Here is a 72,089-nt window from a genome sequence, read left to right on the forward strand (position 1 = left end):
AGCTACCAGGGGGGCAGAGGGTGCGGTCGCCCCGGGCCCGGAGCTCAGAGGGGGCCCACCTGGAGCCTCGCTACCCTTAACTACATTAGCCTGCTGTGCACGCCAATATAGTTGAGCTCTGCGGTAGACCAGGGACAGAATCTCCCTGCACTGCCGCGGTCTGTCCTGTAGAGGAGCATGTACCTTGGGACGCAGGGTGCCGGCACTGTACCTGCTGCTTCCAGCATACTGCAGACATGCACACATTGCCGGCTGTGTGGTGTCTGCTGAAGAGACTTTAGGACGCTGCTTCTTCCCTGAGCCCTGCATACAGGAGCAGGGCAGGAGATAGAACGACGTAGGAGCTCAGGCTGCAGGGGGCTGGAGGTGACTGCACTGTGCAGTGAGGAGGAGGCAGGACACTGCTCCCCTCCTGACATGTCCCTGAGGTTTCTTGCATCCGTTTTGCTCTGTCTCTGTCAGTCTCTCTGTCTCCCTCGCTCTCTGTCTCTCAGTCTCGCTCTCAATCTCGCTCACTCTCTGTCTCTCAGTCTCACTCTCTATCTTGCTCTCTCAGTCTCGCTCTATCTAGCTCTGTCTCGCTCTCTCTCAGTCTCTGAGTCTGTCTCTCAGGGTCAGTCTCTCTCTGTCTGTCAGTCTCTGTCTCAGTTTTTGTCTCGCTCTCTCTGTTTGTCTCTCTCAGTCTCTGTCTCTTGTCAGTCTCTCTGTCTCAGTCTTTGTCTCGCTCTCTCTCTGTTTGTCTCTCAGTCTCTGTCTCTCTCAGTCCCTGTCTCTGTCAGTCTCTCTGTCACTCTCTGGCAGTCTCTCTCTGGCCCAGTCTTTGTCTCCCTCTCAGTTTGTCTCTCTCTCTGTCCCACTCTCTGTCTCGCTCTCTCTCTGTCTCGCTCTCAGTCTCTGTCAGTCTCTCCGTCTCTCTCAGTCTGTCTCTCAATCTCTGTCTGTCTCTCTGTCATTCTCTCTCTCTGTCAGTCTCTCTTCAGTCTCTGTCTCTTTGTCTCTCTGTCTCTCTCAGTCAAGGTTTCGCCCCCTCTGTCTCGCTCTCTGTGTCTCTGTCTTAGTCTCTCTCTGAGTCTCTGTCTCTGTGTCAGTCTCTCTCAGTCTCTGTCTCTCTCAGTCTCTGTCACTCTCAGTCTCTGTCACTCTGGCAGTCTCTCTGTCTCACTCTCTGTTTGTCTCAGTCTCACTCTCTCTCTGTCTTGCTCTCTCTCAGTCTCGATCTCAGTCTCTGTGTCAGTCTCTCTGTCTCTGTTAGTCTCTCTGTCTCAGTCTCTCTCTGTCTCAGTCTCTCTCTGTCTCTCTCTGACTGTCTCTCTGTCTCTTAGTCTGTTTCTGTCTCTCTCAGTCTCCCTGTCTCGCTCTCTGTCTTTCTCTCTGTCTATCTCTCTGTCTGTCTCTCAGAGAGAGAGAGAGACAGAGAGAGACAATCTCTTGTAATGTGGTCCTGTAGCTGGGGTCAGGGTCCTAGCAGTCCAGTGTGTGTGATCTCATATCAGTAAATGCAAGGTAACAAACATGAAAATGCCATTTATATAAACAATAAGAATCCCCATAAAGTTGGGGACAAATATACTGTATATGATGAAGAGCCAAATAGAATAAAAATGGGAACAGCCAGTAGTTGAGTATAGATAATCACAATCACATATAGATGCATATGTATACTCAGTCTGAATAACATGGCCCGCAAATGGGGAGAAGGGAAAAAAAGAAGAGATGACATACAGGGGGGTGCACTTTCTTCTTTCATTGTGTGATATTTTATCTCCCCCCTTTCTTCTGCTTTCCTCTTTCTTTCCATTCACCTCTTTAGGGCCTTGTCCAGACAAGAGTATTCCTTTTAGGGTTACCTGGATTCATTCAGGGACCTATTCCCATATGATGGACTCTATGCGCATTTAGTCTACGTTCACATTAGCGTTCGGCGCCGCAGCGTCGCCGCATGCGTCATGCGCCCCTATATTTAACATGGGGGCGCATGGACATGCGTTGTGCTGCGTTTTGCGACGCATGCGTTTTTTTGGCCGCAAGCGTTGGGCGCAGCAAGTTACATTTTTTTTGCGTCCAACTTTCGGCAAAAAAAGACGCATGCGTCCCAAAACGCAGCGTTTTAGCGTGCGTTTTGTTGCCCTTTTGTTTGCGTTGTGCGTTGCGTCGCTGACGCTGCAGCGCACAACGCAAATGTGAACGTAGCCTTAGTTGTTTTTATTTTCTGCAATTTGCAGCCCACAGAAAGGGACAGAGACCAGAATCCAAGGGAGATACAACGTGGGGGCTAATGCGGGGGCCATTATACATTTTCGAATACAGCAGGATCATCTGCTGAGGTTCCCCTTATACCCCTGATTAAAGTGTGCCACCATAGTTGTAATCAAGGATTAGGGGCCCACTCAGATGGTTCGCCCCCCCTGAGCGGAACCCTTAGCTACGCCTCTGCGGCAGCCTTATACTTTTGACCTGATTTTTCCTCTCCTGATTTTGGCTTACAAATACTGATGTAAAATACTGATCAAATACTGAACATGGCCTAATTAGTTCTGTAAGTAAATTGTATAGCACCATTTACTTCCCTGTCCAAGTAGAGATAAGATGAAATCGCTCCTACTTACAAATTGCCATAGGCAATTATCTCTTAGCTAAGGACTGTAAATAATACTTTATTTAGCCATATTAATAGTCTATTGTGACTTCTATAATATATACTTCACAATTGATTACAACCACAATGTGGGACTGATCAGCTATTTGAATACTGCCAGCACTTAATGTAACTCGCAATTCATTGTATTCTGCACTAGTGGCCATTTGTATTTGCTGGCCTTGTGAATAATTGTATGTCAATAATCCTGTCTATTGAAACTGCTGCAGTCAAAGACAGTCTGAAAGGATTATTCCCAGAATCACATTATTTTTCACAAAGTACTGTAGATGCATATGTATTGTTAATATACATACTAATGTAGGAAACTAGCAGGTGCGTAGAATGCAGTGACACACAGGAGGCAGAACAAGGGTTAACAGGTTTCTTTATAATAAACAATGGGGAAAAGCGTGGGGGGCTAAAATATGGATTCACGGATGCAGGGAAGAACAGTAAAGAGGAAACAACGGTTTAACTTATCAGTCGCGGGTCCTGGAAGAAGGTGGCTGGAAGATCCCTCGGTGGCGCCGCAGGTGGCGTAAGATGTCTCCAATCCGGTCTCGTAGAAAAGAGATGCCCTGTCTCTGCAGGGTGACAAGTCCTCTGGGTCCTTTGCCGCGTGGTCTCCTGGTCCGGGTACGAGATGCTGTACGGGGGAAAACACGCGGCACAGCGGATGAAGCAAACAGTTCAGCAGTCAAGGTCGAAGGTGAAGTACACAGTTCAGCGGTCAAGGCCACAGCAGCAGGGCCAGTCCAGCACTCAGTGTGCACCGCAGGAATATTACTAAGCGGGGCCTCCGCGAGGGTCAGCGGAATGGTGTTGTGAGCTCCGTCTCGGTCACAGTGCGGTGCGGGGGTCTCTCTGAGTTGTGCTAGGTTCATCTGGGTAGGATTACTAATTGGGTAAAGTGGCCCAGATAGCTGGCGTGGGTCAGTCGAGACAGTCAACTGTCTCTGTGCTCACACGCTGGTTCCCATCTTTTCGCGCTCAGCTCTATTTAAGTCAGACTCGCCCCCCTCTGCCAGGTGTCCTGGCCTGCTCCGGTCAGAAATCTCTTCCACCAGGAATAATGGTGATAGCCCCGACAGTTCCAGCCCAGACATGCAAAAGGGACCATTAGCCTGGTCCACGTCCCTACACTAAGCCCAACATAAAATTTCTTTCTTGTACCCTTGTGTCCTTTTTCATCTCTATCTGTCCCACGGTACATCCAGCGCCACATAGAAGAATGGGTGGTCCTATTCCTATTTTCTAAGACTACTTTAGCCAGCAGCACTTGCTTGCTTTCAATCCTGCAGACCCCACCTGCCACTACTGTGGGCTGCTGACATGCCATACCTCTCTGAGTTATCATCAAGGTAATCTATGTAATGCTAGTGGATAGTGGACCTGCTGCTCTACAGACAGGGCTTACCCTGGAGGGGTGTAACTAAGCAGCTACCGGGTGTTCACTGGAGCCTCTGATGGTGAGGTCAGGCTTGTGCGGCAGGTAGCTGCCAAGTACCTCTCCAGGGCTGTGCCTGGCAGTAGCAGCTGATCACAAAGGTGCAGACATTAGTTTGGATACTGAGTCCTAGACAGGGCAGGACAGCTACTTGGAACAGGTACAGACTGTGCTGATCTGGATAGCAGACAGGATGGCCACTTGATACTTGTTCAGACTGTGCGGCTCTGAATAGAGGACAGGATGCAGGTTAGCAAACACTGGAACAATATGAGACAATGCAGACAAAAAGTACTTAACAGGCAGGCTAGAAACACAATAACTAGAATGTTGATCAGGCACCTCCCAACAGGTGGAGGTGCCTTAAGCAGTAAGTGTCTACTAGCTATTAGCTGGGGACACAACACGAGGGTGCATGCTGTACCTTTAAGAGACTGGGGAAGCAAGCGCCTTAGGCGTGCTTCTTGGAGACATAATGTTAAAACACAGAGACACCACAGATCACTTAAAATATTTCCGTATAATCAAAATAATGATATCAACTAATCACGGTGCTCTATGTAAGTTGGTGACCACCACCAAGTAGGGAGAAGAACCCAATCAACCAAGCTATGGACTGCCAGAGAAAACCCAATCCAGGTAATATAATACTTGGATTGGGTTTTCTCTGGCAGTCCATAGCTTGGTTGATTGCGTTCTTCTACCTTCTTGGAGACATGTCAGGATTGTGCAGGCCCTGGCGTGTGGGAGTGGAGACATGAGACGGGTGACTGGTGGTGAATAAGTCAGCATCTCTGCCGGGTGAGGGGAGCGTAGGCACGCAGGCACACTGGCGCTATGATCTAAGTGTACATTTCACCTGGTTCTGTGCACTTATCTGCTCCTCTATAGTACCCTGGCTGACTGATTTTATCTTTTGCCATCTACATCAGTATAGCTGCATGTGTGGTTTTATATCTTTAGCTGGCTTGAGCACACTCCTCTAAAACATCAGTGCAGAGTTGTGTTTCTCATCTGCTGCAGATAGATCAGTGATGTGAAACTGCAAATGCTGATCTATTCATGCATATAGCAGATAATCCTTTGTCACATGCATCCATAATAATAATAATAATCTTTATTTTTACATAGCGCTAACATATTCCGCAGCACTTTACAGTTTTGCACATTATCATCGCTGTCCCTGTTGGGGCTCACAATCTAAATTGCCTATTAGTATGTCTTTGGAATGTGGGAGGAAACCGGAGAACCTGGAGGAAACCAATGCAAACACAGGGAGAACATACAAACTCTTTGCAGATGTTGTCCTTGGTGGGATTTGAACCCAGGACTCCAGCGCTGCAAGGCTGCGGTGCTAACCACTGCGCCACCGTGCTGCCCACTGCACTCTCAGCAGCAAGTAACAATCATAACTCAACTAATCTCAGCCCCTGTTCATAGGACCCCATACTGCAGTATATCTCTCCTCTCAGTGCGCAGCCCATCCTGCACCTTTCTGTCCCCTGTATATACAGCCCCATCCTGCAGTAGATCTCTTCCTGCAGCCACATCTCTTCTTCCTTATATTAGCTCTCCACTGTAATATAGGAGGCTCCGCACCTTTCTGTGACTTCATCCCTTACAGATGAAGCTCTGTTATAAACACGGCACAGCTTGGTAGACAGGGTGGCAGCTGAGAGAGAGACTACACTGTGCAGAATCGACCAGGACCCCAAGGAACTACAAGACGTTTCCAATGACAACTGAAAATTAGAGACTGGAGGGTCATCCATAGGGATGGTCTTGTGAAAAATGGGGCAAATTTAATCATGGGTTATATTTAAATAAATACATAAATAAATAAATATATATATATATATATACACATTATTATAAGACCACGTTGTGATTATGGGATTACCTCTTTAAAGGGAACCTCTGTCACCCCAAAAATCGATGGTGAGGTAAGCTCACCATCATCAGGGGCTTATCTACAGCATTTTGTAATGCTGTAGATAAGCCGCCGATGTTACCTGAAAGAGGAAAAAAAGACATTAGATTATACTCACCTGGGGGGGCGGTCCCGCTCCGATGGGCGTCTCAGGTCCGCTCCGGCACCTCCCATCTTCATTCCATGACGTTCTCTTCTGGTCTTCACGCCGCGGCTCCGGCGCAGGCGTACTTTGTCTGCCCTGTTGAGGGCAGAGCAAAGTACTGCAGTGTGCAGGCGCCGGAAAGGTCAGAGAGGCCCAGCACCTGCGCACTGCAGTACTTTGCTCTGCCCTTAACAGGGCAGACCAGAAGAGGACGCCATGGAATGAAGATGGGAGGCGTCGGAGCGGACCTGAGACACCCATCGGACCGGACCGCAGCGGGACCGCCCCTGGGTGAGTATAATCTAATGTCTTTTTCTCCTCTTTCAGATAACATCGGGGGCTTATCTGCAGCATTACAGAATGCTGTAGATAAGCCCCTGATGCCGGTGAGCTTACCTCATCATCGATTTTGGGGGTGACAGGTTCCCTTTAATTCACATTGACTGCTGAAAGTCACTAACACGTGCATCTTAAAAATGTCCCTCACTGACATGTTTCGCTTACCGGTGTCCTCAAGGGGATTAGTCTGAAGGATAACTATTTCAGAATGTATGTAAATTTGACTGCTGGGTTTTACCATAGATTACAGCTAGCAGCTCTAAAACCTGGTCTAGGTTATAGAGAACCCCTTTACCGTGTTAATACAGACAATACAGAGATACAAAGTTTTTCTGGCTTTATACAAGAGATGCAGGCACTTTACTGTTTTCATATGGCACGATATTAGGAAATTATTGCTTAATCTTTCCAAATGCTGATGCCGTGTTTAGCTTATCTAAGAAGATTTTTTGTAGTGATCTACTGTCAAATTTACCCAGAACAAAATGTTTATTACTCATCTAGATGATTGTAACAAAAAAAGTCATTGTCAGTTGTTGTCCAGGCTCTGTAGTGTGTGCAGAACATGTGAACTATCTACAGAGGTAGCGTTGTAGGAAATGGCGAAAGGGCAATATGGTAATAACATTTGAACAGCCATTGAAGAAACCTTTTTAAATATTAATATAAGTGCAGTAATTGAAAGTCTATTGATTGAAAGGCTGATAATGTTGCCTACCTCAATGGTTTTAGGACTGTTCACACATAACATTGGCACTGGTTGGACCTCATGCATTAAATCTTTCTCTAAAGAAAAGTTGACTTCTTGCCATTTTCTAGTTAATGATTGATTTTTTTTCCAGCACTGTTCAGAAAATGCTTAGCAATATGTAAGTTATAAGACAGTCTAGTAGAGTTACAGCTTTATAATCCAGAAAACCAACACAAAAAAGACAAAATCGGTCTTTTAGGTTAAAGCATATCAAATGAACAAAAATTGTGACGCTAATGTTTCACATCAGAGAAAAAAATGAATCATATTATTATATGTAACACCTTTCTGACATATGACATACTGGTACGTTGTATCTTATGGTTGCTTCCTGCAAATGGACATACTGGTATGTCATGGCAATCATGCGGGCACGGACAATAACTATATCAGAAAGTGTCCCCCTGCTGAGATCCACATTCAGATGTGGGCAACAGTACATTATCTTAAAAAGTAGAGCTGTTACAAAAAATGAATGACATATCCTGATTCACGGTACTGAATATACATAAAATCAAGCTTAATGCCTGAGGCACCAAAACCATTTTTTATTTGTATCCATGATGATATATGATGATTTTATACATTATGCAGCACTTTTAAACTGAACGGGCTCACTCAAGTTACTATTGGAGACGAGAGGAATAAGTGTATTAGGGCATATAATAAGAGAGGGGGTCACCTACTTGAGACCTTTGGGTTGACATGTGCTTCAAGGAGATGGGCCTACTGCCATTTGTAGGGAAGGGTTGTTTTCTATAGAAAACCCTTAAAGGGGTTATGCACGACTAAATTAGTGTTTCGGCTTATAGTAAAAAAAAACTAACAGGCAGGTAGTTGCTAGCTAGTTAACAACTACCTGCCTTTTCTCCCTGGTGCTGACTCAGAGCGGTCATTGACTGCTCCTGCCTGTGATTCAGTTGCACCACATCAACAGAGCAGCTCTTCTTCTTCCAGGCTGATCTCTCGATGAGGCGTGACTGCCTACGACATACTGATTTACAGCTGGCTCCCCACAGTTATGCAGCAGGGAGCCGGCTGTCAATCAGCATAGCATCGGCAGTCACGCTGCTTTAAAAGAGTAGACCGGAAGAGAAGCCGCTGCTCTGTTGATCTGACGTCAGTGGAAGCCACAAAATCGCCGGCAGGAGCGGTCAGTGACCGATCTGTGATGGCCAGAATAGGCAGGTACATGGTGCCATAGTACAGTTTCAAACTGTAATATAGATGCATAAATACTCGACACTCAATGCTATGCACTAGAAATGGTGACTTTTTATTCATGCAATCCAATAACATTAACAATTCGACCCTGGTTTCAGACCTTCATCAGAATAATGTGGATTGCTGTGGGAACCACATCACAGCACCATCCAGCTAGTGATGGAAGTCAGCTTTACCATAGCGCTATATCTTCTGTACATGGTTCTTACAGCAATCTGCACCATTCTGATGAAGGTCCGGAATCAGGGTCGAAATGTTAATGTACTTTATGTTTTTGGATTGCATGAATATTTCACCATTTGTACTTCATATCATTGAGTGCTGAGTCTTCATACATCCAGAACAGGCAGGTAGTTAGCAACTCCCTGCCTGTTAATTCTTATGCCCACAGTAACAAAATAGTATAGTCCTGGATAACCGTTCTAGAACCTTGTGAAGTTCCAGTAAGAAGTATCTGTAGTGGAGCACACTTGCTACTTCCTTCTCCTACACAATTAGATATGGGAACTTAGTTACATGGTTACTTAATTAATAACCTTAAAAAACTTATCCATCCATCAAGTTCATGCAAGGGTTGGATGAGGATATTGAATAAGGGAAGGGGAATAGCTACAACTATAATGCATAAATTAATCTGCTCTAAAAGAGGGCCTAATTTATTAAGACTGGCGTAGTGCATGACAGTCTTAATCATGGGCATGCTGGAGTAAGATGCACCTAATTCATGCCACTTAGTAAATTAGGCGAATCTTTCAACTGGCGTGTGCCTGTGCCAGAAATGTTACTCCAGTAAGGAACAGAAGAAACATTTCTGGCATAAGTTATGACACAACTTTTGATGAATTTGTGGCATCCCAGGGTCCTGGTCCTCACAGTAACAGTGCTTTCCTCACGGGGAGAGTGATGTTATGCTTGGACGCGATGAAGGATATCTCTTTATCAGGTAATCACAATCCACACAACATGTTCACACTCCAGGCCACAAGGGGGAGCTTTTGATCCTATTCCTAGGTGACTCCCCTATATATATTGTGGTTTGGAGGGGAAGTAGTTGAGTTTCAGACAGATAGTGCCAGAGAGCAGACTGGAGCAGTCTGAGGCAGGAAGAACGTATGAAGATCCGTGCAGACATGAGAAAGTACTGTAGCTCCTGGAGAGAGATAATACCGAAAGCAGAACATCGTTTAGTGAGTATGAAGGAGAGCGAAGCACAGGAGAGTGATATCAGGGGAGACCAGCTGCGAACGAACTGCCTCCCTCTGAAGCGCAGATAACCGGGAGCCGGAATACCGAGGTTGTAAGGGACTCTACGACTTACAGCAGACCGGCAGGACAGCTGAACTGCAAGTTACCTGTCCGCCACACACACCTGAAGACATAGTAACACATGAAGCCCGGGGCGTGATAGAGTCCCTGTAAAAAGGCTCGAGTTACCTGTCATACAGGTATTGTCCTATCCTATATGGGGGCAGAGAGAAGAACTGTGAGGACCTTATCTGAAGTCATAGGCAGTAAGGGACTACAATACCACTGCTCTAGAGGGAAGGCTTTTAACTCCACCTGGTAAAGGGGAACTCTGGATTTGCTTGCAAGCCGGCCGGACCCTGCCTGTACCTGTGATCTGGTACCCTGGACTGTGGCTGCCTGAAGTCTTCAGTAAACCAGGTAAAGAGACTGCAAACCTGTGTCCTCGTTCTTTACTGCACCATTCACCATCTTCCATCTACACACCGGGAGCCCTGGGGATATACTTCACCTGTGGGAAGTTATACCATCTAGCTGCCATAACATCACCCCAGAGAACCCCTTAAAGCAGCGTCAGTCCCCACCGACCAAGTACCACAGGTTCAATTTCCCTTTTACATGGGCACCCAGGGCTATGGACCGGGTCGCCACCGTGACATCCCCTGCGAACACCGGACCTGGTACCGGGTACCCCATGGCCCTGGCGGGCAACGCAAATTTGTCGGACAGGCTTTGCCACGACCTTTTCCTCCCCAGCTCCACTCAGAAAATTTTTGTGCTAAAATATTACAACATATGAATGTGTGTAATGCCAGAATTCTGGCAAAAACACCTTTATGAATTGGGCTCTAAATATTTCAGCTGCTCTTTTTCATGCAGACTGATGAGAGCTTCCCCTGCACTAATGAGAAGCGTTCAATGGCTGTAGAGCTGCTAGTCACACAGGAGGAGTCTATTGTCATGGTTGTGGACAGGATTCCCTTTCCTGTCCTCTTAGGGTTAATTTTGCATGGCCTCCTTTTGGTTTGGGGAGGGCTATATTTACCCGCCTCTGTCTGGGGATCCTTGTCAGTAATACATTAGTTCTTGTCTGTGTGTCTGACCCCTGGTGTGCTTGCATACTGTTTCGTCCATTGGCCTTTTAGTGTATGACGCGGTCCGTTTACTCGTCTGTGCATTTGCCTTGTGACTCTGTCCCTGTTATCCATTTCTGGCTCTGACTCCTGGCTTGGTACTCTTTCTTCCCGTCTGCCTGCCATGTTCGTACTGCGTCGCTATCTCCAGCTATCTGACCTCTTGCTACTGCAGCGCCCCAGAGTCCTGGTCATTGCAGTACTGATGCTCCGCCGCTAAGGGGAGTGATGGTACGTCTGATGGCACTGAAGGAGTTCATCTGACCATGTATCACAGACACCAATACACTTCATAGTCTGGCCTCCAGGGGGAGCAAAGGGCGCTATGTATTAGGCCACTCCTCACAATCTGGTAAAACTGGGGGTTAGATAGAAAGTTAGGACAGAAGCTGACTGGGTTGGAACCAGGCAACATCCTGTGGCAGAGGGTGTTGCAGGGGAAGATTCAGGGGGGTCCCTGTCAGGGGTGGGATCCTGACAGAGGCCTAGCGAACAGGAAAGAATGTTAAGGAACCGCGCCTGCACTACATCGCGGCGGTATCTCAAGAAAGGACAAGAAGCGAGGTTTATTGTGGAGAGTGAGAAACGAGATCAAAGCAAAAAAGGAGATAACACCAGTAGGAGTCGTGCTGTAAGATCGAGCAACATCCTATTGAGGCGTGTAGCCGGTGGCCGGAACGCCGAAGAAGTATTGAGCTCCAAGCATTACTTCAAACCAACGGCAGGACAATTAATTATAGGTTGGCTGTCTCACCTAAATCACCTAAGCAGACATAGGGGGCAACTGTGGGAGAGGGGCGTCACTAGGGTCCCGGAAGAACTCCAGGCCTACCCGTCATACGGGTGCGTCCTATCCATATCACCTGGGGGACGGAGAAGAACATCAGAATAGACATAAGTTGTGGGAAAGAACATCAGAAACAGACACAACAGTTGTGAGGACTATCCCGTGGTGCTCAGCAGGGAAGTACTACAACACACAGGCGCTAGAAGGTAGGCACAGATTTCCACCTGCAAAGGGAACTCTGGAGGTGCCATCGGATCATCCGGTCTCTTGCAGCCCTGTTAACCGTACTCTGGATTGAGGACCTTGAAGCCTTCAGTAAAGAGGTAAAGAGACTGCAACCCTGTGTCCTGGTTATTCATCGCGACCTGCACCACGCACCACCACATACAACTTTCATTGGACGCCCCTTAGCAGGGTCACGGACCGGGTCTAGCCACCGTGACAACCCCAGAACTGAGACAGAGAAGCCCGGTACCGAGTGCCCAGCGGCCCTGCATTTGGGGGCGCTCCACTACGTCCTGACCACCCTTTATGTCTCACCCTCTTGTACTACACTGACCTCCCAGTTTGACTTTGGCACTTTCTAACTACTCTCCGGCATCTTCTGCCACGACCGCCACTTGGCATCTGGCTCTGCCTCCGGTCACTCCCCTGGTGGTCACGTGTTTCAGGTACTTGACGCCAGCAGGTAAGCTTGCCGCAGCTCTCTGCACACACCCTCGGTCCTCTTGGAACACATGCACAGACTCCTGCTGTAAGTCTGCAGCAGGGTTCTTGATATTTATAATCTGTGACTGGCACCTGCTTCAGCCAATCAGAAGCTTATCTGACGAGTAGATGCCCAATCACTCATTGTGTTGAAGTCGGCATGTAACTCACAAAAATCCTCCAAAGACTGTACTATACTATAGTGATATCTACAGTGTTAGAAATCCCGTCTCTTAAATTTGTCCTATTTAGTATTATATAATTAAATTTTTTTTGCGAGAAAAGTAAAATACATATAACATTAACACCTACTTCTAGGCTATTTTAGTTTCCTGGCTACTGACAATAGAGGAAGGCACAGCATGGGAGAGTATTAGAGGTAAATCTGTTTTATTATAGGGCGAGCTCTGTGGACGCTGCAATGAATGTGATGCTCATTATGGCAAGGACATTACTATGTGGCTGTTGTTAAGAGTATTACTTAAAGTATTGTCAGTATCGTCTACAAGGAATAACCATGAGTAGTTTGGAAGTGTGACCAGAGCAATCAAGGGTAAAATCTGGCTAGATTTAACATTTTCACGCTACTTGTCCTAATCCTTTACTCTAATTTTCATTTTTACGGACATCATTCTAGGCTGCAGCAAGGCTAGTGTTCAGGCTACGAGTATGTGCACACGGCCTCTTTTCCAGGCGAATTTCTGTCAAAGTGCTCAATAATCAACATATGCATAAGAATGTCAAAATGATTTGTGCATATGTTCCATCTTTTTAACTTTTAATTGTTCAAAATTTCCTAAAGCTGTGAAGTGCCTAAAAGGAATGACCTGACCATTCTTCTGGTGGCTTCCAAGTGGACTGTTTTAGATGCAAATAAAAAAAAAAAAAAAAGACACCACAAAAACGACAGAGAACATGCTTCATAAAAAACACAGTCATTTTCCTGAAGCATTTTCTGCTTCAAAAACTATGCGGGTACGCTGGTGTCTAAGTGACATTGTGTGAAACATACCCTAAGGCAGGGGTCGGGAACCTATGGCTCGCGAGCCAGATATGGCTCTTTTGATGGCCGTATCTGGCTCGCAGACAGTGCTCCTACCTGTCTATGGGAAGGATGCATGCACCGCGCTCCATCAGGCCGCGGTGCACGCTGATATTGGTGGTTCTTTGATGGCCTGATAAGCATTGGCAGCAGTGGTGAGCGGCAGGGAGCATGGACTACATTTCCCATAACCAGGGCCGGACTGGGACTAAAATTCAGCCCTGGCATTTGAAGTTACACAGGCCCACTTGTCACATGGTGACTGTATAATATCTTTGTACACTTGTAGGCAGGGCCGGTTTTAGGCAAAGTGGGGCCCTAGGCAAAGTTTAAAATGGGTCCCCAAATGCTAACATATTGCACATCACACAGAAGCCTTTCTGTTGTATTTACGTGCGCTGAGTTCAGGCCGCTAAACGAGTTTGATCGACAATACTGAAGTTGTTCAACGCTTGTTTCCCGGCCTCTTTCCACCAGCTGAGGAATAATGATGAGACAGAACGATCACTAATAGATCACCATACAGTATCATGTTTTCAGCAGCACATCTACAGTTTACACTGGCAATGTGCTGCTGACAACAAGGCTTTTTGTTCCAGCAAAAACAATCCGAATATGCAGCATTTTACTTGTTTAGTAAAATACACCCCATAGTCCTCCATATATTATAATGTGCTCCATAGTCCTCCATATAGTATAATACACTCCCTATAGTCCTCCATATATTAAAATACACTGCTCAGTCCTCCACATAGTATAATACACTCCTCATAGTCCTCCATATAGCATAATACAATCCTCATAGTCCTCCATATAGCATAATACAATCCTCATAGTGCTCCATATAGTATAATGCACCGCCACAGTCATCCATGTAGTACAATTCACTTCCCATAGTATAATGCACCCCATAGTTCTTCATATAGTATAACGTATTCCCCATAGTCCTCGATACAGTATAATGCAGCCCACATATAGTATAATGCAGCCACCCCAGAGTATAATGCAGCCACCCCAGAGTATAATGCAGCCACCCCAGAGTATAATGCAGCCACCCCACAGAGTATAATGCAGCCACCCCAGAGTATGTAACCCCCATAGAATATAATACAGCCCACCTCCCCATAATATATAATGTAGCCCCCCATAGAATATAATGCAGCCCCCCATAGTATATAACGCAGCCTCCCCCATAGAATATAATATACCCCCACAATAGTATATAACACAGCCACATAGTACATAACATGGCCTCCCCCATAGAATATAATATACTCCCCATAGTATATAGCAAAGCCCGCATATTATATAGCACAAACCGCATAGTATACAGCACAGCCTGCATACTATAGCACAGCTCGCGTAGTAGATAACACAGCCCACACAGCAGTATTCAGCACAGACCACACAGTAGTATACAGCACAGACCACACAGTAGTATACAGCACAGCCCAAGTAGAAGTATACAGCACAGTCCACACAGTAGTATACAGCACAGCCCACAGAGTAATATATACAGCACAGCCCACAAAGTAATATATACAGCACAGCCCACAGAGAACTATATACAGCACAGCCCACAGAGAACTATATACAGCACAGCCCACAGAGAACTATATAAAGCACAGCCCAGAGTACAATATACAGCACAGCCCAGAGTACTATATAAAGCACAGCCCAGAGAGTACTATATACAGCACAGCCCAGAGAGTACTATATACAGCACAGCCCAGAGAGTACTATATACAGCACAGCCCACAGAGAACTATATACAGCACAGCCCACAGAGAACTATATAAAGCACAGCCCAGAGTACTATATACAGCACAGCCCAGAGTACTATATAAAGCACAGCCCAGAGAGTACTATATACAGCACAGCCCACAGAGTACTATATACAGCACAGCCCACAGAGTACTATATACAGCACAGCCCACAGAGAACTATATACAGCACAGCCCACAGAGTACTATATACAGCACAGCCCACAGAGTACTATATAAAGCACAGCCCAGAGTACTATATACAGCACAGCCCAGAGTACTATATAAAGCACAGCCCAGAGAGTACTATATACAGCACAGCCCACAGAGAACTATATACAGCACAGCCCACAGAGAACTATATACAGCACAGCCCACAGAGAACTATATAAAGCACAGCCCAGAGTACTATATACAGCACAGCCCAGAGTACTATATAAAGCACAGCCCAGAGAGTACTATATACAGCACAGCCCACAGAGTACTATATACAGCACAGCCCACAGAGTACTATATACAGCACAGCCCACAGAGTACTATACACAGCACAGCCCACAGAGTACTATATACAGCACAGCCCACAGAGAACTATATACAGCACACAGTAGTATACAGCACAGAGCACAGCCCACAGAGAACTATATATAGCACAGAGCACACAGTAGTATACAGCACAGAGCACAGCCCACAGAGAGCTATATACAGCCCACAGCAGTATACAGCACAGAGCACAGCCCACAGAGAACTATATACAGCCCACAGTAGTATACAGCACAGAGCACAGCCCACAGAGAACTATATACAGCCCACAGTAGTATACAGCACAGAGCACAGCCCACAGAGAGCTATATACAGCCCACAGCAGTATACAGCACAGAGCACAGCCCACAGAGAACTATATACAGCCCACAGCAGTATACAGCACAGAGCACAGCCCACAGAGAACTATATACAGCCCACAGCAGTATACAGCACAGAGCACAGCCCACAGAGAACTATATACAGCCCACAGCAGTATACAGCACAGAGCACAGCCCACAGAGAACTATATACAGCCCACAGCAGTATACAGCACAGAGCACAGCCCACAGAGAACTATATACAGCCCACAGCAGTATACAGCACAGAGCACAGCCCACAGAGAACTATATACAGCCCACAGCAGTATACAGCACAGAGCACAGCCCACAGAGAACTATATACAGCCCACAGCAGTATACAGCACAGAGCACAGCCCACAGAGAACTATATACAGCCCACAGTAGTATACAGCACAGAGCACAGCCCACAGAGAACTATATACAGCCCACATCTCTTCTCTTCCTCCCCTCACCTCCTCCGAGAATGGCCCCACAGTCCAGAAAAAAAAAAAACTCTCCTCACCTCTCCTCGTGCCCAGCGTTGCTTCCTGGTTCCTGCTCCTGTCTCAGCAGCTGCAGTCTGCCCGGGACACAGCAGGTGCACGATGATATGACATCATCGCGCACCCGCAGTGTCAGAGGCAGAGCGGGGAATGATGGGAGAGGAGCGTCTGTAGACGCTCTCTCCTCCATCATTGCATTCAACTGTACCGGCGTCTATACGCCGGTATAGTTGAATGCGACGGCGGGGGCGGCGGATTGAGCGGCCCACCACTGGCACCGGCCCTTCTGGCATTTGCCAGAAGTGCCCTATGGCCAGTCCGGCCCTGCCCATAACTCCCTGCATAGCCGCGCCGTCTGCAAGCACGCACCTGCGTCCCCTAGTGACGTGGCATCTGCCTCCTCCCTTGTGTCTCCCTTGGACGTTCCAGAAACCCCTGGCTGTGCTGCTGCTTTGAAGGTGAACATTATAACATGGAAATTGTTACACAGCCTCATGGTCAGCAGCAGTGAGCTGCATCAATAAAGGGGCTGTGTAATACAGTGTGTCCCACCAACCCCCCCTTCCCACTTCACCCCTGAAAATAATCCCACATAATCTATTATATAGCCCCCCCCCAAAAAAAAATATGGCCTTAAAAAACATCTGCCACCCATATTACACTCTTGGGGGCTTTAAATTAATCTCTTGTGGGCATAAGAAACTGATTTAAAGGACCACTATCAGGGCAAAAATCTGTTCTGAGCGCTTCTTTACAGTTCTGGAGGTCTCCCAGAGCTGTAATAAAGCGCTCAGGAACGGCGCCCGTGCTATATGTTATTGGGGCGCTAGCCCCTGTTTTTACCTTCTCCCATAATGCAGCGATTCCACCCGATGACGTATCTGTGTGGGATCGCTGCATATACTTTCACTCTAGCACGCATGCGCCGCCGGCTCTGCCTCCTCGGTGCTTGCTGAACCGAGGAGACATGAGCTTCATAACCCCCTCCATTTATATTCGTTGTGCTCCGCAGCTCTTACTTCCGCGTTGAACCGTGCATCTTACGTCGTGCTGCCACTGGTGCGCATACGCTGCCAGCAGATTCCATTTACCTCTGAGAGAGGGAGCAGCGTGACGTAAGATGCAGGGATCAACCCGGTAGTCGGAGCTGCAGAGCACAACGAATATAACTACATATTCGGCAGGTACCGATCGCTGCTAGTTCACTCTTGGGGGGCTTTAAATCAGTTTCTTATACCCCCAAGTCAGAGATGATTTAAAAGCCCCCAAGCATGAAATATAGGTGGCAGAAGTCCTTTAATTCCAGGGGAGTCCTGAGGGAGAGGTTTTATTTGGGGAAATGGCTATGTTCACACTGTAGAACAGATTTTATCTGTCGCTGAATCAGCGGCAGATAACATCTGCCGTAATCAAAATTTTCTCTATGCAGATTTGCAGGGCCACTGACAGATACAATTGCTCCAGCAGTCACTTAGTACACAAAGGAGTGTTCCTCTCTGCTGCACTAAGCCACCGCTGGACCTAAACAATAATTCGCTGTAAAATAATAAAATAGATAATTGACATAACTGACAATGCGTTGTGTGACATGTCCAACATTCCAGCTTCTTTCTTCTGCGAATGCCTCAAAGCTGGCATTCTCTCAACATCAGGTGGGAAGAATGCCAGCTTCCAGTCATGCGCAGGAAAAAGAAGAAGCCAGACTGCTGGACTGATGTCATGCATCGCAAGCTCACAATGTAAGTTATTTATTTAATTTTTTTACTGCTAATTACCATTGTTTCAGTCCAGTTGTGGCTTTATACAGCAGGGAGGAGCATTCCTTGCTGTACTAAGTGAACATTGGAGCGATTGATCTGTCAATGGCCCTTTAAACATATTGTACGGCTCTCGCGGAATTATATTTCAAAATATGTGGCGTTTACGGCTCTCTTAGCCAAAAAGGTTCCTGACCCCTGCCCTAAGGGTTCGTTTACACTAGCGTATAAACCGGACGAATAAAATGCGAGAAAGAAAAGGTATTGCTCTCGGACCAATGTTATGCTATGAGGCAGTGCTCATCTGCATATTTTTTCTCAGCTGTATTAGGTGTGAGAAAAAAATTGCAGCATGCTGAGATTTCACTCTGAAATCTGATGGTTGTGAAAGGAAAAAAAAAATCGGATACCGTATGGACGACCATCAGTATAACATCCGATTTTTACAGATACATTACAATTCTGTAGCATAGGAAACTGTAAATGGTCTTGTAAAAGATTAATAGCTGCTGAGTGAAAAAACGGATTATATACGGATGACAAGTGAGAAAAAAGTCATCCCTTTTTTTCCGGATCAAAATGGGACAGATTTTTAAATGCTAGTGTGAGCGTAACCTAAGGATAAAGTGACATGAGCTTATCAGTCTGATTTTCATCCAGAAAAGTGTGACACTTTTTTTTCTCACTTGTCATCCATATACAATCTGTTTTTTTTCTAAGCAGATATTAATCATTTATAGGACCTTAAACAGTTTGCTGTGTTAGTGTCAGTAAAAATCGAACATTACCGAGGCTCCATATGGCATCCAAATTCTTTCTTGCACCCATCCGACTTCGGACTGAAATCGCAGCAAGCTGCGATTTTTCACAGACTGATTCTGTCAGTGAACAAAATCGGTAATCAGCACTGTCCCGTTGAATGACATTGGTCAGTCTGATGTCTTATAAAAAAAAAAATCAGATAGCACTCGTCCTATTTATATATGGTGTGAGTGAGTCCTGAGGTCACACGAGCATATAAAAAAAAAACATTAATATCAAAAGAAATCTCCAATCAAACATTTTAATATTTTATGCATAAATATGCACATTAAACCTACTATGTAAGTATAGTAGCAACTTTATAGAATATGCACATAAGGAGAACACTGGGGCAATGCTACAAAATAAAACCAGAAATTGTATTTGAAAATAACACAAACTGTTAAAGTACATAGAAAATGGGCAAAAGGTAATAATAATAATAATAATAATAGTAATAAAAGGTAAGAATGAGGGCAGAGCAGTGACAGTTAACCCAGAAATGAAGCGGCCGGCGGCACTAATTGAAAAAAGCGATGGATAAACAAAATGTATGAAAGAATAATATTCACAATATTTCAAATATACCGATCTTAAGTCAGGATTGCATCATGTGCCCAATTAGAACATATGCAACATAGGTAGTGTGTGCGTCAAAAATAGTATAGGTCTGTGGGAGTGGATCTCCAAGCGTCTCATGCACTGTAATAGTATAATCTATGTTCAAGGGAAATGGATCTCCAAATAGATCGCTGCAATGTGGCCATAGTGTAGCAGGGCTCCATACTTATCTGGCAAGATGACTGACTAAATACACTGTAAATTGAAAATTGTATTGTAAATATAAGAATCAGGCAGCTGAAGTGAGGGATGGTAGTATAAGTAACAAAAAGTATATTAGTGGCTATGAAAGTACGCGGGACCCAGTTTTTGGTGTATTAGTGACAATGTTGTTATTTTTACCCAGTATTTGTTGACTGTTTTTCCTTCCAGTGACATTAAGGTACCGTCACACTGAACAACTTAACAACGATAACGATAGCGATCCGTGACGTTGCAGTGTCCTGGATAGCGATATCGTTGTTTTTGACACGCAGCAGCGATCAGGATCCTGCTGTGACATCGTTGGTCGGAGCTAGAAGGCCAGCACCTTATTTCGTCGCTGGATCACCCACTGACATCGCTGGATCGGTGTGTGTGACACCGATCCAGCGATGTGTTCACTTGTAACCAGGGTAAATATCGGGTTACTGAGCGCAGGGCCGCGCTTAGTAACCCGATATTTACCCTGGTTACCATTGTAAAAGTAAAAAAAAAACACTACATACTCACCTTCTGATGTCTTTCACGTCCCCCGCCGGCGGCTTCCCTGCACTGAATGTGTCAGTGCCGGCCGGCCGTAAAGCAGAGCACAGCGGTGACGTCACCGCTCTGCTTTAGGGCCGGCGCTTACACAGTGCAGGGAAGCGGACGCCGGGGGACGCGACAGACACCGGAATGTAAGTATGTAGTGTTTGGTTTTTTTACATTTACACTGGTAACCAGGGTAAACATCGGGTTACTAAGCGCGGCCCTGCGCTTAGTAACCCGATGTTTACCCTGGTTACCCGGGGACTTCGGCATCGTTGGTCGCTGGAGAGCTGTCTGAGTGACAGCTCTCCAGCGACCACACAACGACGAAACAGCGACGCTGCAGAGATCGGCATCGTTGTCTATATCGATGCAGCGTCGCTTAATGTGACGGTACCTTTAGTAGCTCTGTCCAAAATCCAGTTACGAAATCTCCTTTTGTTAAGTCTAGATCATGACTCTCCAGTTTCCTTCTTTAGGCTCTGTTGGTTACTACAGTTCTTTGTAGTTCTTGTGAACTTCCCTACAGGGATGGATGGATAGATAGATAGATAGATAGATAGATAGATAGATAGATAGATAGATAGATAGATAGATAGATAGATAGATGTTGGGGATGAGTGCTAAGGTCATGCAAAATTCTATTGCCTGTGATTGGTTTAATGTGGGTGGCAGTTGTTATAATGCTGCCTGGTGTACCCGTCAATTGTAAATCCAGGAGTGAAATATGTGTAGTATGGAAAGTAGAAGTAAATTTAAGTTTATAGATATTATTGTTAATGTAGTCCATAAAGGCAGATATGGGAGATCCACAGCCCCAAAAATGAGGAGATCGTCAATGTATCTACCATACCAGACGAAATGGGACAAAAAAGGATTATATATAGAATAAAGAAATTCCATTTCTGAAAAAGATATAACCAAATTTGCTAGGGAGGGGGAGTATTTCACCCCCATTGACACACCTGTAAGTTGTAAATAGTAAAAAAGTTATGCATCATGAGAAAATGGGTGAATGGCAGAATACCGTAATTGCCATGAAAAGATAAATTATATTCCAATGCTCTAATTGTGATGTCATGCGGTCTGCAAGTGTACAACGAAACAATTAGTGCAATCTGCCACTCATTTCAGCACCAAACTCAAATCTGCTTGTAAGGGTTCATTCACATGACAGTTTTCACCTCCAAGTTCTATCAGCGTATTTCACAGACATAACTCTTACCCGTTAGTCTATGGGGCTGTTCATTTGTCCGTGTATTTTTGAAGACAGTGTAGTCTACACGAAAATACAGAGACATGTCTGATTTGATCTGTGTCATGGGTCAAACTCATCGATGCAAGTTTGTAAGTCCCTAAAAAAAAATTGACTGCACACCATGTGCTGTCTGATTTTCATGTTTTTTTTTTCAGTAAATATATTTATTGAAATTTTAAACAGGAAAAACAGTAAAAAGAATCATTACAATGTCCAGAGCTATACATTACATCTCTGAGAACACAGCACAAGTGTAGTTGAACAAGAACTCTGGCACATAAAGGGTACATGGTTCTCATCTTGAGAATCACCGCGGGACATAGACCTTATATACAAAATACAGAACCTGTAAGAAAAGCAATTGTAGAAATAGGAGAAAGGAAAGAAAGAGAAAAAGAGAAGAAAGAGAAGAAAAAAAAAGGGGGGGAATGGGGGAAAAGGGGAGTAAGGAGGGAGAGGGGAGGGGGGGTTAAGGGAGACCCAGCCAAGTACACGCCCACGTATTGAGAATAATGAGTATGTACACAGCCAAGTCAGGAACCCTGTGCTCTCCTTGAAGGATTGCCAGAGGAACCAGGTGCGCCCCTGGTCATATGCAGCATCACCATCACCCGCCACCAGCGACTCCAGATGATGTAATCTATCCATTTCAACTATCCATTCCTCCGTGGAGGGGACCTCAGTAGACCTCCAATGCCGGGGAATAACTGCCCTGGCAGCTATTAGGCAAAATCTCAGGATCCCCTTTTTAACGGAAGCTATCGAACTGGGTATCAGGGACAGTAGGGCCATTTGGGGGGAGGGCTCGTGGCGGACCCCAGTCATCAAGTGAACGGCATCGAAAACTGAGTTCCAGAAGGGTTGCAGGGGACCACAGGACCACCAAACATGAAGCATAGAGCCCGTGGCGGAGCCACATCTCCAGCAGGCATCCGAGATCTCCGGGTTAATCCTGTGGAGAAAGGTGGGACACCTATACCAGCATGTCAGTAATTTATAATTCCTCTCCTGTGCCTGACTGGACATCGTCATCTTATGTGCAAGAGTGAAAATTTTCAGACTATCTGCCTCAGAAAAGGTGATCCCCAGGTCCCTCTCCCAAGCCTCCATAAATCCCAGCGTAGTAGGGGGAAGTGAATTCAAGACCAGGCCATAGAGCACCAAAACCACGTGGGAGGGACCTTCGGTAGGGAGCATCAGGGACTCAAATGGCATCAGCGCCCCCATCGGCACACTCGAAAGAAAGCTCCGCAATTGCAGAAACTCTAGCCAGGACAGCGGTGTCGTAAGATCAGAACCTCATAACCCCCGCATGCCGGAGAGCCCCGCAAGCTTATCCTTCACCTGACCCAGTCCCACCCCGTCAAGTCGTGACCAACACAGATACGTAGATCTATTCATTGCTGGGGGAAAAGCCGGATTGTCAAAAAGGGGACTCAGTCTGCTCAATCGGGAGGTCAGGTGTAATTTCACATAGGATCTATCCCAATGATTTTCATGTTTGATAGGAGAAGCTTGAGATAACTCAGTTTATAAAAAAAACTGATAATGTGATGATAAAAAATGGCACACTGACCAAACACTGATGCGAATGTAAAGTGGAGAAATCAACAATGGTGTGACTGGATGTGGCGTTGCTAGATCAATACGAAGGCTTTAACCACTTGTTAGTAAAGATTGGATTAATGCTTTGCGTTATATGATAAAACAATATGTACGTGAGGACTACAGCCTATTCACTTTTTACTATCCAGGAGTTATAGTCCTCGTATTGATCCAGCAGCATCACCATCGGTCAAACCATTGAGAATCTCTCCACATTATATTCACGTTTTTTGAAGATACAGGAGTCCATGCAGAAGATTGCTCTTTCCAGATCAAAAGGTTTGCAGCCGTGTCATGTCTGTCCATTGACCTCTGATGCTTTCATCTGAGTTGCGCCCAACTCATGGTGAAACTACAATCCCCACTTGTTGGCATATTTAACATTAAGCGCCATTTACTACTCTTAACATTAGATGGCTGTCGGGTAAATGAGACTTCGGATGATCGTTCAGCCATCTTAGACCACCATCTCATATACATGAGCGCATCGTTGTTATCTATGCCATGTCATAAGGAGGCTTATCTCTGGGAGAAGAATGCGATCAGCACTCCGAAATTGGACCCCGATCTACATCTGCCCCAACAGTCAGTTTTCCAACGATCAATAGCTTGTTGGCTTAACCCATTGATATCTGCCGACATTAATGTGTAGGGGGCTTTTAGATAGAGAAGATCTGATCTAAAACATTGAAGAAAATAGTTCAGGTTTTTGCATACGAGAAATTTTCACTAACGTGAACACTTGTTTTAGGTACACGGTTTTAGGCAAGTTTCACGGCACAATTTTCACGCTATGTGTGAACATAACCTTATAGGTTGAGCTGAGTAGCAAACACAGCTAATAGACAGTGAAGCTGTTTCTTTAAAAAAAAAAAACTTTATTTTTTCAATTTCAGAAATCCCTGGAAGAGTGTCTGCGTCTTTCTGAAGCCAGTCTGACTATTCTGCTCCCTAATGACAAACAACATAACAGTCTTTCTGGAAATAGCCAGGAAGTTCTGCATGGTTTATAGTAGAGAGGTGTGACAGGATCCTGCGGTGCTTCTAACTAGAATTTTGGGGGATTCTGAGCAGAAGATGACAGAAGATAGAGTTTAAACAATGCCTCTATTGACACAAGCAACAAGATGAATCTTGCTTCAAAAGCTTTGCAGATGAACAGCCTGGGGCAGAGGGCAGCCTGCAGAGAGCGAGAGAAGCAAACAGGGAAAGAGGGTGTGGAAATTGCAAAAAATATTTAATTATGTCTAAGAAGTGATGGGGCTGCAGAGGATTTTTGGTAATGTTTGTGCAAAATTACTATATAAGTGACATCGTAAAATTATTATTATGAGACTAGATGACAAATGTCTCATTCAAAACTAGTTAGACAGCGATGTATTCCCCAGATTGTCAGATCATTTACTACAACTCTCATTTGGAGCACAAAACACTTTGGAATGATCTCCAACTTGTTCACACTGGGACTGCTACCTCTACTGGTGGGAAAGGATGCAGCATATACAGCCAGGGAGTTGCGATTGAAACCACAGGTGCATACAGTTAAAAAATCTAGATACAATTGTTTAAACTCCAGCAGGTCTAAAAAAAAAATCCTTGACATTTTTAAGGATTTCTATATTTTATTTTAAGTATTAAACAGGTTGTCTGTGACTTTTACATTAATGGCCTATCCTCATGATAGATTATCAATATCTGGAGATGCAACACCCGACAGTCAATTATTCCCGGTGCCGCTGGGGGCCAGGAGTGCTCAGTTGCTGCGCTACACAGCACAGCTTTGCCATCAGTACAGTGGTGGCGGCTGGGTACTGCACTTCTATCTGTTATGTGAATCAATAGTTGGGGATGTGCAGTACCTGGATGTGGCCACTATACCGCTAAAACAGCTGTGTACTGCAGCTCTGCAACCGGGCACTTCCAGCAGCCACCGCTGGGGTCAGCTGTTTGCCGGGGTGCTGGATGTCGCACCCTCTCCGATCAGATATTGATGGCCTATCCTTGGAATGAGATCAGAACGCAGAGCACAGACTGTCCGGCGGATCTCCCGACCCAAGCATGACAGCTGCACAGAAATACACCGTGCATTGCATTCCGATCTTGGTCCTGTGGGCAGAAAATGTGCATTTTCTTTAAAAAAAAAAAAAAAGAAGCATAATGACGTTTATAAAATGTGGCTGATTGTTTTTCAATGAGTAAATCATATCGCCATTCCAACAGCCATGTTTTTTTTTCTGATGTGGTTTAGTAAATTACAGATCACTTAGGCCGGCGTCACACTGGCGACTTAAACGGACGAGTGCAATGCGGACACTCGGCCGACTCTTGGCTCACTCGCACCCAGATAAGCCTATGGTTGTGAGTGAGGCAACGCACATCACTCGGATATCATCCGAGTGCTGTGCGCTAAACGCTGACCCCAGCAATGGAGGAGATGGAGAAATTAGTTTCTCCGCCTCCTCTGCAGCTGTGCTCCGATCTGCTCTGTGTGAGAGGCTCGGTGCACAGACGCATGACACTCGGCTCCTGCTCGTAGCAGAGCAGGAGCCGAGGGTCATTAGCATATCGCATCCGATGCTCTCACATCGGATGCAATATGCTAGTGTGACGCCGGCCTCACTGAATAGTTTCTGGGTAGATTCAACCTGAAAACCAGGAAGGGTATAGGTAGTGGATTATCCTCATTAAATGAGGCTACCATAATTTGTACACATTCCTGGAGCAATGCAAGCTGCAAACCAGTAGCTAATACTCAAAGTTCTGCCTTGTATTTTTCCAACTGGTATATACTCTGTGTGAATATACCCTGATAGAATGTTACTGAGTGATATTTTGGTTATTACTTCTATATTAGGCTTTGCTTACAGTAGTGTCATGGCTTCCATTTATAACATTTTCTGATGGATTCAAATAATCATAAATAGACCCGAGCGGCATATAATGAATTCTTTAGGATTAGAGATGAACGGATTGATCAGCAGAGGATGATCCAAAACAAAAAAAATGCCCCTATAGGAGGTGGAGACGCATATTCATGACTGTAATGGGCGGCACCACGTGACCGCTCATACAGGAGAAGCTGCGGCGCGGAGAGGACGCTTCGAGGGAGCCGGGTGAGTATTTTCTTTCCAGCGGTCGGGCACACAGGGGGTGGGAGGGGGGAGGGAAACAAAGATCTTTATTTCTACCGCAAAAAAAACAAAATACAATGATTTTTCATTTCTTCTCTCCAGCGAACGCTGCTGGAGAGAAGAAATTAATGGGGGCTTCAGCACCACGCTGGGGGGACAGCGCTTACTGTAGCGCTGTCTCCTGCACGGCACACGGACTGCACACGGACAGCATCCGTGTGCGGTACGTGTTTTACACGGACCCATTGACTTTAATGGGTCCGTGTGATCCGTGCGCTCCCACGAACACTGACATGTCTCCGTGTTTTGCACGCGGACACACGGTCCGCGAAAATACGCTGACATGTGCAGAGACACATTGATTTTAATGTGTCTACGTGTGTCAGTGTCTCCGGTACGTGAGAAAACTGACACCTCACGTACCAGAATCACTGACATGTGAAACCGGCCTAAAAGGTGAGGGCTAGCCAAGCAGTGGCATTTTATGCTTGTACAGTGTAGGGAGACGCGGTCAGAGCGCACAGCTCGTCCCACGTAGGAACAGAAAAAGCTGCCTGCACTCAGACCAATCTGATTCAGTGGAGCAGTGCAGAAAAGTGTTTTTTTTTCACTGACCAACCTGTACATGTGAAAGACAGCAGACGGGATGATGTTATTACATAATGTCTGCTGTGCAGAGAGTCAGTGCATCAGAGACCGGAGCAGAGTGCTGGGGTAATGGGAGCGAGGTGAGTATGTGGTGTTTTTTTATGTGTTTGTATATATATATATATATATATATATATATATATAAAAAAGAACACAGCAGCACATGTACATGAATCTAGGCCATGTGAAAACACAGACAAATATCCAATATGAATCATACTTCTCAAAAATATTTTTTCACAAATTTTTTTTAACATTTTTTTTTCATAAAACTTACAGTAATAGATGAAGATTCTTAGCGCATAAATTGGCCAATTCATGTGTGCCCATCAACCACGGCAAGGTGATCTCCTTCTGATGGGTCCTACTCTACCGTACATGCCACTCTTGGGCCACCAGCCTACAACTATGGACAAACATGTCACTCTAGGGCTAAACCTACAATTTATGGGCAGGTAGAGTTGATTACCGCCACCTGCAGGGTCAATGGGAGGAGTGCAAGATCAGCAATGTGAACATTAGGAGTGCTGGTTGTTTTTTTTTCCCGCTATTTAGTTACTGGATGCTGGCTGCTTCCAGGCTGATCTTGCACTCCTCCCATTGACCATGCAGGTGGCGGTAATCAACTCTACCTGCCCATAAATTGTAGGTTTAGCCCTAGAGTGACATGTTTGTCCATAGTTGTAGGCTGGTGGCCCATGAGTGGCATGTACGGTAGAGTAGGACCCATCAGAAGGAGATCACCTTGCCGTGGTTGATGGGCACACATGAATTGGCCAATTTATGCGCTAAGAATCTTCAATTCATCTATTACTGTAAGTTTTATGAAAAAACATTTTTTGAAAAAATTTGTGAAAAAATATTTTTGAGAAGTATGATTCATATTGGATATTTGTCTGTGTTTTCACATGGCCTAGATTCATGTACATGTGCTGCTGTGTTCTTTTTTTATCTATATTATGCAGTTTGCAGCGTGCACATTATGAGTGCTGGTTGTTTTTTTTCATATATATATATATATATATATATATATATATATATATATATATATATATGTATATATATATATATATATATGTATATATATATATATATATATATATATATATATATATATATATATACACACAGTTCTATGAAAAAGTTTGGGCACCCCTATTACTCTTAAGCTTACTGTTTTATAAAAATTGTTTTTTTTTGCAACAGCTATTTCAGTTTCATATATCTAATAACTGTTGGACACAGTAATGTTTCTGCCTTGAAATGAGGTTTATTGTACTAACAGAAAATGTGCAATCTGCATTCAAACAAAATTTGACAGGTGCATAAGTATGGGTACCCTTATCATTTTCTTGTTTTAAATACTCCTACCTACTTTTTACTGACTTACTAAAGCACTTTTTTTGTTTTGTAACCTCATTGAGCTTTGAACTTCATAGCCAGGTGTATGCAATCATGAGAAAAGCTACTTAAAGTGGCCACTTGCAAGTTGTTCTCCTGTTTGAATCTCCTCTGAAGAGTGGCATCATGGGCTCCTCAAAACAACTGTCAAATGATCTGAAAACAAAGATTATTCAACATAGTTGTTCAGGGGAAGGATACAAAAAGCTGTCTCAGAGATTTAACCTGTCAATTTCCACTGTGAGGAACATAGTAAGGAAATGGAAGAACACAGGTACAGTTCTTGTTAAGGCCAGAAGTGGCAGGCCAAGAAAAACATCAGAAAGGCAGAGAAGAAGAATGGAGAGATCAGTCAAGGACAATCCTCAGACCACCTCCAGAGAGCTGCAGCATCAACTTGCTGCAGATGGTGTCACTGTGCATCGGTCAACTATACAACGCACTTTGCACAAGGAGAAGCTGTATGGGAGAGTGATGCGAAAGAAGCCGTTTCTGCAAGCACGCCACAAACAGAGTCGGCTGAGGTATGCAAAAGCACATTTGGAGAAGCCAATTTCTTTTTGTAAGAAGGTCCTGTGGACTGATGAAACCAAGATTGAGTTGTTTGGTCATACAAAAAGGCGTTATGCATGGCGGCCAAAAAAAAACACAGCATTCCAAGAAAAATACTTGCTACCCACAGTAAAATTTGGTGGAGGTTCCAACATGCTTTGGGTCTGTGTGGCCAATGCCGGCACCGGGAATCTTGTTAAAGTTGAGGGACGCATGGATTCCTCTCAGTATCAGCAGATTCTTGACAATAATGTTCATGAATCAGTGACAAAGTTGTCACAGGGGATGGATCTTTCAGCAAGACAATGATCCAAAACACCGCTCCAAATCTACTCAGGCATTCATGCAGAGGAACAATTACACTGTTCTGGAATGGCCATCCCAGTCCCCAGACCTGAATATCATTGAACACCTGTGGGATCATTTGAAGAGGGCTGTCCATGCTCGGCGACCATCAAACTTAACTGAACTGGAATTGTTTTGTAAAGAGGAATGGTCAAAAATACCTTCAGCCAGGATCCAGGAACTCATTAAAAGCTACAGGAAGTGACTAGAGGCTGTTATTTTTGCAAAAGGAGGATCTACTAAATATTAATGTCACTTTTCTGGTGAGGTGCCCATACTTATGCACCTGTCAAATTTTGTTTGAATGCAGATTGTACATTTTCTGTTAGTACAATAAACCTCATTTCAAGGCAGAAACATTACTGTGTCCAACAGTTATTAGATATATGAAACTGAAATAGCTGTTGCAAAAAAAAAACAATTTTTATAAAACATTAAGCTTAAGACTAATAAGGGTACCCAAACTTTTTCATATAACTGTATATATAGCAGGCTATATGGGGGCTCATACTGTATTTGGGAGCTATTTGGGGGTGTATACTGCATATAGGAGGCTATGTGGGGGCTCATACTGTATATAGGAGTTTATGTGCGGGCCACATCCTGTTTAAAGAGGGGTGCTTTACTGTACACAGGGGTCTAAGTGGGGTCCCATACTGTATATAGGGGGGCTATGTGGATGCCCACACTGTACACAGTGGTCTATGTAGGTGCTTATAATGTATATATAGGGGCTATGTGGGGGTTCATACTCTATTTAGGGGGCTGTTTGGGGGAATTTACTGTATATAGGAGGCTATGTGGGGGGCTCATACTGTATACAGTATATGGGTTATGTGAGTGCACACACTGTATACAGGAGTCCATGTGGGGGCTCATAATGTGTATATATAGGGGCTATGTGGGGGTTCATACTGTATATAGGGGGCTATGGGTAGTCTCTTGCTGTATATAGGGGGCTGAGCATGAGTTCATACATATAGGAGGATGTCAGCATACTTAATTCTGCTCAATATTAAGTGATACAATTAATTATTCTATATTAATATTACTTGTATTTTAATTATTTAATATGTTAATATTAATACTGATCAGAATTAATTTCAGGCTATTGGTTCGGCAACAGTCGCAGTCTCTTATGGGGCCCATTGGGAAAACTAATTGACCACCCCTGCTAAATGTATACAATTGGCCCAAAACCTGTAATGTGATCGGTGATGCATTTTTTTGTACATTTTTTGTTCATCAGCCCACCTTTGTCTTATGTGAATTGGGACCTAGCCTAATATTGCCCAATTTTCTCACTGCTGTGACAATATTTTTTTAAAAATAGTGATACAAATAAAATGTATCTTTTATCGGTAAAATACCATATATACTTGTGCATAAGCCGAGATTTTCAGCACATTTTTTGTGCAACATCAATACTCACCCTCCGACGCTGCACCTCAGTCCCTGCATCTCTGTCCCGGCGCAGGCAGCTCTTTCTGTTCCTGCGCTCAGCGGTCAGGTGGTACCGCTCATTAAGGTAATGAATATGGACACATCTCCACTCCCGGTACCACGTGACCTCTGAGCACAGGGACAAGGAAGAGCTGCCGGCGCCTGGACAGAGATGCAGGGACGCACAAGGAGGGTGAGTAGGACCGGGGGTGTGGGAACCATGCGTGAGAGTGGAGCCATGCGGGACGTGGAACTATGCATACAACAGGGGGAGCCACACATACCAGGACAAAATGGTGGAGCCACATACCAGGACAAAACGGGGTTGCTACACATACCAGAACAAGACGGGGGAGCCACATATAGCAGGACAGGGATGAGGGGACAATGCATACCCGGCTTACACTCGAGTCAATAAGCTTACCCAGTTTTATGTGGCAAAATTAGGTGCCTCGGCTTATACTCGGGTCGGCTTATACTCGAGTATATACGGTAAATGAATAGAATTTCACTTTGATATTTTGGTTATCACATTCTATATTAGTCTTTGTTCACACTAGTGTTTATGGCTTCCATTAGTAAACTGTGTAAATGAATGGTTGGTTTTCAAAGATGAATATACGTTACTGCCTGCTGTGGCTTTTAGGTTCTTTTTTTAGTCTGCATACACCGACTTTATCTCTTTCTGTTTTGTGTAGCATCTCTACATTCTTCATTATTCAAAACATAATTTTCTTTCCATTTTATTTCTCAGTCCTTTTTTTAAGTATCAAGAGCTCTATTTTTATCTCCTTTGTCGTTTTTTCATAGTTATTATGAAACATTTCAGTTGTTAGCACTGTGTTATTTGCAAACGGAAGTCAATGCTAAAAGTCCATTGAAGAGAATGAAAACTAACCAAATCAATATAGAAACCCAGTCCTGTCATCTAGATAATTATTCTGCACAAAACACTATGCCTTCTGTTTACAAGCATATATTTATGTAACATTATGTACAAGACATATTAGGATTGTAGTTTGGTTTACAAAGGTAATGATTACAAGTGACAGATAAAAATAGTGGTGGTTGAAGTTTTCTAACAGGTGAGTCCATACAATGATTAGGCTTCTTTCACACTAGAGTCGGCACGGGTCCGTCGCTATGCGTCGGCCCGACGTGCGTTGTGAAAGTAATGCCCGACGTGGGCAGCGGAAGCAGTCTTACGACGCTTCCGCTGCCGCATTGTAATGTCCGGGGAGGAGGGGGCGGAATTTCGGCCACGCATGCGCGGTCGAAAATGGCGGACACGACGCGCAAAAAAACCTTTGCGACGTATTACAAACGACGCTAGTGTGAAAGTAGCCTTAGCTCCCTTGAATCACATTGACCTTCTATACTTCTAAACCAGGGGTCTCAAACTGGGCTGGGTATATGGGTCGCATATAGAAAAAAAACTGAATTTGACGTGCCGCATGTGATTTTCCTGAAGAAGAAGTAGACTTGTACTATGAAACGCATCAAAATAAACCAATAATTTTACTACACTGAGATTTGTTTTAAATCCTGTCGGCAACGTGGAGACTAGGGTTGAGCGAAACGGGTCGACCATTTTCAGAAGTCACCGACTTTTGGCAAAGTCGGGTTTCATGAAACCCGACCCGACCCCTGTGTGGGGTCGGCCATGAGGTCAGCGATCTTCTGAATCTGGTATCGGGATTCCGATACCGAGTTCCGATATGTTTGCGATATCGGAAATCGGTATCAGAATCCACATTTAAGTGTAAATTAAAGAATTAAAATAAAAAATATTGATATGCTCACCTCTCCGACGCAGCCTGGACATCGCCGCTGGAAACCGGCATCTTCCGTTCCTAAAAATGGCGCTTGAAAGACCTTTCGAATGCTTCACGGCTTGTGATTGGTCGCGGCAGACTACGTGACCGCTGAGCGACCAATCACAAGCTGGTGACGTAATTCTCAGGTCCTGTTCTGGTTCTCAGGTACATGAGAATTACGTCACGGCTTGTGATTGGTCGCTGAGCGGTCACGTGGGCCGCCACGACCAATCACAAAGCCGTGACGTCATCGGAAGGTCCTTCACGCGTTCATTCTTAAGAAGGAAGGCTGCCGGAAAGAAGCAGAGGGTGAGTATATTCCTATTAGGTATATACTCACCCTCGTACGCGCCCTGCTTCTTTCCGGCAGCCTTCCTTCTTAAGAATGAACGCGTGAAGGACCTTCCGATGACGTCACGGCTTTGTGATTGGTCGCGGCGGCCCACGTGACCGCTCAGCGACCAATCACAAGCCGTGACGTAATTCTCATGTACCTGAGAACCATGTACTCCGACACTACCTGAAGCGGGGTCACTTACAGCCCAGTCACCTGGGAATTGGGCTTCTTGAGGCAGGTGGAGGCAGTCTCTACTGCCTCCCGAGGAAGGAGAAGAAGAAGTGGACACCTGAAGAAGATTACTGTAATACCCTACTTATCATTTTCTCCTGTCTTTACACTTTGTGAAAAGCCTTTTTGAGTGTACTACTACGTCAAGTACATTTTCAAAATATTTGAATGAGGCCCACCAGTTGTTGCCTTCAAAGATTTGTGGATGACTGGATGATCCTCCTTATGTTTTGTTCATGGCCTTGCAATAAAGCCTTTGTGAAGACAGTGGCATACATATAGTCCGCTGGCTTGAGACCGCATGAACCAGGGATCATCCCACTGAACGCCCCCTCTCCTTTTACTGTGGGCATAATACTACTCAGACAACATAGGGTGATGGTAAAACAGTGTGGCAATAATTTATTGAATCACCAGCAAACAATAACATATATAGCAGTCCCAGCAAATATCCATGATGGTGCAACTTACAGTCTCAACCTTCCACTGACTCACCAGGATTTGAGCCACTTTCAGGGCCGACTACCCACACCAGTAGCACCCCACTTTTGGCAGGCACCCACAGAGAGGAGGTAACGACAAGCATATGAAACAAACCAAGAGCATTGAGGTATGTGGCCAGGTGACGTGATTGTCCCAACTTGGATTCTTCAAGACGTCCCTGAGGGTTCAGCCATGGTCAATGAAGCAGACCTGTGTTCTTCCACCTGGGGAGGTGGTCCCCTAAGCTGACATCTTGTACAGTGGTCCTGGCTGTGGTTTTGGTAAAGAGTCTCTGGTTCTTTGGATCTCTGGATCTATTGGATGTCTGTAAATATTTGGTTACAGAGTCATATCCCTTTTTATAGTTCACAACTGTTCTTCAAGCCATTATTCATAGGTCAAGGAGAAGGGGTGATGAGATTAACTCACATTAATTGATTATTTAGTTTGACCTTCAATGATTGCAAGTCAACAAACTGCATGGCTTGGTATAATGTGCAATCAGCATATCAGCAAATATCATTGTTCAGTGACCCTGCATCCCTGTTTTGCAAAGATAACAGTACAATAAACTATATTAGATTATATAAGAGGTAAATAACAACCATTCATCAATTTACAAATATCAATTTAACCTACAAGAAGAGTCAACATTTCAGACTCTTGACTAACCGAAGAAAAAAACACAAATTTAAAAGTCAACATATGGATAAGTCCATTCCTCCTGGCTTAGTGAAAATAGATGTCTGGTTAATTAAGATAAAATGCTGTGTCATCACAGCTTTTATGAAGATTGGATTTACTGAATTTACAGTACCATGTAATAATTAATAATAAAATTGTATACTGAGCACAAGGCAAGTGATTAAGATTTTGATGGGTATATTCTATGATGGTGTAAAGTTTTAAAGAATGGGTGTTTCACCATGCTATAAGAATTGCAGCGCTGGGCAGGAGCGTCTGGCAGTATACGGATATTGTGTGTGGTTTGTTGTTTTTCTTTCTTTGGTAATTTTTCGAGGCTTTAGGTCTTTTTTAAGATTTATATTAAAAGTTATTTTTTAACTAATAACAGTACTACCTTGCTATATATTATTTTTTATTGGATTGGTGGCTTCATCTTGACATACAGTACCATGTAAACCTATGGAAAACAAAATCCACAGTGCACATGCTGCGGAAAAAAACGTGCGGAAATGTAGTGTTGTTTATTCCGCAGCATGTCAATTCTTTGTGCAGATTCCGCAGCGATTTAAACCTGCTCCATAATAGGAATCCGCAGGTGTAAAACCGCAGGTGGAATCCGAACAAAATCCCGCCCAAAACAAGGTAAATCCGCAGTAATTCCGCAGGTAATCCGCAGTGCGGTTTACCTGCAGATTTACCAAAATCAGTGAGAAAAAAATGCACCACTTTCCACAACATGTGCACGTTGCTTTATACTTTGCAATGTTAAACACGTACAGTACATGGATGGCACACGTACCCCATAGATTATAATGGGTACGTGTGGTATCTGTGAAAAAAAATGGATAACCGTTTTTTTTGGGGGAAAAAAAAAAGTTATGCACAGCATATTTAGGCCACGTGCACACGTTGCGGAAAGTGGTGCGGATTTTTCCGGACTGATTTTGGTAAATCCGCAGGTAAACCGCACTGCGGATTACCTGCGGAATTACCGTGGATTGACCGCGTTTTTTTTGTGTTTTTTGTGCGGATTCCATATGCGGTTTTACACCTGTGGATTCCTATTATGGAGCAGGTGTAAACCGCTGCGGAATCCACACAAAGAATTGACATGCTGCGGAATAAACAACCCTACGTTTCCGCTCGCATGTGCACTGCGGATTTTGTTTTCCATAGGTTTACCGGGTACTGTAAACTCAGGGAAAACTGCTGCGAATCTGCAGCGGCCAATCCGCTGCGGATCCGCAGCAAAATCTGCAACGTGTGCACATAGCCTTACTCCATAATATACATTCTTCCACAGTTTTCTTATAAATTACTGGAGTTTAACAGGAGGAGGCAGAGTCACTTGCCGCCTGACAACCTGACTGGTTTTGTTTTGCATGCACAGCTAACAATGTGCTTAATTTATTAAGAAGCCTGCGGGCTATGCCTGGGAATATGTATAACGCATACGTAGTCGCCGGTCCCGGCTCAGAAATCCTCAAATCCTCACAAAGCAGAGTGCTTGCTCTGGGGGATTCATAAGTCTGCAGTCACACAGAGTGACTGCAGACTTATCATTTTGGACCCCTTTAATCTCATCCACAGATGCTTTTTGGTGCAGATTTTTCATGGAAATTGGCATTTATTGTCAGTTTTGAATGCACATTTAGCATCATTTTTCAATCCACATCATCTCAATTTCTTTTTGTAGAAACTCGCCATTCTGGTGTAGTTTACCCATTTGTTTCAATGGGGCCCTAAATCATTAGATTTACCAATGGTTTGACATTGTTTTGTTGTGTTTTTGGCGTGTTTCCACAACAAATAAAAACCATCAATGAATAAGTGTGAGAAATATGCACGGATTTTACATGCAGAAATGCTGTGAATTTTAGTTTAGAAATCTGCATATAAAACCCACATGAAATACAACTGATCACTGCCACTACTTGTGAGCATAGCTTGGTGATATCAGATCAGAAGGATATATTCAAAATATAAACACACCCCAAAATTCTAAAATGTATACTACTGAGGAAAAAAAGGTAACAAGTGGAAACATTTAGGGTTACTTTACACAGAATGGTTTGCAGTGAGATGTGAGCCTCCTGTATTGCATGTAACACGGTATTTTTAAATGTCTCTTTGTGGAAAGATCAGCTAAGGCATGCACTGTGGATCTGCACTTAGGGTCTGAAAAGAGAGAGCTTGTCAATAATTAACAGTGTGTCACAAGTGCTACATTTTCTGGCTCCTGCCCGGCAAGTTACGGATTGCTTTACATAACAAGGCATCCTACGGAAATGTCAATCAAAGAGGTGGAAAACCTAAAGGACAAGATCTGCGCTGCAGACAAAGGAATTATGTATTATAAAAAAAAATAAGGCAGATTGTAAGGACAGAGTGCCACATCGGGGTGAAAAAAGGCGCAGCCTTCTCATTACAGAATCACTGAGGAAAAGAAGAGATTAACCCAGTTTGACGTCTGGCGGTGATAATCGGTCATGGCTTGTAATCTTTACAGACAAAACTGTGTCTACATTCAAAGGCGAGCGCTCTACGTCTGGGCGTCCGTGTTCCTCAAGTCACTTTTAACCATTAGTGCTACTGCTTCCGCTGACGTGTGAAAAAAACAAACAACCTGCTATTTAGCAGCGGATATCAGATCTGGGAATCTGCCACATGCTGCGGGAGTTTTCTGAGCATTTCAAACATTTGAAATCACTTTTTAAAACTTTTTTTGCTACTTTTAAATTAAACGTGATTTTTTTTGTGGAATTTTTCTGCTATAGGTTTAGGATGATCCAGTATTTGCAGTGGTGCTGAAGCCTGCATGCCTAGGTGGTCTGAAAAAATGGTAAATGTTGGCTAATGAGCTCTCGCTGCCATACAGCTGTAAAGGCGACATGACAGCTACCCGAGCCTCTCTAAACCTCCATCATGTATATCTAGCAACCTTTCCCTGCATTCTAACAAGTCCCTTTATGTAGCTTAGCCGATTGATGAATTCATATAAAATTCATCTTTAGGCCACATTCACACGTTCAGTTTTTGGTCATATTATGCCTCAGTATTTGTAAACCAAAATCAGGAGTGGGACAATTAGAGCTGAGGAAGCCCACGCGAAACGCGCGTTGGGGCTGAGAGGTCTGACGGCTCACAGGGACTTACATGGGTATGGATCTCTCCTATTGCACTATGTCACTTTTTTATTAGATTTAAAATGTCCCCTCTTAAAATGAGGTGTTAAACTAGAGGCACTTTGCCCTCATGCTGAACTATGTTCACTAGGTAGTAGGTTATATACTGCGTTACATTCACATATTTGGGACTATGATGATATGTACTATTGTGACACTGGATCTCCAAGAATGAGACCTCCCGGTCCATATACAGTCTGTGTTTGCCTCACATCTTTTCATTGTTTGTGCCCTTCATTTTGAATTCCTTTTGTCCTTATATTTACTTTGAACATGATGTTATATTATTTAATAAAATATTTTTGTGATTTTTAAATCACATCCAGATTTGAAACATGGACCACAGGTCAGTTTACACGGAGTAAAAAAAAGCACAGTGGCAGGAGATTTCTATAAATCCCATCCACTTTGCTGGAACTGTAAGATGCTGTGTTTTTGATGCAGCGAAAATGCACAGCAAAAAATCACTAAAAACTCATCATGGGCAGACAGCCTAATTATATAAGCACACCTCTGAGAGTGAGAGCAGCAAGCTTTAGAGGAGTGACATGACCGGCGATCCTTTGCAAACCACCTTTGCTTGTGCGCGATGTTCTCCCTCTCATTGAAGCTGGGTTTATGCTCCTCGACTTCATCGCCACACTCCACATGCCCAGGGAAGCAGCAGTGAGCCAGATGGCTTGTGGTAGTTGTGCAGGAGCTTCACAGCTACAGCCCAAAAATGTCAGGTTGGTCTTCCTGCCCCATATGCATTCAATGAAACACACAAACCATCTATGCCAACTATCTCTACATTACTGTTTTCAGCTTGTAAATGTGCAGCTCCTTCGCGGCTCTTCGACTCTGGCATCACTGCTGCCTTACTGAGCATGTGCAGTGCCTTAATGAATCTGAAGACATACATCCGCCCTGCTTCATTGCACGTTCCCAAAAAGGGAGAACATTGTGCGCATGCGCGATATTTGCAAAGTGCCGACAGTGATGTCGTTTTTGCAAGCCATGTTGCTCACGCCTACAGGGGTGTGGTTACATGACTGGAGGGAGGATTCATGCTGGGTAATCAACACCCCTTCCCTGTTGACTAGTCAACCAGTATTTTGCATACCTTCAAAATTGATTTTATATTATTTCAGCATTCGCTAAGCCACATAAAGGGGACTTGATAGAATGCAGGAAAGGTTATTATTCACAGATAGTGGCAATTTAGGGGGCTAGTAAAGCTGTCAGTTTATCTTTAAGTGTCAGAGATCCACTATGTTCACTTACATTCCACCTATCTCCTTTTATTTAACCAACAGCTAGATTTGATTTGGATTTGGAGATGGCTAATTGGCAAAACTGTCTTTAGTTGCCTCGACTATAACAAGAAACCAATCTACTGCCGATATGCAAAATTCTGTATCATTACTATTTTAAAGAACTGACTTCAAGAGCAGTCCCTGTGCATATGGATTATTAAAACATATAGATGTCACATAGACTTTATCTACGCTACACTATGGATATATTAATCTCAATGGGCTTGTTTTAGATGAATAGTTGCAGAATTTTCCATAATAAAATTTGCAGCAAATATGCAATATGTGAACCTACTCCAAGGGCTCAAACAGTACATACGTCAGTACAAATCAGTCCAAGGACGGAACGCTAATGCACAGACTGGCAGTGGCTCTCCCGACCTGAGCATGACAGCCTCTCAGGTTGGGCGACCCACAGGTACGAACTGGGACTGAAATTCAGTCCTGGCATTTGAAATCACACAGGCCCATGTTGTCCCCGTCCCCAAGCACCAGATGGGATATATTACTAATATTACCCTGGATGGAGGGAAGCAAGATTTACTACAATACCAATATTTCCAATGATACCAGTGGCCTGCTGGAGTAAGTGATGGAGTCAGCGACTTTGTGCTCTGTCACAACTCTTAAAAGTATGGGTATCTTGAGAACACCGATTCTGTTAACAACATAGCAGACAAGGCAGCCCATGACCAGACAGGCCCTTCTGGCATTTGCCAGAATTGCCAGATGGCCAGTCTGGCCCTGGAGACCAAAGAACAGTCCGTTCACTACGGTCCAAGATTGGACCAATTTGCACAGATGTGGGCATGAGCCCTCACACAGATTGTTCCCAGCCATTACTTTTACTGGCTATAAACTGGCATATTTTATGTAGCGTAAGTATTCAACCCAATCAGAATTTTTTTTTCATGTTTGTTATGCCCAATGATGCAACTTCTAGGCTGCTCGATAGGATTATTCATTGTCCATCTGAAATAGAATGCATATTACGGAAATGAGAAATAATTTAAGTAAGTGGAATGATCCATGAACGGCCAACTCTTTGCCCGCTATAAACATGCCAATATGTATTTTATTGCCCATTTAAGAGCAAATAAACACTATTCATTAGTAAAGAAGATCTTCTCTTTAAGACATTAGCAGTTTCCTGCTGTGAAATAAATAGTAATATATAATGACGAGTCAGCAGCTATTCCTCAAGGCTAAAATTATGCTCTTCAATAGAAAATAAGCCAAAGAATGTTAAGCTGCACTGGACCTATTATTAATCTGCAACAAGGGCGCTTAAGTGGATGTTTGCCAGCTCCGATCTTTGCCGAATTCACAAAGGTACAATTTACACAGCATTTCTATGTATCAGAGCAGTAAGCTTGTGTCCTTGTATTATAATTAACGTAAAAGGCAGACGTGATCCGGACGTTTTCCATTATGTGCAAAAATGTACAAGATTTTTTCAGGAGTTAAGCTCATTTCATTCTTCATTGCTGTGCCAGCCTCATGTTAGCAGGTTGGAATGTGAAGTGCCCCTATTAAAAGTATACACAGATGTATCAGCCATGCTGAGGGCTCAATTACTGATCTTACAGGGACTTACTGGTTTCAAAGCATAATGACTCAAAGGCTTGATAGGGTTGAAAATAACAAAATCAACATGACAGTATATGGCCCAAATCGTTCCACTGAAACCATCCCCTATATGAATTAATTTTTTTCCCTCCCTCAGTCTCCCATACCACTTAACTTATAATAATGATACACAGGAGACTTTCTTTTTGGATATAATTGGCCACAAAGGCCATTTATTAACAAACAACAATAACCAATGAAAGAAATGGGGGAGGTCCTGGGGGCTACAAGATCCATCACATGTAGAGCAAAGTATTTTTCAATAGAATTATTTTACCCCCAGCCGTAACCCCCAAGCTCAAGGGCACAACACCACCCATCAGTGGTAAAAGAACACCACCACGGGCTCCCATGGTACAACCCTGCCCAGAGCCCCCACTAAGTTCCAGATCAGCCGGTCAGTAATTCCATACGGAAGGGTACCATCTCTGTAAATTCCCCCCATAATTAATTCCACCAACCCCAACGACCCCCTCATTCCCCCAGCCACTGTGACTCACAGTAAAGATTTTGACTTTCAACATAAGCCCGAGCCTTACAATATATCTCCATAATAAATCCCCCAATTCCCTGAAAAAAAAAAAAGGTGAGGGGTGGTATTCTTCTTATTGATATCCTCACAAGAATGGTCCCTTTTCCCACCATGTTTTCTTTTATACACCCCTTTTTCTGCCCCCTCCCATCCCTTCTTGATCCAATCCCAGAGCCCTTATTCAACCTTTATCATCTTCTCCTGGGCCAATCACCGTCACGTGGGCCTCTGCCTACAGGAACGGCTCTGGCCCCTTCTTTACTTTAGCTACAGAGCTGTCACCCCACTGCCCTCCCGCTCTTCTTTATAGACATGGCTTCAGCGATGATGCCACATCTATAGCATTTGACCACTGCAGCTAATCATGGGGCTCAGCGTTCTCATGACATCTACCTCAATAATCAACAGGGCTGTCCATCTGCATTGATGGCACTTCATGTCCAGGATACACGTCAAGTAGAAAGTGCTGCTTCTCAGTGACACACGATGCACTTGGGACCCAATGGCTACGGATCTGGTCACAATTAAATGGTGCCCATACTTCTATAAGCAAGAGTTTGGAGCTACTCAGAAGAAGGACCTCTTGCTCTGGTGGACCCATAATGTGGCATGTAGTATCACATTTTGTGAGGACTGTCTGGAAGTGATCTTAAATGACTTGTCTAGTCTTATAAATATTTTTTCAAAATTCCCTTAGTTTTCAAGGAAAAAAATAATAACATTTCCAACTTGACTTTAACATTCAGCCCACTCATTGTCCTCTGCCCTCCATTGTGACCTCTGGACCACAGTAATGTTTTATTCAATGGCAAATGCAATGTAACATCGAATTAAACAGCACATTTATTTAAAATTTAGGGGAAGTTTAGAAAATAATTTTTTGTTTCCCATACAAGGGTTTCAGATCTTAGCTGTCACATTTCTGGTCAAGTGAGGGGAATTGTAAAATTATATTTAAAAATACTATGCTTTTATATTTTGAAATGAATTAGGCTTGAAATAGAGAACAATTGAATTTCAAATACTGCTGCCTTCAGGGGGCTCGGGTCCTGAGACCAAATTAAACCAAGGACACAAGAACAACATCTTCATGGAGATATGTGTGCGCTCACACGGTGGAATATGTTGGTGCTACATAAGCAACAGAAATAAATACAGTCAAGTATTGTTATTCTGTTTCCAACTTTCATAGCGGAATGCGCACCTAAAGGGAATGCATCATAAGAAAATGACCTCCTGTTTAGATCATGTTTTTGTGGATTTTGCCAGTATGGTTTTTCTTTAACATCACAATCTGTATTAAAAAATGTGTGAAAATTTTCTAATCATTGCCTCTTTTCTGCAGAAACTGAAATTAAATCAAATATGCTAATTAGGGTGCTCAGAGCACCATTGGTGCAGCCAAGAGGCTCACTGGCCCTTCTGCCCACGGTTTTCTATCACAACACCTGTAAGGAGTTTGTATGTTCTCCCCGTGTTTGCGTGGGTTTTCTCAAGTTTCCTCCCACCCTCCAAAGACATACTGATAGGGAATTCACATTGTGAGCCCCAGTGGGGACAACGATGATGATGTTTGTAAAGCGCTGCAGAATATGATAGCGCTATATAAGGGCTGTCCCACACGTCCAGATAATTCCGGTACCGGAATAAATCGGTACCGGAGTTATCCGTGTCCGTGTGCCTGGGAACTCACGGAGACCATACGTGCGGCACACGTGTGCCGCCCGTATGGCGAGTGGGTACCACACGGAGCGTGTGGTACCCACTCTGCATGGTGCTGAAGCTGCTGAAGCTGCGATTCATATCCTCTCTGCAGTAGCGTTTGCTGCAGAGAAAATATGAAGAATAGTGTTAAAAATAAAGATTTAGGTGTCCACCGCCCCCCCACCCCCTGTGCGCCCCCCCCGCTGGTCAGAAAATACTTACCCGGGTCCCCCGTCGGCTGTCGCTCCTTCCTGGTCTGGCCGCGGCTTCTCCTGCATGCGGTCACGTGGGGCCGATCATTTACAGTCATGAATATGTGGCTCCACCCCCCATAGGGGCGGAGCCGACTATTCATGATTGTAAATGATCGGCCCCACGTGACCGCATACAGTAGGAGGCGCGGCCAGACCAGGGAGGAGCGAGGGAGCGGGTAAGTATTTTCTGACCAGCGGGGGGGCACACAGGGGGTGGGGGGGCGGCGGACACATGGATCTTTATTTTTAACACTATTCTTCATATTTTCTCTATAGCAAACGCTGCTACAGGGAAGATATGAATACCGGCTTCAGCACCATGTGGGGGGGACAGCGCTTACTGTAGCGCTGTCTCCGGCACGCCACACGGACCCCAGACGGAGAATGTCCGTGTGAGGTCCGTGTTTTACGCGGACCCATTGACTCTATTGGGTCCGTGTAAAACGTGCGCTCCCACGAACACTGACATGTCTCCATGTTTGGCACACGGAGACACGGTCCGCAAAAAATCAATGACATCTGAACAGATGCATTGATTTTTATGGGTCTACGTGTGTCAGTGTCTCCGGTACGTGAGGAAACTGTCACCTCACGTACCGGAGCCACTGACGTGTGAAACCGGCCTAAGCAAAAGCATCATTAATAATAAAATATATAAATAGTGATTGGCAGTGTGGACTTTCTGGAAATAAGCACTGTCTGCAGTGAAAGCTCAGGCAAGCCAGCACCAGAGTTTTGGCCACACCAAGGGTGCACTGAGCACCATAACTAACATATTTGATTAAACTTCAGTTTCTGGAGAATGGAGGCAATGATTAAATCATTAAAGGGGGTGTCCACTACTAGGATAACTGCTTCTCATTCTCCATGTTTGGCCCTGATAAAATAAAAAAGTTTATACTCCCTAGTCCCCTCCTGTCTTTCCTGTTGCTCATGGGCGCTTCTTATGACACATGAGCCTGGCGCCCAATCAGCATGGGCGTCACTGTCCCCGCCTTCAGACGTATATGTAATCAAGAAGAGGCGAGTGATCAGCCGCAGCTCTCACTTCCTCTTAATTACCAATATGTCTGAAGGAAGAGGCAGTGATGGCAGCGGTGATTGGGCTCATGTGACACAATCACAGCACGCGAGTGCCGACACTGCTGGAACAGAGCCGCACAGGAGAGGAGTAGAAGCTTTTCTATTTTATTGGGGCCAAACATGGTTGTCTAAGTAGTGGACAGCTCCTTAAGGACTTGTTCACATGCTGCGTTTTTGCCTCTGAAAGCGTTTCACAGTGCTAGAACAGTGAATACGGTTTCTGAAATCTCATACACACACTGCTTCATTTTTCCTTGTGGACCACGTCAGTCCTTTCATCTTTCTTATAGCATTTTCGACTCATTCAAATAACTGGGAAAATAATGCAAGGAAAATCGCATGAAAGACACCCGTATTGTATGCGGCATTCTTCCTGCCAACACTCTGGTTTTTGCTTCAGAAAAACCTGCTGCAAATGCTGGACATGTGCACATACCCTCAGGCTAACTTCACATTAGGCGTTTTTGCAGCTTTTTCAATGCCTTTTTTATGCTAATTTTCAGCAGTGTTTACAGTACCATCAAAGTCTATGAGATTTCAGAAATCTCATGCACACAGCTTGTTTTTTTTTTGTCCTCAGTACTGTATTTGGTGCTTTGCTTGGTTTTTCCAGAATAGAGCTTCTTTCAGTGTTTTTTCAGCGTTTTTCACCCTTTGAAAAGTAATGGGTGCTAAAAAAAACCCACAGGAATCAGGTTTAGCTACTTTTTTTTGTGTCAAAACCTTATGAAGTAGAATGATTTTTTTGTCAGTAAACTTTACCAGCATGCAAAAGAGACAAATATAGCATGACAAAAATGCAGCAAAAATAGCACAAAAAATGCCGAAAAAAACACAAGAAAAAATAAGCAAAACATGCTTTTTTTCTGCAGAAAAAAAATGCAGCAAAAATGCCATGTGTGAACATAGCCTAGAGGTGTGATGTTTATAGAAGCTATATCCCCTACATTGCTATGTGCTTGGTTCATACTGTCAGGTGGAATTGACATAGATATTTTAAAAAATGACAGCCCTGTATGTGTCCAACAGCTGGACGGAGAAATGGCAGCTGAGAAGCTGCAGAAACCCTGTACAATACATAGACTACGGCCACTTTGAGGCACGGAGCTCCAGCATCTGCCTTATATAATAGGGAACTGAGTAAAGAGCAAGCTTACAATTAACGGTGGGATTACCCAGCAATGTAAGCATGGCAGCCACGAGATACACATTCCTTGCTTCCTTCCACTTATGGAGGACTGTGGTTTTCTTAATGCCTACATTTTCTGCCTTGTTTTCCATGCAAAATGTTGGAATTGGAATGACATGTACAAAATCTCCAGCTGTCACTTCTCCCAAGTCTGGAGTGAGAACTTGTACGGCCCAGGTAGCCATGACTGTATCGGCACATTAACAGTTCAGGTTTGTGCTGCCACGTCAAGACATTTGTAATAGCAGGAATTCCTTTACTATAAGCAAATTCCATTCTCTGCCTTCGTCCTATGTGATCCTATATGTCAGACCACACTTGTCAGCCATACACAGGGGCTGGTGACAGACAAAATCTGCCAGAAGACATTCCCGAACATGAATTCTTAAAAATGTTGGTAGCAGCAGATACTAGATAAGCCAGTGGTATATTGAATAAAATGCACATATGATGGAACATCAGAATTAGGCCACGTTCACACGTTCAGTATTTGGTCAGTGTTTTACCTCAGTGTCTGTAAGCCAAAACCAGGAGTGGGTGATAAATCCAGAAGTGGTGACGTGTTTCTATTATACTTTTCCTCTAATTGTGCCACTCCTGGTTTTGGCTTAAAAATACTGAGGTAAAATACTCACCAAATACTGAACGTGTGAATGTGGCCATAGACAGTTTTTTAATGACTAAAATTATTTTTTTAACCAGTTTTGAGGCTTTTTTTAACACATTCAGACCACGGCGCTCTCCCCTTTGGGCTATATAGTTGACTTGATGTATTTTGACTTTGCTTCTTGGACCCCGACTCTTATAATACAGTTCGAATCTCGATACTTTCATGTACACAGATGCAGCATATGAAAGAAAAAGTGAAAAAAAGATGTAATTGTATAAATGTACAGCATGGCACTGACTAAACCATTCCCTGTCAATGCAAACAGGAGGAAAAGGAGAAGGACAAATGACGAGCGGACAGAAATGTGGCCTCGTTGTAGCTTGAATAACATTTTCTTTATGACTGTGTATATTATAGCACAGGTGTGTTTCACCTATGCACATTGCACCCTGCGAAGCAGATGAAAGTAGGTGATGTGAATTATTGGACTGTTATTTTCATTATTTTTTTTACAATTAATACTGTCCATTGTTATAAAGTATTTAAGTGATATCTGTGTATTCCCAGCAACTGAACTGTATAAGGACTTGTGCACACAACTCGTACGAGTTCTCTCTGTGGTTTTCACAGATAAGCCAGCCTCACACTGGGCGTAAGACAATACGCCACGTATTATACGTCCGTACTACGGCCGTAATACAGAGAAATGTTCCCAAAATATTGATCCGTAGTCAGGGTGTGTCAGCGTATTTTGCACATGGCATCCTCCGTATGTAATCCGTATGGCATCCGTACTGCAAGATTTTCGCGCAGGCTTGCAAAACCGACATCTAATGGATTTATGTGCTCAAATGTTCGGGAAAACATATATACAGTATATATATATATATATATATATATATGTCATTGGACACATATATATATATATTCTGTATTTAGATTTCATTCAGCGCGATATGTGTTAAAAGTCGGTAATTCAATTGCCGGCTTCTCATTTCTCCTGCACAAACCCGACAGGATATGAGACATGGTTTACATACAGTAAACCATCTCATATCCCCATTTTTTTTGCATATTCCACACTACTAATGTTAGTAGTGTGTATGTGCAAAATTTCAGCGCTGTAGCTGCTGAAATAAAGGGTTAAATTGTGGAAAAAATTGGCGTGGGAGCTCCCACGCAATTTTCTCTGCCAGAGTGGTAAAGCCAGTGACTGAGGGCAGATATTAATAGCCTAGAGAGGGTCCATGGTTATTGGCCCCCCCGTGGCTACAAACATCTGCCCCCAGCCACCCCAGAAAAGGCACATCTGGAAGATGCGCCTATTCTGGCACTTGGCCACTCTCTTCCCACTCCCTGTAGCGGTGGGATATGGGGTAATGAAGGGTTAATGCAACCTTGCTATTGGAAGGTGACATTAAGCCAGATTAATAATGGAGAGGCGTCAATTCTGACACCTATCCATTATTAATCCAATTGTTGGAAAGGGTTAAAAAACACACACACATGATTTAAAAGTAGTTTAATGAAATAAACACAGCGGTTGTTGTAATAATTTATTGTTCTCTCAATCCATCAGGAACACCCTCGCTTGGAAAAATAATAAACGCACAAGATACATACCTTCTGGTGAACCGTCTCGTCCCACGAAGTAATCCATCTGAAGGGGTTAACTAATATTACAGGCAGGAGCCCTGCTAATGCAGCTGTGCTCGTGCTTGTAATTCCCCGGCGAATGAATGAAATGTAGGTCATTGACCTACATTTCCTTCAGTCGCGGTGATGCGCCCCCTGGTGGATGTCCTCATATGACCTGGAGCGTGGGAAAAAGTTCCCAGGCTGCAGTTCATGAGAACATCCACCAGAGGGCGCCTCACCGCGACTGAATGTAAGTATAGATCACTCTGCTTTCCTTTCAGCACCCGGGGATTACAGGCACGAGCGAGTGGTTTATCGCAGCTCCTGCCTGTAATATTAGTTAACCCCTTCAGATGGATTACTTCGTGGGACGAGACGGTTCACCAGAAGGTATGTATCTTGTGCGTTTATTATTTTTCCAAGCGAGGGTGTTCCTGATGGATTGAGAGAACAATAAATTATTACAACAACCGCTGTGTTTATTTCATTAAACTACTTTTAAATAATGTGTGTGTGTGTTTTTTAACCCTTTCCAACAATTGGATTAATAATGGATAGGTGTCAGAATTGACGCCTCTCCATTATTAATCTGGCTTAATGTCACCTTCCAATAGCAAGGTTGCATTAACCCTTCATTACCCCATATCCCACCGCTACAGGGAGTGGGAAGAGAGTGGCCAAGTGCCAGAATAGGCGCATCTTCCAGATGTGCCTTTTCTGGGGTGGCTGGGGGCAGATGTTTTTAGCCACGGGGGGGGGCAATAACCATGGACCCTCTCCTGGCTATTAATATCTGCCCTCAGTCACTGGCTTTACCATTCTGGCGGAGAAAATTGCGCGGGAGCCCACGCCAATTTTTTCCGCCATTTAACCCTTTATTTTAGCAGCTACAGCGCTGAAATTTTGCACATACACACTACTAACATTAGTAGTGTGGAATATGCAAAAAAAATGGGGATATGAGATGGTTTACTGTATGTAAACCATGTCTCATATCCTGTCGGGTTTGTGCAGGAGAAATGAAAAGCCGGCAATTGAATTACCAGCTTTTCACTAACAGCGCTGCGTATTTCTCGCAAGTCACACTGCAGGTCCGTGTGGAATCCGTATTTTTCTCGCCCCCATAGACTTTCATTAGCGATTTTTTTGCGCAATACGCTGACAAACGCAGCATGCTGCCATTTTGTACGGCCGTAGAAAGCCGTATAATACTGAACCGTAATATACGGCTAATAGGAGCAGCCCCATTGAGAATAATTGTGCCGTTTATTTTGCGAGTTTTACGGACGTAATTTCTGCGCTCTTACGTCCGTAAAACTCGCTAGTGTGAGGCCGGCCATAGTCTGGGGTTCGTGAAAAAAATAGGACTGCACTCAGATGGCATCCAAGTGCAGTCCAATTTTCATGAACTGACAGAATGGAGATGGGGTAGAAAATGCATTTTTTGTTTTCTCTCCATGTCCAAGAAAAGCTGTTACCACTCTGATCAAAGTCTGATCTGGATAATCAGACCGTTTTTCTCGAATGTGGACAATTTGGTTGTGTGAATCTACCCTAAGGCTAGGATCACACAACCGTTTGTCTCTCATCCGAGAAAATCGTTCCGATTATGCTAATCACACTCTGATCAGAGTGTGATATGGAGAATAATAAAAAAAAGGTTTCCATCTTTTTCTGTTTGTCTATGAAAATCAAACCCATAGATTTCAATGGCCGAATGCATTCTGATTATTGGAGATAAATCGTGCATGCAGCAATTTTTTTGCTCAGAGGAAAATTCAATAACATGGGGATGAGTGCTATCCATCAAATTTTTATGGCTGTGTTAAACTTTTATGGTCGTGTTCACGAGCCTTAACAGTGATCTACTCAGGGGCAGACTTACATCAGCACATGGGGAGGAGGAACCAGTCAAGAAGCTGATAGGTAACCGTCCGATCAGACCTTGCAGGCCCTGCTGCTCTCTGCTTAGTGGGATATCCGTATTACACAGGACTTTGCTGTGTTTTCTTGTCTGTTTGTAGTTAATTAGGTTCCGCCAGGATTAAAACTCACAAATTATGATACATAAGGCAGAAACCCTAACAGTGAGCCATAGTCTGCACTGTTGCCTCTTGAATTTTCTCAACCTAAAAATCTCAATAGTGTTCTTCTTTTCAGGCATATACATTTATAAGCTACAGATATATCTCTAAAACTTACAGGATTTTATATTGCAGAAATATGGTTCAGGGCAAGTGCAGACAAGCGTATTTTAGGTCCGAGTGCGATCTGAGAAAACATCCGGTCGCTTTTGGACCAATGTTAGTCTATAGAAAATGAGGAAAACTAGATTCATGTCCTAATTTTTTGTCTAATAATCGGATCACACTCAGCCATGCAAGTCAATGAGTGCGTGGCAAACATCGGACTGCACTCGGATGACATCTGATTGCTGTCTGATTTCCGCATCCTCACAGAATGGAGAAGATTGAGAATTTTTTTTTGTCCATCTTCTCCTCATCCAAAAGAATTGGCTCACGCTATGATCAAACTCTGATCAGCGTTAGATCAGAGTATCATTTGCGTAACTTTTCTGATTTTCTCGAATGACAAGAAATACGCACGGCTGCAGCTCACCTTAGCGTACGTTGGGATGAATTGCAGAAAGTGCAGGTGAAGCTTGTGGTTTTTATGTGCCTTACCTGTACTTTCTATGAAACCACAGGAATTCACAATTAGTTTTGGCTTGCAATGTGCAATGATAATCCAGCATGAAACGTGTTTGGAGAGACAGATCCAATTAAATGCCTATAAAAAATATATATGCCATTTAGTTGTTTTTTCTTAATAAATAGTTGCCATTGCTTAGTCCTGTACCTGGATCAAGTGCTAGAATATCGACATTTCAAATACTGGGATAAAACAATTTTACTAAAAAAAATTTAAGATGAATGACATAATTGGCCAATGCTTAGGTCATAGTTATAAAACTACAAGTGAACATTATGAGGAATGCGATGTGACTTTGTTACTAAGGCTACTTTCACACTAGCGTCGGGAAAGACCCGTCGCTGTGCGTCGGGCCGACGTTCCCGACGCTAGCGTGGTCTCCGCCGCACAACGGGGGCAGCGGATGTATTTTTCCAACGCATCCGCTGCCCCATTGTGAGGTGCGGGGAAGTGCGGGGAGGTGGGGGCAGAGTTCCGGCCGCGCATGCGCGGTCGGAAAAAGCGGACCGTCGTGAGCAAAAAACGTTACATGTAACGTTTTTTTCTCCCGACGGTCCGCTACCACACGCCCAAGCATCGCAAAACGGACGCGACGTTTGGCAATGCGTCGCAAATGCGTCGCTAATGTTAGTCTATGACGAAAAAACGTATCCAGCAAAAACTTTTGCTGGATGCGTATTTTCGGCAAAACGACGCATTTGCGACGTATTGCAGTTAACGCTAGTGTGAAAGTAGCCTTAGACGAAGCAGCCTTTCACCTGAGAGTCCTTTAATCACGGGTGTCCACTTTGCCCAAGCAGCTTGGCACACGACACCACTTGTTACTATGAGCTTCTATAGTTACCTATTAACCTAGGACAACTATCGTCTTCCAGCAAAGTGTAAGATCAAAGTCCTTTAGGTAACATGAAATAGAAGAGAACAAAGCCGCGCGCCGAGCAGAAACCGTTCTCTTTGGAAGATTTAATCAGTCTGATATATTTCCCCTTACAATCTTTGACGTCTGTAGTAAATTAAACAGAATTATGTGTTTCCGTGCAAATAATAAAAATATGACTGCAAAAGAGACATTATCATAATTCTTGTTTTTTATTTTAGCTACAGTACATGTGTTCAACAGAATACATACATGTAGAGACAGGAAAGGAAGCAGTTGTTACATTTACATGCACAATTGTAATGTACTTTTAAAGCAAAAAAAAACAAAAAACTGTAAGTGAACCTATTTGGCTTCTATGTCCATGCCAGCAATTAGGTAACACAAAAGAAAAAGTGCCCAGTGATTTGCACAAAATTTATCATGCCATGTGCATCATTCAAATATATTTGGTGTAATTTTCAGGATTAATTTTGCCGTCTGTTAAATGCATAATATAATACAAAAATATTCAAATAATTAAACCTTTAAATGAAAAATATTCTAACATGCACGTCCTGGTACATTAGTTATATTCTGTCTCTGGACTCTGCAGGGATTTCATGTACCGCCAGACTTGCTCAGTTTGGGGCAGGCCGTGAAGAATGTCTAAGGGCTTGTTCACACCATCCTTTTTTTCCTGCGGATTTTTCAGGTCCTGATTTGGAAAACTCGCAGTGCAAAACCGCGGTGGATTTCCCTGTTTTTTTTTGTGCGGTTTCTTCTGCGGATTCCACTGCGGTTTTCCAACTGCACTTTCCTATTGGTGCAGGTGGAAAACAGTTGCGGAATCCGCAGAAAGAAGTGACATGTTACTTCTTTTTTTCTGCAGAAAATCAGCGCGGATTTTCCAGCGGAAAAAAGGAAAGTGGGAACAGCGGATTTGGTTTTCCATAGGGTAACATTGTACTGTACCCTGCATGGAAAACGTCTGCGGATCCGCAGCTGCAAATCCGCTGCGAATCCGCAGCAAAAACCGCAGCGTGTGAACATAGCCTAAGGGTACCATCACACTCTGCAACTTTCCAACGATCACGACCAGCGATACTACCTGGCCGTGATCGTTGGAAAGTCGTTGTGTGGTCGCTGGGGAGCTGTCACACAGACTGCTCTCCAGCGACCAACGATGCCGAGGTCCCGGGTAACCAGGGTAAACATCGGGTTACTAAGCGCAGGGCCGCGCTTAGTAACCCGATGTTTACCCTAGTTACCATTGTAAAAGTAAAAAAAAAAAAACGTACATACTCACATTCTGGTGTCCTTCAGGTCCCTTGCCGTCTGCTTCCCGCTCTGATTGAGTGCCGCCGTAAAGTGAAAGATCACAGCGGTGACGTCGCCGCTGTGATCTGCTCTCACTTTCCGGCCGGCAGTCAGTCAGAGCGGGAAGTAGACGGCAAGGGACCTGACGGACACCGGAATGTGAGTATGTACATTTTTTTTTTTTTTTTTTTTTTTACTTTTACGCTGGTAACCACGGTAAACATCGGGTTACTAAGCGCGCCCCTCGGCTTAGTAACCCGATGTTTACCCTGGTTACAAGCGAACGCATCGCTGGATCGCTGTCACACACACCGATCCAACGATGACAGCGGGAGATCCAGCGACGAAAGAAAGTTCCAAACGATCTGCTACGACGTACGATTCTCAGCAGGGTCCCTGATCGCTGCTGCGTGTCAGACACAGCGATATCGTATGGATATCGCTGGAACGTCACGGATCGTACCGTCGTAGCGATCAAAGTGCCACTGTGTGACGGTACCCTAAGGGCCTGTGCACACATTGCAGATTTCTCATATTTTTTTTATTCCGAGCAGATTTTTCACAAAACCTAAAGGGTCTCCTGACGCCAGTATGAGAATCCTGAAGTATCATGCACACACTGCTTATTTGTGACTTGCAGATTTAAATCTACAACAGATTGATAACATCAGAGACAGTTTTGGTCGACAACCCCCAGAGCCCTTCCTCCCAACTACCCAGCCCTCCACCTCCAAAACCAACTTCTCCACCATTACAGATCGACCCTCCACTCTACTCTCAAGATCGCATCTCACCACTTGTGCACTTGACCCGATCCCTTCCCACTTCATCCCAAACCTCGCCACAGTCTTCATCCCAACCCTAACCCATCTCTTCAATCTATCACTAACAACTGGTGTCTTCCCCTCAAGCTTTAAACATGCCTCAATCACACCTATCCTCAAAAAGCCTTCTCTTGACCCATCCTCTGTATCTGGCTATCACCCTAAAATCACTTCTTCCCTATGCCTCCAAACTACTGGAACAACACGTCTACCTTGAACTGTCCTCCCATCTCTCTTCCTGCTCCCTCTTCAACCACTTACAATCTGGCTTCCGGTCACACCACTCCACTGAAATTGCCCTAACTAAGGTCACCAATGACCTCTTAACCGCCAAGAGCAAGCGACACTACTCTATCCTCCTCCTCCTGGACCTGTCCTCTGCCACAGTGGACCATTCCCTATTATTACAGACCCTCTCTTCCCTTGACATCACAGACTTGGCCCTATCCTTGATCTTGTCATACCTAAGAGACCGGACATTCAGCTTCTCCCACTCACTCACCACCTCCTCACCTCGCCCCCTGTCTGTCGGAGTCCCACAAGGTTCAGTCCTAGGGCCAGTGCTCTTCTCCATTTACACCTTTGGCCTGGGACAGCTCATAGAATCTCAGAGTTTTCAGTATCATCTCTATGCTGATGACACACAGATCTACATCTCTGGACCAGATATCACCTCCCTACTAACCAGAATCCCTCAATGTCTATCCGCTATTTCATCCTTCTTCTCCGCTAGATTTCTAAAACTTAACATGGACAAAACAGAATTCATCATCTTTCCCCCATTTCACGCGACTCCCCCAACGAACCTATCCATTACAGTAAAAGGCTGCCCACTCTCCCCAGTCCCACAAGCTCGCTGCCTCAGGGTAATCCTTGACACGGATCTCTCCTTCAAACCACATATCCAAGCCCTTTCCACTTCCTGCCGCCTTCAACTCAAAATTATTTCACGGATCCGTACATTCCTAAACCAAGAATCTGCAAAAACCCTAGTCCATGCCCTCATCATCTCCCACTTCGAGTACTGCAACATCCTTTTCTGTGGCCTCCCCTCGAACACTCTCGCACCCTTCCAATCTATTTTAAACTCTGCTGCCCGACTAATCCACCTGTCCTCCCGCTATTCCCCGGCCTCTTCCCTCTGTCAATCCCTTCGCTTGCTCCCAATTGCCCAAAGATTCCAGTACAAAACCCTACCCATGACATACAAAGCCATCCACGACCTGTCTCCTCCATATATCTGTGACCTCGTCTCCCGGTACTTTCCTGCACGCAACCTCCGATCCTCACAAGATCTCCTTCTCTACTCCCCTCTTATCTCCTCTTCCCACAATCGCATACAAGATTTCTCTCGCGCATCACCCCTACTCTGGAACTCTCTACCACAACATATCAGACTCTCAGCTACTGCGGAAACCTTCAAAAAGAACCTGAAGACCTACCTCTTCCGACAAGCCTACAACCTGCAGTAAGCACTGATCCACCAAACCGCTGCATGACCAGCTCTATCCTCACCCACTGTATCCTCACCCATCCCTTGTAGATTGTGAGCCCTCGCGGGCAGGGTCCTCTCTCCTCCTGTACCAGTCGTGACTTGTATTGTTCAAGATTATTGTACTTGTTTTTATTATGTATACCCCTCCTCACATGTAAAGCGCCATGGAATAAATGGCGCAATAATAATAATAATAATAACAACATGTCTATTCTTTCCAAAATGTTGCTGCAGATTTCACCAATACTAATGAGTGGGGAAAAATCTTCATCAAAAACTCATAAAAAGAGAATTGAAAACACGTATTCTACACACAGTTTTTCCTGCCAAGAGATGCAGAAATGGTGCACAAAATACTCAACATGTGCACATACCCTAATAGGTAGTACTAAACCTGAAGTCACATAACTATACTTACATGTGTATTATTTGTCAAGCAAGATGTTCAAAAACCTCTGTATACTCTGGTTATGTACACATGAAAATATGCAAAAAAGGTCAGATATCACCTAATTGGCTTTATTTAAAATGTTTACTGAATTTACTTACAAAAACACAACCTATCAAAAAACAATAAAAATAATAACATCACACTGATAACCTTAGGGCAGCATGGCTAGCAATTTGATAGCAGAACAAAGGTTTATCTAGCTCACTCAAGAAGAGTGATGACAAGTTTGAGTACGAAAATCGAGATATACTCGTTCCTGGTATATGGAGCAAAACCAAAATGTAATATAGAACAAAGGTTCATCAAGCTTATATAATAAACTGTAAGGCTACGTTCACACGTTCAGTTTTTTCATCAGTTTTTTTTCCTGTCCTGTTTTGAAAATCCGCAGCTAAAATTCAGCGCTGATTTTAGCTGCGGATTTTGATCCTTTTTCTTCTGCGGATTCCACTGCGGGTTTCCAAATGCAGTTTCCTATTGGTGCTGCTGGAAACCCGCAGCGGAATCCGGAGAAAGAATTGACATGGTACTTCTTTTTTCCGCAGGCAAATCCGCGCGGATTTTCCTGGGGAAAAAAGGATCGTCGGCACAGCGGATTTTGTTTTCCATTGGGTTACATTGTACTGTAACCTACATGGAAAACGGATGCGGATCCGCAGCTGAAATTCCGCTCCGGATCCGCACCAAAAAACGCACCGTGTGAACATAGCCTAACACATTGGCTATGTGCACACGTAAGAAAAGAGGTGCAGAATTTTCTGCACAAAATCCGCATTTCCTGGCAGAATCCGCAGCTGCGGATTTGCCGCAGTTTATATGCGGATCAGTGCGGTTTTTGTGTGGAATTGATGCGGATTTTGTGCGGATTCTCTGCAGTTTTTCCCAATGCGGATTTCCATTATGGAGGGGTGCAGAAACGCTGCAGATCCGCACAAAAGAAGTGACATGCACTTCTTTGAAATCCGCAACAATTCCGCACTGATTTTTCTGCGCAGCTTTTTTTTTTTTTACATTGATTTACATTGTACTGTAAATCACAGTGCGGATCTGCAGCGTTTCTGCGCGGAAAAAAACGCTGCGGATCAGCACTAAATCTGCATCGTGTGCACACAGCCTTATAATGCAGAGGGTATGATCAAATATTCCTTCCAAACAGAATAAAGCATTACAGCACCATTAGGTGATCCACTGAAGAATGGCAGGTACAATGCAAACTGGCAGAATCTTGATGAATATGAACCATTCACTCAAGAATAGGAGATGGCAAGTTACAGAACGTTTGGACTAGTACATAGATCAAAACAAAATTTAATAAGACAACAAAGTTTCATCTAGCTAATATAGCATTCAGTAACATATATAATCCAAATATCACTCCCAACAGAAGCAAACAGTATAAAGAAATGCACCATTATAAGATGATTCATTGAAGAATAGCAGGCATAATGCAGATTGGGAAGTGAGCCAAAGGAAGTTGCAGCCCCTATAGTGCTGGCAGAATATTGATGAAGGGGAGAAGTTCACTCATGAAGACTGGATAGCAAATTATGAGCAAAAAAAAAAATGGGCTAGTCCCTAGATATAATAGCCTAACATATAGACTAATCAGTCTTCATTTCTTGTTGACAATGAGAGAAGTGAGGCTATGCTTTTCTACAGGTTCTGTGTGAATGGACAGGTTTGCTTAATCAAATAAATATATCTGCATCTCATGATACTTGTGACTGCAAGAAACCAGAATATTATCATTCAAAGGTTTCGCTGCGGCTTGTGGAGAGCAGGAGGCTGTGGAGACTAGTGCGGACATCCATGGTGACCATTAGAGGACATAGCCAGACAATATCATCTCACATATGGTGGACGAGGTGTGATGGAAGCCAAGGAAATAAATAAGACTGGCAGAAACATATACATTTTTACATTTTTTCCTGATAGGTTTTTATGCATTTACTTCCCAAACTTTCCGTCACAAATAATTTGTGCCAATGGGCTTACAAAATTGCAATAATGAATAGCTCATAAATTGACTTTTATCTATATGTGTTATCTACTCCATTGTTATGTTATAGCTGACATTGACCTTTTTTAGTGAGATGTGATACAACAGAGGCAGTTTGGATTATTCTGAATATTTTACCAGAAAATGACAATCACAGCTCTTTTTTTTAGTTTTTTTATTTTTTTTTATTTTTTATTAGAGAACCCCAGAGAAAACAAGTGATGCAAGACATCTGCGCGATGAACATCTGGATGGTGGTAGCTGTTGAGCGGCAGCACTTGGCCCAGCTGCCTGACAATCTCTGCTGTTCTGCACAATTCATGTCCGTAAAGAGGAACATGGAACAGCTGCAGAACAAGTGCACGAAATAAACACTCGCTAGCTCTGTTCTCCCCGAGGCTGGTCAACAACTATTCACAAAGTTTATGGAAATCCTACCATGACATGACATGGGAGCATAGAAATCTATCCACTAATTAAATGGATCCGCACCATGCAACAAGGCTATACTGATGATGAGGAGTAAATATTCTCTAGACTGTTCAATCACCCAGAGAAACAATGTTTAAGCACGCTCTTCAGATAAACTTTCCCACATCGTTATGTCATTTTAGGTCTGTAGTAATCCAGCTCTATAATCAGCTGCCTAGACAAGTGCTCCATGGTCAGAGCGATAGTTAATAGCTTGCAGTAACCCAATAAGATCACCCCAGGGAGTCTGAGGAGCCTCGTTGGGATACAAGAAAAATCATCATTGAAGATAGAAAAATAAAACAGGAGGAAAGGGAAAAAATGCATCAAACACCATGAGACAGCTCATGTTTTGGTTCTATTCTATTTACCAAAAGTTAGATCAGTGTACATGCCAATGCAGTAGGGATAAAGTCAGCACCATCACACACTCTACGCAGGGTGAAAATGTTTTGTTGCTGCTCTCAGTCTTGCCAAGTTGTGTGACCTGTGACATGAAACTGTCTTCTGCAACCTCACCTCAGTTTTAAGCCTCCTACACAGATGTTTCTGTTTCAGTTAATGGCTGTGTTTCAACCTCAATATGAAAAGGATGATTATTGTCACCTGTTTGGTAGAATTGGTTACTCATACATGACTAAGGCCGGCGTCACACAAGTAAATACGGTCCGTTTATTACGGCCGTAATATGCAGTAATTGTCCCAAAACACTGTTCCGTATTCAATGCGAGGATGCGATTTTTACGCACAAATTTATCCGTGTGTCATCCGTATGGCATCCGTATGGCTTCCGTACGGCGATTTTTTTCTCGCAGGCTTGCAAAATGGACATATGATGGATCCATCGGCTCAAATATTCTTAAAAACATATATACAGTATATATATATATATATATATATATATATATATATATATATATATATATATATATGTCAGTGAGACACATATATATATTTATATTTAATTCAGCGCTAGATAGCAGAAAAGCCGGTAATTTAATTGCCGGCTTTTCCTATCTCCTTCACAAACCCGACAGGATATGAGACATGGTTTACATACAGTAAACCATCTCATATCCCTTCTTTTATTACATATTCCTCTTTACTAATATAAGAAGTGTCTTTGTGTAAAATTTGGGGGCTCTAGCTATTAAATTAAAGGGTTAAATCCAGGAAAAAATTGAACTTTTCAGAATATTTTCCCAGGCTCGAGTTCATATGAGTTCATCCAGCAGAGGGCGCATCACCGCGACTCGAGGTAACTACAGTATATTCCCCTGCATTCCATTCATTCACCAAGTTTTACAGCCAGGAGCACAGCTGCATTAGCAGAGCTCCTGGGTGTAAAATGATTTAACCCCTTCAGATGGATTTACAGTGTGGGACAAGACTGTAACGACGGAAGGTATGGAATATTGTTGTTTGTTTTTTTTAACTTTATTTCAGGTGACAAGGGTCTTCAGGTGGATTTAGAGTATAATAAAATATTAAAACACCATCTGTCTTTATTTCATGAAAATACTTTTTAATAATGTGTGTGTGTGTTTTATTAACCATTTCGTACTATTGGATTAATAATGGATAGATGTCATAATTGACGCCTCTCCATTATTAACCTGGCTTAATGTCACCTTACAATAGCAAGGTGGCATTAACCCTTTATTACCCCATATCCCACCGCTACAGGGGAGCGGGAAGAGAGAGGCTAAGTGCCAGAATAGGCGCATCTTACAGATGTGCCTTTTCTGGGGTGGCTGGGGGCAGATGTTTTTTGCCAGGCGGGGCCAATAACCATGGTCCCTCTCTAGGCTATTAATATCTACCCTCAGTCACCGGCTTTCCCACTCTGGTGGAGAAAATTGCGCGGGAGCCCACGCCAATTTTTTCCGGGATTTAACCCTTTAATTTAATAGCTAGAGGGCCCAAATTTTACACAAAGACACTTCTTACATTAGTAAAGAGGAATATGTAATAAAAGAAGGGATATGAGATGGTTTACTGTATATAATCAATGTCTCATATCCTGTCGGGTTTGCGAAGGAGATAGCAAAAGCCGGCAATTGAATTACCGGCTTCTCTGCTATCTAGCGCTGTATGAAATATAAATATATATATATATATGTGTCTCACTGACATATACATATATATATATATATACCTATTCTATGTGTACACATTTATTCTACCTATTCTATTCTGTCAGTGTGATTTTACTGTACACCGCACTGAATTGCCGGCTTTTCTATAGAACACTGGTGCGTATTTCTCGCAAGTCACACGCATGGTCCGTGTGTAATCCGTAATTTTCTCGCCCCATAGACTTTCATTGGTTTATTTTTTGCGCAATACGCTGACAAACGCAGAATGCTGCGATTTTCTACGCCTGTAACATACCGTATATTAGTCGGATGCGTATTATATGGCAGATAGGAGCTGCCCCATAGAGAATCATTGGGCCATGTGCAATGCGTATTTTCTGGACGAATTTTCTGCGCTCATATGTCCGTAAAACTCACTAGTGTGATGCCGGCCTAATCCTACAAAATGACTGGCTTTGTTCAAGTGTACCTAAAAGATTTGCTGCTGTTTAGATTGCAAAGGGTGGTCACACCAAAAATGTATTTGGTTCAGGGTTTTTTCTTTTGTTCATTCACTTTGCATTTTGTTAACTGATAAAAAAATAAACCATTATCCCCTGAATTTTTTAAAGCATTTTTCCACATATGCCTAAAACTTTTGCATAGTGCTGTATTATTATTATTATTATTATTTATTATTATATTGCCATTTATTCTATGGTGCTTTTTATGTGAGATACACTCACCGGCCACTTTATTAGGTACACCATGCTAGTAACGGGTTGGACCCCCTTTTGCCTTCAGAACTGCCTCAATTCTTCGTGGCATATTCAACAAGGTGCTGGAAGCATTCCTCAGAGATTTTGGTCCATATTGACATGATGGCATCACACAGTTGCCGCAGATTTGTCGGCTGCACATCCCAAAGATGCTCCATACAAGGCAGGATGGATCCATGCTTTCATGTTGTTTATGCCAAATTCTGACCCTACCATCCGAATGTCGCAGCAGAAATCGAGACTCATCAGACCAAGCAACGTTTTTCCAATCTTCTACTGTCCAATTTCGATGAGCTTGTACAAATTGTAGCCTCAGTTTCCTGTTCTTAGCTGAAAGGAGTGGTACCCGGTGTGGTCTTCTGCTGCTGTAGCCCATCTGCCTCAAAGTTCGACGCACTGTGCGTTCAGAGATGCTCTTAGGCCTACCTTGGTTGTAACGGGTGGCGATTTGAGTCACTGTTGCCTTTCTATCAGCTCGAACCAGTCTGCCCATTCTCCTCTGACCTCTGGCATCAACAAGGCATTTCCGCCCACAGAACTGCCGCTCACTGGATTTTTTTTCTTTTTTGGACCATTCTCTGTAAACCCTAGAGATGGTTGTGCGTGAAAATCCCAGTAGATCAGCAGTTTCTGAAATACTCAGACCAGCCCTTCTGGCACCAACAACCATGCCACGTTCAAAGGCACTCAAATCACCTTTCTTCCCCATACTGATGCTCGGTTTGAACTGCAGGAGATTGTCTTGACCATGTCTACATGCCTAAATGCACTGAGTTGCCGCCATGTGATTGGCTGATTAGAAATTAAGTGTTAACAAGAAGTTGGACAGGTGTACCTAATAAAGTGGCCAGTGAGTGTATATACAGAATATATGTACACATACAGATATATATTCATATATAGATCTAAATATCCATATAACTATATACTGTATATAAATATATATATGCACACACACACACACAAGTGTGTGTATATATATATATATATATATATATATATATATATGTAAATATATATACTAGATGGTGGCATGATTCTAACGCATCGGGTATTCTAGAATATGTATGTATGTATATAGCAGCCACATAGTATATAGCACAGGCCATGTAGTATTTAGGAGCCATGTAGTATATAGCAGACAAATAGTACGTGGCCTGTGCTATATACTATGTGGCTGCTATATACATACATACATATTGTAGAATACCCGATGCGTTAATACAGGCCACGCAATATATAACAGTGGCCACGCAGTATATAACACAGCCCACGTACTATATAACACAGTATATAGCAGCCACGCAGTATATAACACAGGTGACATAGTATATAACACTGGCAACGTAATATATAGCACAGCCCACGCAGTACAAAACACAGCCCACATAGTATATAACACTGGTCACGTAGTATATAGCAGCCACACGGTATATAACACAGCCCACGTAGTATATAGCAGTGTGGGCACCAAATCCCTGTTTAAAAAAATAATTAAAATAAAAAATAGTTATATACTCACCCACCGGGATCCAGCGAAGCTCTTGTGATGCGCGCGCGGTTGCCGCCATCTTCCGTTTCCAGGATGCATTGCAAAATTACCCACATCACATAGCGGTCTCGCAAGACCGCTAAGTCTTCTGGGTAATTTCGCAATGCATCTCTGGGACCGGAAGATGGCGGCAGCCGCGTGCGGCTTGGCGGACTACGGGGGGTGAGAATAGCAGGTTTTTTGTTTTTTTATTATTTGTAACATTACATCTCCCGCGCAATTTTCTCCGCCAGAGTGGTAAAGCCAGTGATTGAGGGCAGATATTAATAGCCTAGAGAGGGTCCATGGTTATTGGCCCCCCCGGCTACAAACATCTGCCCCCAGCCACCCCAGAAAAGGCACATCTGGAAGATGCGCCTATTCTGGCACTTGACCACTCTCTTCCCATTCCCGTGTAGCGGTGGGATATGGGGTAATGAAGGGTTAATGTCACCTTGCTATTGTAAGGTGACATTAAGCCAGATTAATAATGGAGAGGCGTCAATTATGACACCTATCCATTATTAATCCAATAGTACGAAATGGTTAATAAAACACACACACATTATTACAAAGTATTTTAATGAAATAAAGACACATGTTGTTGTAATATTTTATTAGACTCTTAATCCATCTGAAGACCATCGTCCTGAAACAAAGTTAAAAAAACAAACAACAATATTCCATACCTTCCGTCGTTATGTCCCACGATGTAAATCCATCTGAAGGGGTTAAATCATTTTACAGCCAGGAGCTGTGCTAATGCACTCGCTGGTGCCTGTAAACCCCGGGTACTGAAAGGAAAGCTGGGTGATCTGTAGTTACCTTGAGTTGTGGTGATGCGCCCTCTGCTGGATGTCCTCATATGAACTCGAGCGTGGGAACTTTTCCAAGCAGGCGCGGGCTGGGCCGGGTGGCAAAGGGGCGTGTGCCCCCCGGGCCGGTCACTTAGCAGCGATTCGGGCTGCTGGTGGCCGGCGCTGTTCTCTATGTCCGGCCAGCTGCATCATCACACTCACAGTGGAGCTGACACGCCCCCTCCTGCTCCCTGTGTGCGGCCTCCTGAAGAGGGAACATGGCTGCATCTACCTGCAGGAGAGGATCTAGTGGATGACTCAGACTGACATCAGGGGGAGCTTCAGCTCTGTGTGCGGTGAGGAGATGGACGCTGCTGCTCACCTCCCGGTGATAAGTCCGGGGCCGGTCCCTCTATAGTATCAGTGGCCGCTCTGCTGATGCTCACAGATTTATTGCAGGAGTCTGAACTTTCAGGGTCACCCTGTCAGTGCCAGGTCATCGGCTCCAGGAAAGTTCAGTCTCCTGCAATAAATCTCCCTATACTGATAGTGAGCAGAGACTGTCTACAGAATCCAGCACTGGAGTGATCACGCCTGAACCTGGTGACTGGACATCACATGCTGTATACATGGCCCTGTATATATACAGTGCATGTATGTCCAGGGCCAGGTGCAGGATGGATCCATCCAGTGTATATAATGTTGTGTATCTGTGCCCATAGTATACAACTATCAAGGGCCTGGGGCCTGGAGCACTCTGAGCTACAAAATGGGTCGCCCGCCCCTCAAATCCTCTGCACAGGCCCTTGTGCGCACTCTCGGTGCCCACGCTGACCAAGGCCATGGCAGCCCTCATTCATGCTTGCGTATGTAGCTGCGGCCTTTGTCAGTGAGGGAAAACAGGAAAGCACACGCACACGCACCTGGACCTGTGCAGAAGATTGAAAAGGCCGCCACTGCGTGCACAGACGCCCGAGCCTCACTGTGTCTGACCCTGGCCAGAACCAGTGTAAGAGAACAGCGCTCTCCTCACCAATCCCCGGCCGGCATCTGATCCATTATATAGGTGATACTGCAGCTGATGTGTATATACGTTATATAAGTGATACTGCTGTATATATATACTGGAACTATACACTGCAATCATAGTATCACCTATATATTGTATATGCAGCATTTGCAGTTTGACCTGTCTAATGTATATTGACTGTTGTATATACAGTATAAGTGATACTGCCATTATATACCGCAGTAGCAGTATCACCTATATAATGTATGTACAGCAGTCTATCAGTCTATATACATTACATAGGTGAAACTGCGACTACGGTATGTACGTTATATAGGTTATACCACTGTAATATACTGCGACCGCTGTGTATAGCCCATATAGGCCAGCCGCAGTGTGTGTGTATGCATATATACACACAGACACACACACACACACACACACTCTCTGTAGCTGCCCTATATGGGCTATACACAGCGGACGCAGTATATTACAGTGGTATAACCTATATAATGTACATACCATAGTCGCAGTTTCACCTATGTAATGTGTGTGTGAGTGTATGAGTGTGTGTCTATGTATGTGTGTGTGTGTATATTATACCCATACATACACAGACACACACCACTCTGATTAATCGTGAAAAAAGTGCGGACTCTTTATTGGCCCATATGGCAATGTTTCGGATCAATAACAGAGCATTTCTCTGATATGGAACTGAAATGTTGCCACATGGGCCAATAAAGCGTCCACTGCTTTAAGGGATTGTCTCCCACTAGGACAACCTCTTCTTAAACTAAAGCCTATACTCACCTCCTTTGCCAGCGCCGTTCCCACAGTGGCTGTGATGTGTTGTGACACGTGATACCCGGCGCCAATCAGCGCTGGTGTCACTGTCTCTGCCTTCAGACAAACTGAACATGAAGAGGAAGTCCAGGATGAGCTGCTTGATCCTGGACGCTGGCACGGGAGGCAAGTGTAGGCTTTATAATTTTATCAGGGCCAAACATTTAGGGGTTGTCCTAGTAGCGGACAACCCCTTAAAGATTTGGTGCTGCTCAGTTATGATATATATATATTGCCTGCGTGGTGTAAATCTGTAAATCTAAGTATCTGTATATATACACTGCAAAGTACCACTCCTCCTGTCCTGTATATATATACACTACACAGTACCACTCCTCCTGTCCTGTATATATACACTGCAAAGTACCACTCCTCCTGTCCTGTATATATACACTGCACAGTACCACTCCTCCTGTCCTGTAAATATACACTACACAGTACCGCTCCTCGTGTCCTGTATATACACACTGCACAGTACCACTCCTCCTGTATATATACACTGCACAATACTCCTCCTCCTGTCCTGTATATACACACTGCACAGTACCACTCCTCCTGTCCTGTATATATACACTGCACAGTACCACTCCTCCTGTCCTGTATATATACACTGCACAGTACCACTCCTCCTGTCCTGTATATATACACTGCACAGTACCACTCCTCCTGTCCTGTATATATACACTGCACAGTACCACTCCTCCTGTATATATACACTGCACAGTACCACTCCTCCTGTCCTGTATATATACACTGCACAGTACCACTCCTCCTGTATATATACACTGCACAATACTCCTCCTCCTGTCCTGTATATACACACTGCACAGTACCACTCCTCCTGTCCTGTATATATACACTGCACAGTACCACTCCTCCTGTCCTGTATATATACACTGCACAGTACCACTCCTCCTGTCCTGTATATATACACTGCACAGTACCACTCCTCCTGTCCTGTATATATACACTGCACAGTACCACTCCTCCTGTCCTGTATATATACACTGTACAGTACCACTGCTCCTGTCCTGTGTATATACACTGTACAGTACCACTGCTCCTGTCCTGTTCTTGGAGAGGCGACATTGGTCTTTGGGAGGGTTAATATTGGTTTATATTGGAAAACCCATTTAAATGGATTATGCCAAGTAATCCCCATTCCCGAGAGCTTTGTAGTCGCTGGAGTCTGACCGCTGGGACCCCCATGATCTCAAGAACAGGCGCTCTATAGAGGTGGTCGATCATGCGCACTGCTGCGGCATTTACACGTGGCTCTTCAACTAACGCCTTTAAGAGGACTGTTGAAGGGCACAACACAATAAAGCAAAATCCACTGATCGGGTGTGGGGGGAGTTTTATAGTTTGTGGGGTTTGTGTGTTCAGGGGTGCTTTTTAGTCCCAGTCCGGCCCTGGACAGCTCTGCAGGGAGTCTGCCATACTTTGTACTGGTTTTACTCCCTGCATATTGTGGGGCAGCTGAAGGGTTCAGGTAGCAGTATCATCACCCTGTGTTGTTCTGTAGCCCACATCCCCACACTGACTATATACAGTGGGCAACTAAGGTGTAGACAGCAGTTCCTTATGAATAGTAGGGTCAGTGGGTAAATGTGTCTACTTGTTTTACAATGTTATGGCCCAAATGTGAGCTGAGGTAAAACATTGCCAGAAGCTAAGAGGGACCAAGCTTTCTTCTTTCTAACCTCTGACATGTCCATACACAGGCACTACACATCCATGTGTGTGGCAGTAGTTCTTTTAATAGGCTTATCACACCTGTCTGCCATACTTCCTTGAGGCGGGACGGGAATCATAGTTGACGTGTTCTAGTATTGAACTCCCATTTGCCAGCTCTGGAAATGCACAATTTATGGTTGGAGAATTGGCAATATTACTTGTCAGGATGTGACTTTCCCCACCAGGGTTTAGAGGGGCACACTTCCATTTATAAGGGGTCATCCCTGTCAGGCTTGGTTTACAGGAGCGTATTACCATAGACACATGAGGGTGTGAGTTCGGATTGGGATACCCTCCACAAGGCTGGAGGTTGTGGTCTGTATATAGACCATGTACTTCACTCTTGTGAATCCAGCCTACAACTAATTCCATAATGGTGCAGGTATTACTAACGCAGATGTCGTTTGCGTGTGTCACCATTTCTAATTCACCTATATATTTTGGCATGGGGGGGACCCCATTTGAAGTTTGCATCGGGGCCCATAACTTTGTAGTTATGCCACTGCTCTGTAGTAAAGGTACCTTCACATTAAGCAATGCTGCAGCGATAGCGACAGCGATGCCGATCGCTGCAGCGTCGCTGTTTGGTCGCTGGAGAGCTGTCACACAGACCGCTCTCCAGCGACCAACGATGCCGAGGTCCCCGGGTAACCAGGGTAAACATCGAGTTGCTAAGCGCAGGGCTGCGCTTAGTAACCCGATGTTTACCCTGGTTACCAGTGTAAAATGTAAAAAAAACAAACAGTACATACTCACCTTAGCGTCCCCCGGCGTCTGCTTCCCTGCACTGTGTGAGTGCCGGCCCTAACAGCAGAGCGGTGACGTCACCGCTGTGCTGTACTTTCACTTTACGGCCGGCACTCACTCAGTCAGTGGCAGTGCAGGCCGGCGCTCACTCAGTCAGTGGCAGTGCAGGAAGCGGACGCCGGGGGACGCGAAGGTGAGTATGTAGTGTTTGTTTTTTTTACATTTTACACTGGTAACCAGGGTAAACATCGGGTTACTAAGCGCGGCCCTGCGCTTAGCAACCCGATGTTTACCCTGGTTACCAGTGTAAAACATCGCTGGCATTGTTGCTTTTGGTGTCAAACACGACGATACACGCCGGTCTGATGACCAAATAAAGTTCTGAACTTTCAGCAACGACCAGCGATATCACAGCAGGATCCTGATCGCTGCTGCCTGTCACACTCAACGATATCGCTAGCCAGGATGCTGCAACGTCACGGATCGCTAGCGATATCGTTTAGTGTGAAGGTACCTTAAGCTCGGTTCTGCACCCATATCTCTGTAGGAAGCTCGGTTCTGCTCCAATATCTCCAGAGTAAACTCTGTTCTGTTCCCGTATCTACATACCAGCCTGTTTTTAAAGCCTGTTTTCTCTACTTCTTCAATGCAATGGCCAGATGTAAGCAGGGAAAAGGAGGGACACCGCGACTCGAGGGCCACTACCTTGTGATTGCCCCCCAGGCTGAAAAGTGCCAGCCAGCCCCTGTTTCCAAGGCTCCAGTTCATGAGGACATCCAGCAGAGGGCACATCACCGCGACTCAATGTAAGTACAGATCACTCTGCTTTCCTTTCAGTACCCGGGGTTTACAGGCACGAGCGAGTGCATTAGCACAGCTCCTAGCTGTAAAATGATTTAACCCCTTCAGATGGATTTACCTCGTGGGACGTTACAGATCATCGGAGGGTATGTATATTGTTGGTTTATTATTTTTCAGAGCGAGGGTCTTCAGGTGGATTGAGAGAGCAATAAAATATTAAAACAACCTGTGTGTTTATTTCATTAAAATACTTTTTAATAATGTGTGTGTGTGTTTTTAACCCTTTCATACAATTGGATTAATAATGGATAGGTGTCATAATTGACACCTCTCCATTATTAATCTGGCTTAATGTCACCTTACAATAGCAAGGTGACATTAACCCTTCATTACCCCATATCCCACCGCTACACGGGAATGGGAAGAGACTGGCCAAGTGCCAGAATAGGCGCATCTTCCAGATGTGCCTTTTCTGGGGTGGCTGGGGGCAGATGTTTGTAGCCAGGGGGGGCAAATAACCATGGACCCTCTCTAGGCTATTAATATCTGCCCTCTGTCACTGGCTTTACCACTCTGGCGGAGAAAATTGCGCGGGAGCCCACGCCAATTTTTTCCGTGATTTAACCCTTTATTTTACAAGCTACAGCGCCCAAATTTTGCACATACACACTACTAACATTAGTAGTGTGGAATATGCAAAAAAAAAAGGGATATGAGATGGTTTACTGTATGTAAACCATGTCTCATATCATGTTGGGTTTGTGAAGGAGAAATGAAAAGCCGGCAATTGAATTACCGGCTTTTCACTAACACCGCTGCGTATTTCTCGCAAGTCACACTGCTGGTCCGTGTGGAATCCGTATTTTTCTCGCCCCCATAGACTTTCCTTTTTCGATTTTTTGCACAATACGGTGACAAACGCAGCATGCTGCGATTTTCTACGGCCGTACAAGACCGTATATTACGGATGCGTAATATACGGCAGATAGGAGCTGGGCCATAGAGATTCATTGGGCCGTGTGTAATGCGTATTTTACGGACGTAGTTTATGCGCTCATACATCCGTAAAACTCGCTAGTGTGAGGCCAGCCTTAGTGATCAGTATGTTGAAGTGACCAGTACATTGTGTCCAGCTCATGATTCTGGAGACACCCACTCATAAATTAGGCGGGCTCTCATTACTGCAGAAATGCCAAACATTTGGTCTTTAAATGTGGTTGAGACATACTTGGGCTCAGAAGGGAGGGGGCATTTGGATTTGGGAGTGGAGAATTTGCTTAATTTCTTTTGGGGGGCAGGGAACCATTTAGCTTTCACAGAGTCTTTGTGCTACCAGTAATGTGGAAGTCCCTTATATTTCCATTAACAGATGACGGACCTGAATGGGGACTTTTTGTTTTTCCTATAGATTGTAAGCTTGCGAGCAGGGCCCTCACTCCTATTGGTATCTATTTTGAACTGTGATTTTTGTTATGCTGTAATGCCTATTGTCTGTACAAATCCCCTCTATAATTTGTAAAGCGCTGCAGAATATGTTGGCGCTATGTAAATAAAATTATTATTATTAATTATTATTATTGAGTTGAAGCTTTAATTGGGAACATTTTACATAACATTTTGGATCACAGTTATCCTGTACTCTACGTTGAGCATATACTTTGGGGTTTTCATCTAAATCTCAGAGTGATGTGACAGATGGACTCCATCTGGCCTCTGTTCAGTGGTGTCCTTTTCAGAAGCACACAAAACTGTGGTCGACTGCACAATTATGGTTGCCTAAAAAGACGGACACTGCCGGATCACAGGTCCTATAGTATCCACAGTGCCTCCATCTGCCTCATTATATGGAATCTTCCGCCGAGGGTTCCGTCTGAATCATGTATTTCAGAGATTTACACGGAAACCCTGGAGTCAGTGCTCAGCGCAGGACATAGGATAAATGTGAGCCGAGCCTTACTATGATCTTTGAGAGGCAGAATGAACAAAACAACCACAGGTGAAGAATTGGTTTTATTTATTTTTTTACGCTGGTCCTCATACAGTATAAGTGATTAAGGCGACTTTATTGCTGCAATTATAGCAATACCAGATTTATATCGTGTTTTTATGTTTGGCAGCTGTCACAGTAAAATATGCTTTTTAATGCAAAAACTAGTTTTTGCATTACCATATTTAGACGGTTATAATTTTTTGATATTTTGTCCCACAGGGTCATGTGACAGCTTCTTTTTTGTGGGAAAGGTTGACATTTTATTGGTATAATTGCAGCGCCCCAGAGTCCTGGTCGTTGCAGTACTGGAGCTCCGCCACTAAGGGGGGCTACGGTACGTCTGATGGTACTGAAGGAGTTCTTCTGACCAGGTATCACAGTCACCAATACACCTCACTGTCTGGCCTCCAGGGGGAGCTAAGGGTTCTATGTATTAGGCCACTCCTCACAATCTGGTAAAACTGGGGGTTAGGCAGAAAGTGAGATCAGAAAGCTGACTGGGTTGGAACCAGGCAACACCTTGTGGCAGAGGGTGTTGTAGGGGGAACATTCAGAGGGGTCCCTGTCAGGGGTGGGATCCTGGCAGAGGCCTAGCAAACAGAGAAGAACGTTACGGGACCGCGCTTGCACGATATAGCGGCGGTACCCCAAGAAAGGATAAGAAGCGAGGTTCATTGTGCTGAGTGAGAAACGAGATCAACGCAACAAGGAGAATACCAGTAGGAGTCGTGCTGTAAGACGAGGCAGCATCCTATTGAGGCACATAACCGGTGGCCGGAACGCCGAGGAAGTATAGAGCTCCAGGCCAAACTTCAAACCTACGGCAGGACAGTCAGTTATAGGCGGGCTGTCTCACCCAATTGACCTAGGAAGACACAGGGGGGTAACAACAGGAGTGGGGCGACGCTAGAGTCCCGGAAGAGCTCCGAGCCTCCCCGTCATACGGGTGTGTCCTAACCATAAGATCTGGGGGACGTGGAAGAACATCAGGATCGAGTTGTGAGGGAACACGAGAAACAGACACAACAGTTGTGAGGACTATCCCGTGGTGCTCAGCAGGGAAGGACTACAACACACAAGCGCTAGAAGGTAGGCACAGATTTCCACCTGCAAAGGGAACTCTGGAGGTGCCATCGGACCGGCCAGGCTTGCACAGCCCGGTTAACCGTATTCCGGATTGAGGATCCTGAAGCCTTCAGTAAAGAGGTAAAGAGACTGCAACCTGGTGTCCTCGTTATTTACTGCAACCTGCACCGCACCACCACAACATCATCACCATCACGCACACCATTCCCTCTACCTTCATTGTACGCCCCTCAGCAGGGTCACGGACCGGGTCTAGCCACCGTGACAACCCCAGAACAGAGACTCAGAGGCCCGGTACCGGGTACCCCTCGGCCCTGCGGCAGTGGGGGCGCTACATAATTTTCAAGCACATTTTTATCACTTTTTATTCAGTTTTTGGGAGGTAGAATGAGTGAAAACCAACAATTCAGGACATTTTTTTTCTGTTTTCTTTTATACAGTTCCACATGTGTTAAATATGATAAAGCAGTTTTATTCTTCGAGTCAGTACGATTACAGCAATACCACGTTTATATCATTTTTTTTATGTTTTAGCGCTTTTACACAGTAAAAACTATTTTATTGAAAAAAATAATTATTTTTGCATCTCTTTATTCTGAGAGCTATAACTAGTGTTGAGCATTCCGATACCGCAAGTATCGGGTATCGGCCGATATTTGCTGTATCGGAATTCCGATACCGAGTTCCGATATTTTTGTGATATCGGAAATCGGAATCGGAAGTTCCCAGTGTATGGTTCCCAGGGTCTGGAGGAGAGGAGACTCTCCTTCAGGCCCTGGGATCCATATTCATGTAAAAAATAAAGAATAAAAATAAAAAATATGGATATACTCACCCCTCCGGCGGACCCTGGACCTTAGCGATGTAACGGGCAGCCTCCGTTCCTAAGAATGCAGTGAGTGAAGGACCTGCGATGACATCGCGGCTTGTGATTGGTCGCGTGAGCGGTCACATGAGCGGTCACGCGACCAATCACAAGCCGCGACGTCATCGAAGGTCCTTCACTCTGCATTCTTAGGAACGGAGGCAGACGCTTGGACCGGTGAGAGCCAGGGGCCGTCCGAGGGGTGAGTATAT

Source organism: Ranitomeya variabilis, chromosome 6 (assembly GCF_051348905.1).
Source record: "Ranitomeya variabilis isolate aRanVar5 chromosome 6, aRanVar5.hap1, whole genome shotgun sequence".
Classification (NCBI taxonomy): domain Eukaryota; kingdom Metazoa; phylum Chordata; class Amphibia; order Anura; family Dendrobatidae; genus Ranitomeya; species Ranitomeya variabilis.